Raw genomic sequence first — 72,089 nt, 5'->3', positions numbered from 1 at the left:
AATGTTATTTATATTAGTATTTTGTAGCAATAACTTATCATTTTCAAAAATCAAAGTGAATTTACCCATATTTTTCTTGTTTTAAGGGCATGTGGAATCGACAAACTTCAGTTAGTATATGTAATAAATCCCACCGGTTTTCTCGAAAACTACAAACTGAAATTTTCTGAAACTGCAGGAAACGTTAGTTGATACGTAGACGCATTGATGTCCGGTCCGTTTGAGGCTGAAATTTGCTTCAAAATGTTATTTTCAATTGATTAAAAAATGTGCCATTTGCCTTTTTTCGTTTGACATTTCACGCGAAAAAAAGACAATCGCTGTACATTTTTGACATTGAATGATGGATAAATTTTTAAAGTGAATATTTTTTCACGAATAAAAAGCAAGTCATTGACTATACATTGATAAATCAATGATTGCAATATATTATTTATTAATAACAGTAATTAAAATAATGAATTCAATTTATTAAAAATAAAAATGTAGTAAATATAATGCGTAATTTTATTATTATAACAAGTAGATGAGAAATATTTTTCTAAAAATAGTTGTGCAAATAATTTTTTGAGATAATAATAATATAAATAAAATTTGTTGTAATAAAAAGGATTAAAATTTTACCCTGCAAATAAACTTCTAATAGTATAAAATAGGATTACTCGTTTTGAAAAATCAAATGCGTAGTGATTCATAAAATTTATATTCGTTTGACTCCCTCACGACATCCGAATGTTTATAATCTTATTGAGAAAATTATAATATAATATTAAATAATCAGTTGAATCAAAATCTGCCTCGTTGATTTTCTACTGATATCTGTCTGATAATTTGAAAATAGAAAGAAGCAAAGAATACTGTTTAATTTTATGCAAATGGTTATGCTTGGAATTATAACTAAGGAAACATTTTTCATTTTATATAATTTTTATTTATTATTGTATATTTGAAATTAATACATTTTTCCAATTTTTAAAATAGGTACGAGTTAATTTATTTTTATACAAATAAACAAATATTTTTATTTTTTGCATGTTCTAACTGTGAAATATTGAAACAGTTTAGAAGAAGAGTATGTTGTCTATGTTTAAAAGTTGTAACATAGTTGTTATTTTATAAAATTATTTTTACAATATTTTTTACATGTTACAGATGTATAATATACGTGTTTACTAATTTCTTCTTTATTCCATATTTATTTAGTACAAAGCAAATAATTTTATGTTATTATAGAAGTGCAGCAACAATTCTAGGCACTATTACATCAAAGGTATGTACCATTTTTCCTTAAATAAAAATGCCATTTTTAATGATAAAATTGTTTATATTTATTTGTAAAATAATGTTACTTGATATCATAATACTGTTACTAAATAATTAAAGTAATTCTTGTACTAAATACAAGCCAAGAATATTACTTTAATTTACAGTACAAACTACATCACCAGTAAATAACTAAAAGAATTTATTTACAACAATAATTTTGTAAAAAATATGTAGATTTAATTCAATAGGCGTTCATTGCTGCTTTTGTAAATTAAAAAGAAGCAAAGTGGAATAGGTATTTTTTCGCTGGGGTTACATTACCCTCCTCCTCGTAAAAAATAATTAAGACATGGAAAATAATTTTTTCTGTGTGATCCTAAATTAATGATTTGTACTGCATCTTTTATTCTATGTATTTTTTTACTTTTTACAATCTGTAATTATTTCTAGAATAGAATATTTAAAAAAGCATGCGGTCCAATAAATTTTACAAATCATATCATTAAATTTTTTTTATTTATTTGATAAAGCATAATAAATTTTAGTTGATGAAGTATTTGTATGGATTCTGTAATTGGAAATATAATTTACACAAAATAATGCACAAAATTTAACAATCCAATGATTTTGCAATAAAAGGAATATAAATATATAACAAATGCAAATATCAAAGAAAAACAATCTTATTTTACATAGTGTTATGAAAAATTAAAAAAATTTCTATTATTCATAATTAGTGGATTATTATTGTAAAATATACGCAACTATATTATTGAAAAAGGTAAGTGAAAAGAGTATTTAAATTTTTCTTATAAAAGAACATTACACAATTTTAATTAATTTCTAATTGTTCGCCAAAAATTGGACAGTTATTTGAAGTAGAATCTGAGCAATTGTTTCTGTAACCAAAAAATAGCAAAGTGGAATGGACAATGTGTACCGAAAAAAAATTTTTTTTTTTATCAGTGGAACAATTTTTAAAATTATTGGATAAAACTGCGAATTTTATTTTTTATTTTTAGGGTTTCGCATACATTGTGTGTACAAAGGAACCCTTATATGTAGAATCATTTTCCATTCGTTTCAAAATGAGGTGTTTTGTCCTTATCTTCTACAAATTTTGACCTCGTGAGCTGGAAGTTGGTACTTATAAGTATTTTGACGAGTATATTGCAGGAACAATATATTGCACAAAATTGAAGCTCATTGTTATGTATTATAAAGGAAAGATATCTACTTTTTCAAAAAAATTCACAAAAATGTCACTGTCCCTATGGTGGGAACGTAACAAAAAAATTACTCTACGCATAGAATTACTTAAAATACTTATTTTTATTTTTACTAAGACTAAACATTTCTTGCAATTTTTGCTAAAAGTGTTGCAAATTTTCCTCGTTATATTGCAGTTATTGGTTTTGGAAAAAAGACGCAAAGAACCAAAGTTTAATAATCAGATATTTTAAATTTTATTTGACATACTCAAGAATAATGTATAATATCTACTGTAGAACATGAAGCACAACTATAATGTAGTATTTGTTTTTGTAACTGAAAAAAAACAAAATAAAAATAAAAACATTTTAGCGAAACATTATGAACAATACCCACAGGACTAAGTTAAAAGAGACTTTAATTGCGCAATTGAAATGCTCTCTTGTTCTCACATGTTGAAAAACATCTCTGAGATCTTCCATGGATATCCATTAAATTTTTAAGGTTCTTAATATGGCTTGGACGTTATATTTTTTACACTTTTATTTTAAGGCCATGTGGACAAGTCGCATGTGACTTACATGGCAAAAATACGGTCTCGTTTTCTATATAGAAATTTATATTTTGTTTTATAATATTTTATACTTACTTTGTCGCTACAACTTTACTCTGAATATAATAACGAGAATCTTCTAACAGAATCAGGGCAGTTATTCCTGTAAAGCAAATGGCAAAGCGTTTTGTGGAATTCCAAATTAGTAAAGCAAAGCATTTTTTTGTTGTGTAAAATAAACAGTTTTTTTACAACTTTTTGGCAGGAAAGCTTTTTGTACACTATGTACTGAAGGTTATCAAGCATATTTAAAAAGCACACAAGAATCTTTTAGTAGAATCTCGTTAGTTTTTCCTGTAAAGGAAATGGCAAAGCGTTTTGTGGAATTCAAATTTAGTAAAGCAAAGCATTTTTTTGTTGTGTAAAATAAACATTTGTTTTTACAACTTTTTGGCAGGAAAGCTTTTTGTACACTATATACTGAAGGTTATCAAGCATATTTAAAAAGCACACAAGAATCTTGAAGCAGAAACTCGTCAGTTTTTCTTGTAAAGGAAATTAAAAATCATTTTGAGGAATTCCAAATTAGTAAAGCAAAGCATTTTTTTGTTGTGTAAAATAAACAGTTGTTTTTACAACTTTTTGGCAGGAAAGCTTTTTGTACACTATGTACTGAAGGTTATCAAGCATATTTTTAAAACACACAAGAATCTTTTAGTAGAATCTCGTCAGTTTTTCTTGTAAAGGAAATTAAAAATCGGTTTGAGGAATTCCAAATTAGTAAAGCAAAGCATTTTTTTGTTGTGTAAAATAAACAGTTGTTTTTACAACTTTTTGGCAGGAAAGCTTTTTGTACACTATGTACTGAAGGTTATCAAGCATATTTAAAAAGCATACAAGAATCTTTTAGTAGAATCTCGTCAGTTTTTCTTGTAAAGGAAATTAAAAATCGTTTTGAGGAATTCCAAATTAGTAAAGCAAAGCATTTTTTTGTTGTGTAAAATAAACAGTTGTTTTTACAACTTTTTGGCAGGAAAGCTTTTTGTACACTATGTACTGAAGGTTATCAAGCATATTTAAAAAGCACACAAGAATCTTGAAGCAGAATCTCGTCAGTTTTTCTTGTAAAGGAAATTAAAAATCGTTTTGAGGAATTCCAAATTAGTAAAGCAAAGCATTTTTTTGTTGTGTAAAATAAACAGTTGTTTTTACAACTTTTTGGCAGGAAAAGCTTTTTGTACACTACGTACTGCAAGTTATCAAGCATATTTAAAAAGCACACAAGAATCTTTTAGTAGAATGTCGTCAGTTTTTCCTGTAAAGGAATGGCAAAGCGTTTTTTTGGAATTTTGAATTTGTGAAGCAAAGCATTTTTTTGTTGTGTAAAATAAACAGTGGTTTTTACAACTTTTTGGCAGGAAATCTTTTTGTACACTATGTACTGAAGGTTATCAAGCATATTTAAAAAGCACACAAGAATCTTTTAGTAGAATATCGTCAGTTTTTCCTGTAAAGGAAATGGCAAAGCGTTTTGTGGAATTCCAAATTAGTAAAGCAAAGCATGTTTTTGTTGTGTAAAATAAACAGTTGTTTTTACAACTTTTTGGCAGGAAAGCTTTTTGTACACTATGTACTGAAGGTTATCAAGCATATTTTTAAAACACACAAGAATCTTTTAGTAGAATCTCGTCAGTTTTTCCTGTAAAGGAAATGGCAAAGCGTTTTTTTGGAATTTTGAATTTGTGAAGCAAAGCATTTTTTTGTTTTGTAAAATAAATAGTTGTTTTTGCAACTTTTTGGCAGGAAAGCGTTTTTGTACAATTTGTACTGCAAATTATCAAGCATATTTAAAAAGGTACACGAGATTCTTTTATCAGAATCCTGGCTGTTATACCTGGAACGTAAATGGGAAATCGTCTTTTGTAATTTTCAAATTTAAAAATAACATTTTATAATTATTTTGCGTGTATAGTAGATATTTCATCTTTATATGAAAATTGTAAGAAAAGGATATCTTAGTATTATTTTAACCTTTATTTGCAAAAAGTCTTTTTTTTAAAATAATTTTGCCGAGTTGAGAGTTTTATTAGTTTTAAAATATTACTTTTTTTAAATTTATTTTTGTTTACATTATAGTTTATATTTTGGACTTACTTTGTTCTCCGACAGCTTTACTTGAAAACAATATCATTTATTTTTGAATTTTAAATTCTTACCCAGTATCTGAATAACTTTGTGTGTTGAGAAAGAATGTTATTTTTATTGTTTTTATAACGTTAATTTTTCTAAAATATTTTAGCAAATATATACGTTATAGAATCACTTTAAAATATTTTTTGAAACAAAGCCGTTATTTTGGAAATTGGGTAATGGTGAATTATATACAAAAATTTTTTTAGCCAATCAACATGACGGCTAATTAGGTGTAGAAAAATTTACAATTTCATTATAATCATTGTCGTTTGTTACATAAAGATATTGTTTGTTAACGCTTAGGTTATTATGAAGGCGCTGTTACAAGGTGATATAAGTGTGTATTTGATTAGAATTGTTTAATTCTTTTTTTAATTGTAATAAAACTTTTTAATTTAATCTACCAAATTCTTCTGTACTTTGCATCATCTTGATTGTTGTTTATCCATAGTATACAAATCACTGAAAAATTTGTAATATCTGAAACGAAAAAAATTCGTATAATTGTAAATAATATATTTGCATACAACCGTATTTCTAATTTTGAAAAACAATAAAATAAATTTTAAATTCGAAAAAGCGTTTCATTCGATTTTGTTAATTTAAATAAATAAGTTTTCTGGACGTTGTTATTGTAACTTTTTGTTACAAGTTATGAAGTATAAAATCGAGTTGCAAGTAAAAGTAATTAATTTTTTTGAAAAAGATTCGAAATAATGAATCTGTCCGCTCCTTTATTTTTAAAATGTGACGCTCCACGGTGAAAGGTACCTAACGCAGCAATTGCGTAAGACTCATTTCCTCACGGAGAACTGAGCCTTACGCCTTTGCCGCGTTAGGTACCTTTCACCGTGGAGCGTCACAAATGTTCACCCTGAAGAGATGAAAATTAGTTTGGATACAAGTTTTTACATGTTATTACAGAAGAAATACAGTTGGAGCGATTGAAGTTTATGCTTTTGAGTTAAAGCCGTTAAAAGTTGTCTTTTTTCATAAAAATTCGAAAAAATGACTATGTTTCTCTACCTTAGCTTTAAAAATATGGGAGCGGGTTATCAGTAAATTGTTATATATTTTTACACGTATAATACAGGACAAATCAAGTCAAAACAATTGAAGGTCATGATAATGAGTTACAAGCGAATGAAATCTATTTTTTTCAAAAAGGAGCGAAAAAATTTCTCCTTTTAACTTTCAAAATTTGACATCTCATGACCTAAGAATTGGTATAATTATCTATTTTCGCACGTAGATTACAGAAAAATCGAAGCAAAAACGATTAAAGGTGGTGATTAAGAGTTAGAAGAGAAAGAATTTTTTTTAATTTTAAGAAACAACGTATGTCCCTTTATCTTTTAAAAAATAAACCAGATATCCTTAGAAGGTATATGGAACCTAAGTTTTACTGGAACAGTAATATGTTTCTTTAGAATAGTGAAAGTTTTCACTGCTATAGTAAAACTTATCGCTGTTCCATGTGAATTTTTTTCTGTGTGCAGTTCTTGAAAATACGTTTACAAATGAAAGTAAGTATTTTTTCCTTTAATGGTTTTCTATTTTATTAGTAATAAATGAAAGCAACTTATATAATTAAATAAAAATTAGTTTATTAAACAAAGAGAAAATAGCATAATGATTAAAATTAAAATGTATAAACAATATAACAAAGAATTGAAGAAAACGCTGAATACAACGATATTGCAAAAAAAATGAAACATTCAATTACAGATTCCAGTTGCGTTGAATTGAGGAGAATTGTTGAGCTGGTAGTGTCTGTAACATGAAATTTTTCGTATGCACTATTTCTTTATTATATTATATTGTATATGGGTGTAAGGAAGTAGGAAGGATTGTAGAGCACAAGCAGTGGAAAGGAGAAAGAATTATATGATTACTAAAAAGAAATAAACGCAGAGTAATGGCAGAGGAACGAGAGAAAGCGTTTGTGGATGACCAATAGAACTGGGGCAGCTGCACAGAAAATATCTGGACTCGTATTTGTTATGAATTGAAATAAGTCAATGCTAAATGGCATAGAATGTTGCACCAACTACCAAGTTCATTTTTGTTGAGTATAACAATGATTTCGCTGGCCAGATCATTTTGATTTTTAATACCTGGTTTTTACTATGCAAAAAGGATTTAGGGTAAATCCTTTCTAAAAAAAGCATTACGAGATTAACTCGAAAAACTATCGAATAACTCGAACAGAGTGACATGTGCATAAATAGCGCGCGTTAATTTGAAAAATTGGCTTTTTGAATTAAAGTAATGAACTAAAAATATTTAAATAATTGCTTTAAAATGAAAACAAAGGAGACGGCCGCTAGCGGCCGTCGACTGCGCTAGTAGTAGAAAAGAAAGAAAGATGAGAATCAAGAAGAGAGCAGAAAAATGTTAAATTTGAAAGAATATTTTTACTTTTGAAAGTTATTTTTATTTTATTTTTATAAAATAAATTTTTGTTGGGATTTCCAATTGAAATTCTGGTAAAAATTTAGATAGAAAATTTTATTCATAATTCACTCAGAATTCTCTATAAGAATTACCGCAAAAATTTCTAGATGGAAACAATTTCAGTGCAGAAGACGCTTTCGATAAGGTGCAACTTCTATACCCAATGAAATGCGATTATGCGGCGCCCTCAAGAACATCACTGGTGTATCGAAGCGCATCTCTGCGGTACAAAGAGCAACTACAGAGGCTCTTTTGCCGTACTCTGCAGTGCTTTGAAGCGCAGTAGTGGCTCATTTTTCTACGAGTTATACCAGCAAATGCATTGCAGGTGTTCACTGAGTGGCTTCTGCTACGCGAAATTTTTTCCGTGTACCTAAACATTAAATAAACCTTCAGGTTCAGCCCCCCACCCGTTCTGTCAAAATTGAGGTTAATTTTGACCTAGCGTTCAAGCACTGTTACATTCCTCAAAATTTAACTTATTTTTAAGGGCAATTTTGAGCTACAGGTAACGTGATAACGGAGAATTCCTCTTTTACCAACTCTGCCCTCAAATTATAGGACCTATATTGAAATACAGGTCAATGCTGGAGGGTAAATTATTATATTTGAAATTTAAGATTAAACAGTCAAAGTACACAATAGTATTTATATGAAAATACATTTATGTTAAAAATAAGTTTTGTAATTTATAGATATTTTTAATAAACCTTAAAGTGTGGGGGGTTGGAGCGAAAAGAAGCGAAGCTCTCCTAGTCTAATAATTGAATATAAAAAATTAAGTTGATACTAACCATTAAATTTACTGGACTTGGATATAATGGGAAAAGGGTCTGCCCACGTGAAAAAGTTCCCGAGAGTCTCCCGGGAATGGATCCCGGGAGACTCCCGGGAGTAAAACCGGGAATTTTTGTAAATTTCAGTAGAAAACGATCAAGAGTACTTAAAGAACGTTTTTGATCGCGGAAATCTCAATCTAATAGGATGATGTACTAAAATATTCTTCCAAACACTAGATAGTCACAAAAATTTTTAAAAAACATTTTGATAACTTTTGGTAAGCTCATTTGATTAAATTAACAAGCAATTAGTAACTATAAAAATTCAGGAAGTCTTGTAGAGAATAATAAAAATTAGGTCAATCCTAAACATTTTCATCTATAGAGTGAAACCCAATGAAATAAAAAAGAAAAATATAAATAATTTAGGATATTAAGCATCTTACGGTAATCGAGGTCACTTTTGGTAAAGTATTTTTGGGAAATGATTCTTATATGATAGAGAAGAATTACCAAAATATCATGAAGTGTCTATCAAGAATTTAGACTATTTCTGACTTTCGCAAATTTCACCTCATTTATCAAAAATAAATCATCAAAAGCCCAAGATAAGTTTTTAATGTGCAAACAAGTTGCTTTTGGTAAATTGATTTAGAAGCAAAGTGCTTATGAATAATAATTTAACCAGATTGTTTTTGTTAATTTGATTTATTAAAACATTTTACCTTTTAAATACCTCATCGACAAATGTTAGATTTCATTTTTAAAAATTAAATGAGGATTTACTTATACAAAGTGCAATTTAATTTAACGCATTAACAGTAAACAAGAAATTGTAAACGATTTAAAACTGTATGATCAAAGAACGAAAAATGTCTGATTTCAGGTAACTTAATTCTTGTTTTACTTCTTTGGCTTCAATTTATTTTTAAATTCTTTTAGTTTATGCCGAAGACTCTCCTTTACCGCAGTATCACTGACTTTCTTCCAGTCTGCCTTTTTGTCTGCATATCGTCGAGAAAATTCTGTAATGTAAAGAATATTAAAAAATACAATATTTATCATTTTTAACTAAAGCAGTATTCTAGTAGTTCATACAAATTATTTTATTTTCTATTTAGATTTCGTACTTATTTATTAAATAATTTTTAATTACTATTTTTAAATTTGTTAAATATATTTCATTTTAAGTCTTACTCAAAATAGTATCGATGGCATCTTTTGAAAAACTGGGTAATTTTGAATCCTTACTTCCTTTCCCCATTAAACTACATTCGATCAGCGCTTTTTCTTTGAATATGGTGGTCATGAGCATTCGAGCCAGCGATGTTTGGGATTGAGCTTGTTGCTTAATAGTTTTAAAATCATTTTTATTAATAAAAATGTTACTGCCCGATAGTAACTCAATTGCCTAAAAAATAGGATTAAAACAAATCAGAAACTATAACAAATAAATTAATTAATAGTACAAAACAAATACAAAAACCGCTGGTAAGTTAAAGAAATCGTTGCCAAGTTGAAGTATTTTTTGTGTTCATTCCATGAACACTTTGCTTCCTTATGGAAAGTTTTGGTAAAACAATGCTTCCCATGAGGAAGCAAAAGCATTTTTGTATTTATTCCATAAACAGTTTGCTTCTTCATGAATAATGTTTACAATCAATTTCTTAATGGTATATTAGAAGTAGCAGGTATTTTGCAACTTGCATAAAAATTCAAAAAAATTAGCACCAACGATGACAATCGCAAAAAATCATGTTTTTTAAAAATTTTTAAATAGTAAAACATCCATAGCTTTGTAATATTTTATAGTAAAAAAGTCGAAAATATGTAAATTAATTAGTTTTTAAATGCTCTCTAATCTAACTATAAAAATTACATAAAGATTTTTTAACAAAAAAATAAAAAAAGAAATTTTATCAAAATTTAATCATTTTTTAATACACCTCTGGAAAATTTAATTGAGAAAAAATGACATATTTCTTATTTATTAATAATTCATTACTTATCTTTGGTTTGGATAAGGTAGAAATTAATGACTTGGTTTGTCTGCTTAAATTTTTGAAAATTATTTAGAAAATTATTTCTCTGAAAAAAATGGGTCGTCTCACACTGCTGGAGTATGATCCCAGAACCTTTGTATTGCCGGTAGGATGCTCCAACTAATTGAGCTACGGAGAGATCAGACACCACTCGCTTCAGAGACCATTCACAAGTTATCAATGTCAGTTTATACTGACAAAATTATTCATTTTTAAAATATAAATAACATTGGATAAATTAATGTTCACTAATGGGTCAAAATTTTTAAAATATTAATTTTGAACAGAAGATATGTCAAAAAAAAATTAATTTGCAAAATATCGGTATTACAATACTTTCGCCATGAAGAAGCAATAAATACAAATACAATAAATAAAGAAATAATACCTCTTCCCCCGCATTTTTCTTGTTAAAAACGAAGAAACTATCTTCTACATTCTCTGCATTTTCATAGGATATTTCATCAGGTTCCTCTATAGCTTTAGGACTTGTTGACCTAATTACGTTAATTTCTTGTTCTGACGAAGAAGCGATAGTTTGTTCAAGGTGAGGTTCATAAGGCTCAACTGGAAGTTGCAAAGAAGATGCAATTTGAGAAATATTTTCCGTCAATGGTATCCCAGAAATAGCTTTCTCATTTTTTACGACCTAAATTCAAAATGTATATATTTTATTATATGTATGTGTATTCGATTTTTATAGAATGAGAATTTAAATAATTGTTTAACATTACAAATTAGAATATAAATTATTTGAGTGCATAAAAAACGAGATTATATGTGTATAAATCTGCATAAAAAATAGGACTATACTTTGTCAGTTTTTGTTTTATTGAAACTTATTAACAATAGAGAAAAATCTTGAGTATTTTTTAATTAATTTCAATGATTCTATAGATTCTCACACGTCGAGGGTAAAAATATATTGCTTTTATCAAAATGAGATTTTAGGTATATAATACTTTAAGTCAAATATAGTTAACCATTTTGTTTTTAATTTACTTGTTTTATTTGCTCCAATACAACATTTAATTCTTTATTGAGACGTAAGGCAGTATTAATTTTACTCAATAAAGAGCTTGACGTTAAATCATCTTCTATTGTAATATGCTCGTTAGAATCGACTGACATTTTTCGTTTCTTATTTCTATTGGTTTTCATAGAATCTTGCATTTTTTCCTTCTGCAGTCTACGCAATTCCTTTTCATCAGCTAAATAATTTTACAGAAGTCTTTGAAAAATAATTTAATTTTCGATTTTAAAAAATTTGATGAAACATTTTAGTGATAATCTTTGTTATTAAGAATGATAACTAATAAGAGTGGCAATTTTTTTGTTTTAAATTTCCGGTTTTTTTAGTTAATTTTTCGATTAGATTTATAAACAAATTTAAGAATTTTTAAAAAACTTTTATTTCTAAAAATAGTTTTTTAAACAAATTTTAATAAAAACTCTGATATTTGTAATTTTCTGAAAATTTATTTGTTAAACACATGCAAATGAATTTTATTTTTTATGTTGATCTTGATCAAATTTTTAAAATAACCAAAAAATTTCTTATTTAATTACGTCTTATTCTGATATATCGTGTTAGTTTTCCCGGTTAATTTTTAATCATTTCCTGTTTTTTTAGAATTTGCTGTTCAACTCGAAACCATGATAATTTATTTTAAAAGTTTAAATTAAACTTTATTAAATTTATTAAGCATTAATAATTTTTTTAAACAATTTTCCTCCTTTGACATATGTATGAATGTGATCAGATAAAAATTTATCGTTTATTAATATAATGGTTAGAATAAAATTATATTAATATAACAGTTATATAATAAATTCAGAAAAAAAAGAATATAGTGCTTTGTTTTTATAAAACATGAGTATATGTGTAGTAGTGTATAGTAAAACAAAAAAAATGTTATCAAACTTTTGCGAAATATTTCAATCTTTAATATTTTAAATTTCAGAAATTAAATAAAAATTAGGCATATTTAAAAAAATTTTCTTTTAAGAAAATAAGATTTTTTTACTTCAGTAATCACCTTTTTTGTTAAGCTTAATTTGTGAATTTTTTTTGTGATTCACAACCCAAAAATTTACTAAAAAACTAAAATTAAAAAATTTTTTTTATTTTATTTATTTTATTTTTTAAAAATTAAAAAAAAAAATTTTAAATAAATTTTTCGAGCTTACTGGAAATAGAAACGACAGTGGCCTTGTAAATTCTTTTACAAGCGGATTCTTCAGGCCAATAGTAAGAAACTTCTGAACCGCACTTCAATTCCGGCTTTGCTGGATCAAATATTATTGATTTTTTGTACACAATTGTAAGAAACCCATCTCCAGATACTAGAACTTGTTCTTCCATATTATTTAAATTTTATTTAACGTTTTTTAAATTCACAAGTCAGTTTACAATTATCAGTCTGAAATAGGTTAAATCAAAGTGTTCAGCTTTTGTTTTAAAATGCGAAAGTCAACTTTATAATTTTTAGCTGACTACTTACATGTTAACTCTAATGAAATAACAAAAAAGCGCGAAAGTTTTAGTTAAAATTTAAATAATCTTAAAAAAAACAAGTTCCAATTTTTGTAGATGCATTTTTCACAAATTTCATAAAAAAATCGATAATATTTGATCAACCAAGAGTAATATATTTAAATAAAAATAAATAAATGCGATTCAATAAACAAAATGTAATGAAGAAATAATCTTCTTTAATAACGAAAAATTTACACGCCCAATATTTGGGATTATATACTAATTTTATATTTTAGTAATAAAACAAAATAAAATTGGATGAGATGATTATTTATTAGAAAGTAAAAGAAACTGTTGAAACTGTTTTTATATTTTCAATTACTTGATTTGATGAAAATGGATTTGCATAACTACAGAATGATGAATTAAATAGGTGTATTGAGATAATTTCTTTACAAAGAAAAGAAAGCCTATGAAAATATTTATTAATGGTTAAAAAAACGTTTTCAATTCGTAAAAGTTCCTCCTTCTCTGCCGCGATTAAGTTTAGAGCATTAGAGACATTATTTAATAGATCTTCTTTTTCTTTTATTTCTTTTCCTAACATTATAGTGCCATTTCGACATTCCCTTGCCTTGCTCTTTGAACGAATTTTAATCGTTTCTTTTTGTATTCCAGCATTTCCTTTTCTTTCATTTCTTCTCTGGTCATTTCATTCTCTTCAATTTCTGCTCTTCTAGTATTTGCTACTTCGGTTAAAATATCATCAGATTCTGTAAATATTATTTTTGTATTAATTATTTTGTCTTTCGTATTACTATATTGTATAATGTTAACATTTTTTAAAGTAAAACTTACTTGAATTTAAAAGGATTAAAAAAACTTACCTGATTCCATAATAATTTTGCCGGTTATTATTTTCGTTTTTTCAACTCCTTTCTTGTTCTTTCTTTTGAAAACAAACTGAATTCTTGCACCGATTTTTATATCGGAGTCATCAGTTAGTAAAATGTTCTCTTTCTTTATAATATAAAACTCACCATCTTCAACAAAAGAGTCGATCAGAAATTTACGTTCCTGGTCGTTCATGCTTATTTCATTAATTTAATTTTCTGTGAATTAATTATGACTTTTTCAATTTTAGAACTTTGGTTGCACAATTTATATTTTAGGTTAGAATATTCCCGCGTGCAGAAAAGAAAGAATCCACTGAGCCCTCTTTAAAGGTACTTGCACAGCTCGCTGCTGCCTGCACAGGCAGCCAGCAAGAGCCAATCAGAGAATCAGTAGATTCAGATTTAAATTTTCTGTCTCTCTTACTCTTGTACGTTTACAGCGTGGTGGGAGGCTGCCTGCGCAGGCAGCAGCGAGCTGTGCAAGTACCTTAATATAGAGAGTAGAAGGTTATTGTATTTTCCTATTTTTTAGAAATAATTAAAATCCATTGGTTTTCGACAAGCAGTAAAATTTTGGACAACCAATCATAATTGTGAATTTCGGAAAGAAATTCTAGTTACATTTTAGGGACATTAAAGTTTCAAGGTTTAAGTAAATAGGTTAGTAAATAACGAACGTGAAATAAAAATGCGTATCAAAACAAACAAGGATCAAGAAGCCTCGTGTGGTCGTGTAATTATCAATCATCAGTTAATGATATTTTACACAGGATTTTATTTTTTCCGCTTAAAAAGTGTAATATATTTGTGTTGATTTATTTCGTTACTGTTGAAAAAATGTCGAGGAAATAATTATGATTCCCAAACACAAAAAATTGAATGATTCTGGTGTAATCAAAGTTGACTCACAGGTAAGGAAAACAAACATTTACTTTTATTTTGATGTTTTAAATATATGTTGACGTAAATATATCATTAGTTGTAATCAAACTTTTCAAATATTATTTAATTTGGATTTTTAAAATAATGTGACTGTTATAAAACTGTCATAGATGAACTCATTTGAAGAAAACTATGATAAATACTTTTAATCGCAATTTTAATGTTACATTATGTATTGATATTATAGTACTTTATCTTATTAAGATCTATGTTTAAATGTGGATATAATCATTAATATTCGTGGGTTTAGTAAAAAAAGGACAAGTGAAATTTCTGTCAAAAAATTAGGAGGACAACTCACCTTTTAGTTGAAAAAAAGGGTGCGTACAAAAATTGTTTTTCTAAAAAAAGTTTGGTTATTAAAACTGGTAATGGAGTCTCTTTTATTAAATAAAAAACAATTCTGATGTTTTCAATCAAACAAATTATTTTTAAAACATTTATTTCGTTGATTTCCTTTCTTTTATCTAAAATGCGACGCATTCTCTTTTTTGAACGGAAATTTCACTTGTTTTTTTTTCACTAAATCAGCGTACTGTATGATATAAAAAATTTTAATTCAGTACTTTTTTGAAGGAATTATTATTATAACAATATTTTAAATTGCAAAAATAAAATAGTTATTAAACACAATCAAACATTTCTTTCACTTATTGATATTTTTAAAGAGATATTTTGTGCAAATTTTCATTTGTCTCCATATTTTATCAAAAGGAAAGAAATGAATTGTTTTGTTTTGATTTGACGATCATGACATTTTCAGATAAAAACTGTTAATTCATCATACACGAAAATGTCCGAAAGGAAAATCGTGATAAAAAAATCATTTAGTCTCAGTGCTACCATGTAAGAAAGATTACACCGTCCTTGGTAGGAAAATATCTACATTCGTATAAATATATATTTTTATCATCGGAATGGCAATATGAAAACATAATTCCATTGGTAAGTTTATTTTTATTTAAATAAATCCAATTAATTTATTATGTATTTAAATTTAATATAATTATTTTTAATTGTTTTCTAATATTACCTTTTCAAATAATAATAAAGTATAAAAAGTTAAATTAGAATAAATTATATCCATCTATTGAAAAAAATTAAAATAGGCAAATAAGCAATAAATTATACATATCGATAATTCTATTTAAATTCATGTAGGGCGAATAGGTTTCAACTTCTAATTCAAGTTTAATATTATTTTTTTAGAAAATCAATATTTTTTAATTTATTTTAAGTGTCTTAGATCCTCTTTTTTGCAAGCTCTAAACAATAAAGAAATCCTAATTAACAAAGTGGCTGCCATTAAAAAAAATCAAAAAATTAATTTTCTTTAAAAAAATGTTTTATTTTCTTCCAAATTTTTTGCAGTGACGAGATAAAAAAATTTTTTCAATAAGTTTGATAAATGTTCAAACGTATCGAAAGTAAAAAAAATTTTTTTCTAAACATAATAATAATTATTTTTTGTAATCTAGCGCTATACGTTATTTATAATGTGTACATTGTTTTTATTTTAGTAGTATTCTTGATGTTCTATATTTTCAAATTAGAAAATTTTGAAAATTAATAAAATGGCTGCAACTTTTTTAAAAATTTAAAGATTTCGGTTTTCTGAAGATCATGATTTATTATATACTTGGAATATTTTGTGGTTGCTACGTATAAAACTTGAACTTTTTCCAATAGATGTACGTTGAAACGTCGTTTAAGTCGGAAAAATTGTTTTTATTCTATGAATACAAAACTCCGCCAAAACTATACTTATGTGGTGGACAAGTTTTTACCTGTAATCTTTTTGTAACTAATAAGATTATAAATAAATTTTCTTCGTTAAACTAGGAAATAATAATAAAAGCTTGACAAAGATTACATGTTTTAAATTATAATTGCATTAACATGAAATTTGCTTCGTAAAAAGGAGAGCAAAGTTGTTTAACAAAAATTCAAAAAATTTATAATAATTTTTTCAAACAACAAAATAGTTTTTAAAATTCAAGAAAATTTATTTTATGAAATTTTTTTATAAACTTAATTAATATTTACATATATATGTATTTTACAAAAACATGTTTAGTACAGAAAGTGACTATAAAATTTTTGAATTATCTTGGTAATTTTGACAGTGACAAAAAATAGTATGCGTTGTCATAATTCTCATTTAATGGACAGTTGTTAATACAAAATGAAAAAAAAGTATTGAATTTTAATTAAAAATAAATTTAAATTTATAAATTTATCTTTGCATTAATCTTAAGGAATTAAAAAAACGTTTATTATTTTACAAGATATTCAATTTTTTATAACACATTGAAAATGTGGCTTTTTAAAATACAATAAAATATTTTAATTTTTCTGTGTTTATCGACGTTTTAATGCACATTAAACATCTAAAGTTATATTTTATGTAGTAATTACCAAAAAATTTGGATTTAATTTTTATCAAAGCAAGGTTTGAATATTTCTTTAGGAGGGTGGTAATCACATAATAACCTTAAGTTCGTTTATCCGCGGAAATGCAAACCTCCAGGAAAAAATAATTAACGAACATTTAAATAATTAACGAACATTTATATAATTGAAAAAGGAATATCAATTTTCAAGAAAAAAATTGAAACCTTAAAAATTTTATTTGTTTATAAGATTTACATGTGATTAAGATTTCCTATCATAATGCTTTTACAGAATTTTTAAAAAATTATTTAATTTTAATGTAATATAGCTTATTTTCTTCAGAAAATAATTTTCTGCAACTTAACCGTGAGGATTTTCAAACAAACAATCTGTTTAGAAAATATCGCTATTTGTTTAAAAATATTTTATAAAGTTTATCGGCCATATTGAATCCATCATTTTGATTTTTCAAAATCTGACTTTAGATTTATAATCAGCAACTACAAAAACCCCAAGATATTAAGTTTCATATAAATTCATCAATTTAAAAAAAGATTTTTTTTACGACTAGAAATCTTACAAGTTTGTTGAGGTTAGGAGAAACTCCTATCGAGATGCACCAAAACGGACTTCAGATTCGTGTCCGATTATTGTTTAAAAAATTATTGTCTTAGTCTTAACAACAGTTTGTGTTTACGGCCAGACCCCCAGATATACAGACAATCGTCGGACCATGATATTTTGATTCAGGGCACCTCAAAACTCATCATAATTTTTCCAGAAAATTGTCCAGTTTATCAAATAAAAATTGCATTTTCAAAAAACGGGACTACTTTCTCAAACTCTTTTGATTATCTGAATCGAATGTAGAAAAAATCCAAACCTTTTTTAATTTTTCATTCTAAAGATTTCTTTGTGTTAAAAAAAATTATAATCTGCTTAATTTTTTAGAAGAAACAGAGATATTTGCACTTAAATCTTTAATTTAATTTTTTTCAAAATAAATTTTTTGGCAGGTTTTTGAAGGTTGACCATTTTTACTTCTGAAGGCGGACACCACACTTGTTCATTGTCGGTGGGCTGCTCTAATAAAAGAAAATTTCTGAAAAGATTGGATTTCTGAACCCCTGTGTAACTAAATTGGTTAGAATAGCCCATTGGCAATGGGGAGAGGTTGTGTTCGACTCCCACCATGAGAACGGAGATTCGTTGTTTTTCGAAAAAAAAAATTAAAATTAACATTCTTTTGGTATAAAAGGTCTCGAAAAATATTAGCATCAAATTAGTTAAATATATTTTTCAATACGTAGTTTTTAACAATTACGTGCAAGTGGCTGTGAAAAAAATTATATAAAAAACTTTTAAAGTTTTGCATTCAAAAGAAGTTTAAAATAACATTTTCGCTAAATCTTCCTTTTTAGTCTAAACATATAATTCATTGCAATATTTAATTATAAAAATATAAATGTTTATAAATATTTGAGTAAAAAATTAATTCTACTAAAAGAAATTTTTAAATATATTGTGTTCAAGTAAGGGTAATTAATTATTATTTATTGTGATTTTGACTTTAGAAAACTTGCAAAGAATATAATGGGTCTGTTAAAAAAACATTTTAGATAATTAATCGATTGACATGAAGAAAACAAATTTCTTTATTATAATAATGGGTTATTTTATAAACTTAATAATAAATCGAATGTTTATGAATTCATTGCATATTCATAGAACATTAGTTTAGTGTTAAAATATAGAAAATTAATGATAATTAAAAAAATGTTCCGAAATAAAATTAAATTATTACTTAATAATTAACGTATTCAATTCAAAATATTTTTTCGTAAATGTACATCAATTTCTTGCAATTTTTTGAGACTGAAATACTAATAATTTTAAAATATAACACTAATTAGTAGAATTCACCAAATGTAGTTACAGTCGACGCTAAACTAATAATTATTAATTTTCAGGTGGACATATGAAAACAAAAAAAATGACCTTTTCCAAAATTTATGCTAAAACTTATCACAATTCATAAATATTGAATTTTTGCAAATGTAAACAACTAAAAGTCTCATAATGGTAATATTTCGTTTAGTTTATAGTGTTTTAAGGATGTACGTGCATAACCTCGTCTGACAAACATAAAGACTTTAATTTTTTTATGTTGAATAAGGATGATGTGGCTAAACAGGCGCGCCTTTTAATTTAATGATATTTCTTAACCCAAGTCTAATTTTAAGTTTAGCCATTATGATACATTAGATCATGACAAAACGGAACTGTCATAAATGTATACTGTTACACACTAAAAAAAGTCTTACTTTCAGCCTATTTTCGAGGCTGAATGTAAGGTGTAAACGAAGTCAGCCCCGTTAAGCAAGGGCAGACTTATGGGACAATATATGGGCTGAATTTAAGGTGTAAATGGAGTCAGACTCTTTTTTTCTGTGTATAGAAATTGTAGAACTAAACAATATAAAGTAATTAAAAATTTTTAAAATACAGAATTCTTTCAATTGATATTAGAATATAAAAGAAATAATAATACAAAACCTCACTCTTCAGCGTTTTGACTACAAGTCTATTTTTTTATTTAAAATATATCTTTATTTCTTAACTGAGAAACCCACAATTATTTGTTGTTCACAAAAGTCAAGGATATCAGCTTTATAAGACACTCACGTTAAACTTAATTAGGGAAAAAATATAGAAAAAATTGGCATTCTGTAAAAATGAGAAACCCAAATTCCAGAAGTTAAAAATAAAACTACCAAACATAAAAGTGAAAATGGTGTGAGTAATAACACATGTATTGAACAATATTAAATTCTTTTTTAATTAAATTTAATTTAATTAAATTTTGTTGTTTTTGAGAAACGTTAACTGCTCCGATTCGCCCTCATTTCCCCTACATTCAGACTTTAAAGAGAAACTTTTGTTTATTAGTGTCACATACAATAGAAAAACGATAATCAATAATAAAATGTGGATTGGAAATAGTAAACTATTTCCATTTGTCTTTCTGTACTAATTAAAAAAATATGGTCAATTTGAAATTTTATGATCAATGTTTTACAAATATATGGACGATTTTTAGGTTACTCCATTAGAATCAATGTGAACAGTTAATTATTTAAAATCCGTATAATTTAATAAAACCTTAGTAATTCGACTCCAAACTTTAAAAAAATTATGTTACATATTTTATATATTAAAAAAACGAAGTTTTATAATTTACTAAATTCTCGCTCGTACATCCTTAACAACATTTGCAATGTAATATAACTTATGTATTTTAAAATTATTTTTAGAGTTCCATTACTGTAAACGAAAATGAAGAAATGTCTTCCATTTCTGCTTCATCTTCAACGACTTCTTTGTCGAATAATGAAGTTGAAACAACTTCTGAACAAGAGAATGATACCTCCTCACCTAGACTAGACTATGACCAAGTTGACGAAATTGGAGTTGATTCTGATGATTCGGTTGATGATATACCAGATTCCTCTTCTACATCTTCTGAATCGCTTTCGTTAGCAGCGTCCTCTACAATAACCTTAAATGATAGTGATGACAATGAAAATAATGTTAATGATACAGCTTGACTAGATCTACCAATTTATGCACAAGCCACTGTTAGTGGTGGCCATGCGTTGTGCCATATATTACGTGTATATGTCGAAAATCGATTGACTAAAAAAGCGTTAGGAGATTTATTGAGTACATTAAATTTGCTTTTACCTGAAGATCATATTATTCCGAAAACGAAACATCAATTATTATCATTAATCGAACAGATCTTACCGCATTCGCAATCAAATTTTTTTGTAAAACACAAAATTTGTTCAAATTGTCATAACTATTTGGGAAAATGGGATGAAATTCAATTGGAACATTGCCCTTCTTGTAATAGTAATAAAATTAACAGTTTCTTTTTACAATTCGACCTCGAAGCGGAATTGCGAAGTGCTTTTGAAATTAGGGATCTTAGTACATTAATAAACACCTTCGAAAGTGAGTGCGCAAACAAAGACCCCGGAAAAATATACGATTTAACGTCTGCGTCAGAATTTCGACGTTTAAAACCCATTGCCATACCTGGCCAATATGATATATTCTTAATTTGGTATACAGATGGAGCGCAAGTCTCCAAAAGCGGAAAAAGTCAAATTTGGCCAGTTTATGCACAAGTTGCAAATATACATCCAAAATTTAGAAGAAATTTTCAATTTGTTTGTGGGCTTTTTTATTCCAGCAGGAGTGTTAAAAAAAAACCAGAAATGAACTCCTTTCTTCAACCTTTTGCAACGGTTTTAAAAAGTCTACACACAAATGGATTTCAATGGTTTAATCAGACGTTAAATCAAACAATCCGTAGTCGAGTAATTGCTCCGATAGCATGTTTAGATGCTCCGGCAAAAGCTTCGGTACAAATCGTTATGCAATACAATGGCGAGAATAGTTGTGGAAGCTGTGAAGCTAAAGGTGAAAGCTCAGAAGTGGGTGGGGGTACAAATTGGGTTTTTCCAGTTGATGTGGACAATTCCGTTTTAAGATCTGCTGAACGCATGCAAAAACAAACTGAAATCGTCGAAAGATACGAAAATTTAAAGCATTTCAAAGGCGTAAAAGGTAAATCTATTGTTACAAATATACCATTCTTTGATAGATCCATAGATTTTCCACCTGACTATATGCACTCCGTTCTGCTTGGTGTAATGCTAATGTTTTTAACTTTGTGGTGTAATTCGAGTAGCCATAATGAAGATTATTATTTGCGGAAAGAGCAGCGAGATGGAATTGATGCTATTTTAGAGTCAATTGCACCACCAGAAGACATTACGCGAACACCAAGAAAGTTAAATCAACTTTGTGACTGGAAGGCTTCTGAACTCAGAGCATTTATTCTTTATTATGGACCGATTGTTTTGAAAAATCGTCTAAATGATGCACATTATCAACATTTTTTATTGCTCTCTCGGGGAATTCAAATATTGTGTTCAGAAGAAATTGATTCAACGGAATTAGATTTCGCTGATACGCTCTTGAATATTTTTGTAATAGATGTTGAACGATTGTATGAAGTCAATAAGTGTTCCTATAATGTACATCAACTGAAACATCTCGCACTGTTTGTTAAACTGTGGGGTCCACTCTGGGTTTGGTCGGCCTTTTCGTCTGAGGATCAGAACGGCGAGCTTATAAAAATGATTCATGGATCTAACAAAATAGACGTAGAATTGTCCAATACTATAAAAATTTTTCAAGCTTATCGCAGCATTAAATATTTAATCAATCCAGCAAGGCATTTAAAGGACACTCAATGTCGCGCACACGGTGCGCCCACCTATCATACTGTTCCAGATAGCGACCTTAGAGTAATATGTACTGCATTACATTTTACAATCGATGAATTCCAAGAATCAGGTTTTCTGATTTTTAAGCGATGCAAAATAAGAGAAGATATTTTCACTTCTGAATTGTATACTCGCCAAGTAAAGCGCACAAATTTCCATGTTCAGTGGAAGGCAAATCAAAAAGAATATTTTGGTATTATTAAGTACTTTTTAAAATTGCAAGGAAATTTGTACGCTGTATTACGTGAACTTATAATTTCTCAGGATAGTAATCAAGAAATTAAAAATAAAGAACTGAACTTTAACTTCAACCACCATATAAAACACGTTCGTGATTCTTACTGTGTTCATGTCGTTCCAATCAACGGCATAATATCCAAAGTACTGCGAGTAGAAAATTATATCTGTACATTTATAAACAACGTAGAAAAAAAATAAGATCATTTATATTGTTAATGCGTAAAATTAACTTTCACTTTGTAAATAAGTAAATGATTAGATTATCGAATTAAGTAACTAGGATGCATACTTTGGAACAACCTCGTCACAAAATATCTATTTACAATTTTCTATGAGTTACAATATAACCAATATTTTTGTGAATATTCTGAATATTTTTGTAAATAATTAAATGATTCATTTAAAATCGAGATTGATAGTCCCAAGATTAAACTAATTTACATATGGACATAATTTTTACATGTCACAAGATATGTCTTTCTTTAGGGTAGACCGGGGCTAACAGGTCCACGGGTAAAAAGGTCCACTACGAGTTTTCTTAATCCCCTTAAAACTAAATTTTACTGTTTACATAAATGTTTCTCTCCTTATCAACGGATACAACTGTTACAACAGCGAGAAAAAAATAAGTAATCGATTATCAACAATTATCAGCAAAAATTTACAAAAGTCGAAAATCGTATAAATTAAAAAAAAATGATGTCAATTGTCAAGGGTCTCTATATAGCAACAATTTTTGGGCGTTTTTAATTTTAATAACTCTAATAAAAAAGATTATTAGATCCTGACCCTGGGGCTAGAAGTTCCAGATAGCACATTCGTAAAATGTCGCTTATCATTCTTAAATTATGTAATATTGTTGCATCAAATGTTATTATTTACAATAGTCAAGAACAATACTTTTAATAAGATATATTCTTTCTTTTTACACTTTTTGTTGTTAAAAATATAACAATTAATGTTACCAAGTGGACCTTTTAGCCCCGGTCTCTCCTATATTGTTCTCAAAAAATAATGTTACTTCGACATTAGGAAACTACGTATTAGCACAATTGTATTCCATTTTAAAAGAAAAAAATTTCTTATTTACTGTTCATGCGTTAAATTAAATTGCACTTTGTATAAGTAAATCCTTACTGAATTTTTAAAAATGAAATCTAATATTTGTCGATGTGGTATTAAAAAGTTAAAATCTTTTAATAAATCAAATTAACGAAAACAATCTGGTTAAATTATTATTCATAAGCACTTTGTTTCTAAATCAATTTACCAAAAGCAACTTGTTTGCACATTAAAAACTTATCTTGGGCTTTTGATGATTTATTTTTGATAAATGAGGTGAAATTTGCGAAAGTCAGAAATACTCTGAATTCTTGATAGACACTTCGTGACGTTTTAGTAATTCTTCCATATAAGGATCATTTCCCAAAAATACTTTACAAAAAGTGACTTCGATTACCGTAAGATACTTAATATCCTAACTTATTTATATTTTCTTTTTTACTTCATTGGGTTTCACTCTATCGATGAAAATGTTTAGGATTGACCTAATTTTTATTATTCTCTACAAGACTTCCTGAATTTTTATAGTTACTAATTGCTTATTAATTTAATCAAACAAGCTTGCCAAAAGTTATCAAAATGTTTTTTAAAAATTTTTGTGACTATCTAGTGTTTGGAAGAATATTTTAGTACATCATCCTATTAGATTGAGATTTCCGCGATTAAATATGTTCTTTAAGTACTCTTGATCGTTTTCTACTGAAATTTACAGAAATTCCCGGTTTCACCCGTCTCCCGGGATCCATTCCCGGGAGACTCTCGGGAACTTTTTCACGTGGGTGTGGTTGTGGAAAAACGAAAGGTGGTTGTTGATAAGGAATTTGAGGCTGCCATGTTGATTGCAAAGGAGCTTGCATAGACGGAAGTGGATTGAATTGTGGAATGGAACTCTGTGATCTCGAATGATGAATTTTCCTTCTCTTCAGCTGTAATTAATTATTTTTAAATTTACTTTTAATAAAAAATTTTAAAAAAGTAATGTCTAATAAGAACGAATAAGAGAGAACAAAAGAGAATAAGACAGAACGGGAGAAAATGAGAGAGAATAAAAGAAAAGAGAGTACGAGAGAGATTAAGAGACAATGAGATAGAATAAGAGCAAAAAATAGAATAAGAAAGAACAAAAGAGAATAAGAGAAAACAGTAGATAATGAGAGAGAATAAGTGACAATAAAAGTGAACCAGAAAGAATAATAGAAAATAAGAGCGAATAAGCAAAAAAAGATAGAACAACAGAGAATAAAAGAAAAGGAGAGGAAATAAGAGAACGAGATAGAATAAGAGAGAATAACAAAGAATAAAAAAGAAAAAGAGAGTAAAAGGGACAAAATTAAAGGAAATAAATAGAATAAAAGAGAATAAGAAAATACGAGACAGAATAAGAGAGAACTAGAAAGAACAAGACAGGATAAGAGAGACCGCAAAAGAATCAGAAAGATTAAGAAAGAATAATAAGAGAGATTGAAATAAAACTCGAGAGAATAACAGAGAACGAGGAACAATAAGGGATAATGACAGAATAAGAGTGAAGGAGAAAGAAAAATAGAGAATAAGAAAGAATAACAGTGAACAAGAGAGAATAAGATATAATAAGAGCGATCGAGAGAAAATAAGAGAGACTGCGAAAAAATAACAGTAAATTAATAAGAATAAAAGAGAATAAGAAAGAATGAGAGAAAATAAGAGAAAATGTCAGAGAACGAGAGAGAGAAAGAGAGAGAATGAATGAGGAGAAAATAGAATAAAAGAGAATAAGATAAAACCAGAGCAAATAAGAGAGAACGAGAATGAATTAGAGAGAATAAGAGAGAACGGGATAGAATAAGAGAAAATAATAGGTAAGGACAGAGAATAAAAGAAAATGAGATAGAATAAGAGAATGAAAGAGAATGATCGAAATTAAGAAAGACTAAAAGAGAACGAAAGGAAATAAGAGAGAACGGGATAAAATAAGAGAAAATAATAGATAAGGACAGAGAATAAAAGAAAATGAGATAGAATAAGTGAATGAAAGAGAATGATCGAAAATAAGAAAGACTAAAAGAGAACGAAAGGAAATAAGCGAGTACGGGATAGAATAAGAGAAAATGATAGATAAGGACAAAGAATAAAAGAAAATGAGATAGAATAAGAGTGAACAAGAGAGAATAAGATTATAATGATACTGACGACGTTTTGCTCTTGGGCCTTCTTCTTCTCTGTCTTGTTTTCTCTTTGGGTATCTTGATTCTTTTGTCATGGTTGTGTGACTTTGGTTTTGTGTTGTTGAATGTGTTGTTGTACTTTATCGGAGTATATGTTCAAATCTTGTAAATGTTGTTGAAGTAGTTGTATTGTTCGTGTATCGTGTGTTTGGGAACCATTTTCTGCTTGGATTTTTTCCATCTCAATGTCTATAAATTCTTTTCGTTGTCGAGCAAGTTCTTCTTCATATTCTAAACGCTGTGATTCGGTTTCTTTTTCTTTTTGAATTTTTTGTTTTTTAATTTCAAAATCCCTTTTTTCCTGATCAAATTGTTCCCTCTGTAAATGTAGTTCGTGTGTTTTGTTTTCAAATTCTTGTTTTTGTGTTTGCATGTAATTTTGTTCACCCTCCATTTCGTGTTGCGTTTGTTGTAGTTGTTCTTTTTGTGTATTCAATTCTTGTTGAAGTGTTAGTAGCTCCTGTCTTTGGTTTTTGACTTCCTGTTGTTGGAATTGCATGTGATTTTCTTTTTTCTCTATTTCCTGTTGTCTTTGTTGTAATTGTTGTTTTTGTGTATTTAGTTGTTGCTGAATTTTTTGACTCAGTGATTCCAAGTGTTGTTGTTTGGAAATCAGCACCGAGTTTTGATGTTGTGGTGAATGTGGACCTGGTTGTAGTAGTGGTAGTGATTGTGGTTGTTGTTGTTGTTGCTGTTGTTGTTGCTGCTGTTGCTGTTGCACGATTGACTGGCGTGTAATTATGATTTCTATTGTTTTTGAGGTCCCTGATTACAAATCTGGAGTCAGATTCCAAAAATTCAAAATGGCGGATCCAATATGGCGGATATGAAAATTTTAAAATTTATCAATTTCTATGAATCTTCGAATCAAGGGGTTTTTGGAGTCCCTGATTACAAATCTAAAGTTATGTTTCAAAAATTCAAAATGGCGGATCCAATATGGCGGACAGAAAGTTTAAAAAATTGAAATTTTTTTATTAAACTTAGTATGGCGAGATGTAACTATTGTGCCTGATATATATATATATATTTTGACCCCCTTTTCCTTTGTTACACTTTTTACATGGTAAAAATTAGAAAATGACATATGCTGTTATACACTTACATTGTAAGTATATATTATTATTATTAAATATTATATTATTATTATTAATATTAAATTATTAAGTACTACACTTACATTGTAAGAGTAACAGCATATGTCATTTTCTAATTTTTACTATGTGAAAAGTGTCACAAAGGAAGAGGGGGTCAAAATATATCTAAAATTTTATTATCTAATTTGTGGTCTAACCTTATCTTACTAATTAATACTAATCTTTCCATATCTAATTAGCAGCGAGCAAAAATTGTTTGATACCAGGTTATATAAAAAATTATTATCAGCCATATTAGATGCTCCCATATTTTGAACTCTTAACTTTAGATTTATAATCAGGCACTATAGTTACATCTTGCTATACCAAGTTTAATAAAAAAATTTTAATTTTTTAAACTTTATGTCCGCCATATTGGATCCGCTATTTTGAATTTTTGAAACCTAACTTCAGATTTGTAATCAGGGACCACAAAAACCCCTTGATTCAAAGATTCATAGAAATTGATAAATTTTAAAAATTTTCATATCCGACATTTTGAATTTTTGGAATCTGACTTCAGATTTGTAATCAGGGACCTCAAAAACAATAGAAATCATAATTACCAATTGATAATTTCTCGATTTTTGAGAATTAATATTTTTTGCCAATAATAACCTATTAAGGTATATTTTTAGTCAACTTTCGGGTCCTGTTAAAAATAGTAAACCTTAAGAAGTTTCATATTATATATATATATATATATATATATATACCCAGATAGCCAAGCGTATTAAACGTTATTTACGAGTACGGAGTACTGGTATTATACTAGTTTCATACCAGTACAAAATAATTATGTATGTACGTACCAGTGCAGTACTAGTATAATAAAAGTATGTCGTACTGTTAGAATTATAAAATGTGAGTACTCGATAAAAGTATAGTACTAGTACAATGCCAGTACGTCGTACTTCTGAAATAAGAAGCACAGCATACTCGTACGATACAAGTATAATACTGGTACGTCGTACTGCGACTCTTTGATGGTAATGCCAACCCAACCCCACTTTCTTAACAGTTGTCAAATATGAACGCGTCACTGAAAACGGTGCAATAAATGTTGGTGAAAAAAGTGGTTTATGAAGCAGCAAAAGAGTGCTTTTGTACTTATATTGAATATCCGAGATTAAATTTATATTAAATTATCGATCTTTATAAGATTTATATTCTTTTACTTTGCCATGCCGCTTTGTGCCATGGTGTTATTTCATTGAAAAACATCAAAATCTTTTCTTTTATAATCTTTTTTATACATTTATATTGAAAAAAATTCATAAATTCGGTCTTGATCATATTAATATAAATTGAATTGAATTGTGTTAGGGTCAACCGGGGTAAATCCGATCGCTTTTAGTAAGTTTCAACAATAACATAAGTTTTTTCTTTAAAAAAAAATACTTCCGGTATTCTGGTGCATGAAGTTGTTACTTTACTTCCATAGAACAATTTTATGGGGTAGCAAAAATTTTTGATAAATTACAATCGCAGGAAACTTAGCGTTCGTATTTACCTCGATACTTTGCAACTTTCCTAAAATACCGGGGTAAATACGAACGGCACTGTATTTCAGAAAAATCTTAGGGAAAATAAATTTAAAGTATTGCAATTGTTAAACTTATATAAAAACTCAAAAAAAAATACGATAATAAACCTATTATGTAATAATGCATCATATATAAATACAAAAATCAAACAGGTTAAAAATTAAAATGCATTACACAATTAAAACCTTCAATAACTTTATCAAATCATAACGGATTTTTGCAAAACTTGGTACAGAAAGTATTTTGGAGTGATTGAATGTAAATACAAAAATAAAAGTGAAATTTTTTAAATTCAAAATGGCGGACTTTCCTAAAACTTATTTTTAAAAATGATCATATTTGCTAACCCTGAAACCCCCCGAGTAACAATTTTCGAGCGAATCCAATGAATTTTTTAATTCTCGTCCGCCATTTTGAATTTTGAAAAACTGACTTCAAATTGGTAATTAGCGACCCCAAAAACCGTAGAATACCAAATTTTATTAAGATCCTGAAAAACTTTTTTCAACAAACCATTTGGCAAAAAAATTGAAACACTCCTTCGAGAGAACAGAGATTAAGTTTCTGCTTATTAATTACTAACGAGGATACGTATAGAAAGAAAAACTGTTTTCTATGTACTTTTATAATGTTAAAATAATAGTGTAATAAAATAAAAACAATTTTGTGTGGCTCTGATGTAAAAAAAAATGATTGAAAATACCGTTCGGATTTACCCCGGTTTTCCAATTTTCTTGGGTAAATACGAACGGTCTGATATTATTAATAAAATTTTACAGAAGGCAAAAATCAAAAATAGTTTCTGTTCTGGTATTCATAACAAACAATTTTAAATAATAAAATAAATTTTTAGCTTCTTTTTCTTCAAAAGGGGATTTACCCCCCGTTCGGATGTACCCCGGCTGACCCTACTTCGCTATAGTTTTTCTTATACATATAACATATTTATAGGTTAGGATGTGATAATATGTTTCATCCAACATGAAAACAATTTGAAACATCAAGTTTAAAATTCTTTTGAAATAATGTTTAAATACAAGCAAGCAGTTAATTAATAGGGGAATAGTGTCAGGGTTGGACACTTGTCAGGGTTGGACACTTGGCTTTTTTTAAATAAGAACACTAGCGCCACCTGTGTGCGTATGTGACGAATCTTCTAGTAGTATAACCTAACTTTTTGTGGCATTACATTTTTGGAGAATCAAAAGTAGCGTCTCTTGTGACTTCGGTGCAATCGAAGAGACAAAAAAAGTTTTGTTTGACTTGTGAATAAACCTAAAAAATGTGTAAAAAAAGCAAGAATTCGGCAAGATAAGCTTATTGAATGTATTGTGGGGTACATAATTTGAGAAGAAAAAAAGTGAAAAATCGAATCGCGACACATGTCTAGTCATGGTTAGCACAATTCGAAAATGATGTTTCTAGTTAGGGTTGGACACTTTATACAGTTAGGGTTGGACACCCATATTAATTATGAATTTGACACAATTTATAAATAAATTTTATTTTATTGATATTTCAGTGCAAAATTGTGCCAAAGATATTAGAAAAATAATACTTAAATTGTATAAATTTTGTTCATCATTTCATTGAGTTATTTGGAACAATAAAGCGTTATTTTTTATAATTTCAGTTCATTCCTTTTTTAAACCCATGAAGCTTTACAATTTGTAAACAATAAGTAAAGATAAACATGAAAAAATAAGAATAAAAAACATTACAAATGTTATTTTACGTTTTTACCAATAATGCGTTTCGATTTTCAAAAAGTGTCCAACCCTGACTGAAAAGTCCAACCCTGACTAGATTTTTTTTTTTTTTAAATGTTTATAACTTTTTTAATTTTGGACCAATCAATTTACGGTCCACAGCAAAAGTGTTCCTCTTTTGTAGATCTTTCCACCCATATACCACAATTGACTGAATTTATCTAAACAAAATATTTATAAACAAAAAACCAAAACTGTGTCCAACCCTGACACTATTCCCCTACTTAATAAAGTTAATTAATTAGAATAATCCCGCGTAGAAATGGAAGTATGGGCAAAAGATGGCAAAGTATGGCCAACTATGGGTTAAACATGGCCAAAAGCTGACAAAGTATGGCAACAGTATGGCAAAAGTATTGCTAATGACCGAATCCCATAGTTAAAGTATGGCTTAAAAAAAACCATTTTTTTTAATTCTCCAACTATGGGCGAACTATGGGCAAAGTATGGCGAAGTAAGGGAGGCAAAAAAAATCATTTTTTTCAAATTCTTCAAATATGGGTATATGGCTGGTACAGTACTAGTACGCTTAGTACGCTGTACTCATACTGTACTTGCATCGTACTAGTACGCTGGTTATCTGGGTATATATATATGAATTTGATAAATCCGTGTAGATAATATTTTTAAAAATTTTTTTTTTTTTAATTTTTTTAAAACAAAATTTTAATATTTTTTCTCAATTGATTTACTTATGCTTATAACATAATAAAATATTATTGAAATCTGTTTAGTTGTTTTCGAGAAAAATGAGTTTTTAAAATTTTTTTTCTCAAAAAGTGTCGTTTTTTGGAAAAAATATATTTTTAAAAATCTGGAAAAAATTATTTGTTAAAGGGAACATCATAAGGTATTTTTTTAAAAAATAAACTAGAGTGATAACTTGAAAAAATTGACTCTGAAAATTTTTTTGAAAATTTAAAAAAAAAATATATTTTTTAATTGTCTTATTTATCATTATAACATACTTAAATCTTATCAAAATCTGTGAAGTAGTTTTCGAGAAAATTGAGTTTTTTTTATTTCTTTTTCCCCCTCCATAACTCCCAAAGGAAGTCGAATAAGGGGTTGAAACTTGCAGAAATTTATACTCATATGCGTAGCAATATGATACAAATATGAGCTTTATACGTGCGGGGGCAATTTTTGTAGTCTTACTCTGTTAGTTCCTTTTTATTATTTCTTGAGGGGAGGAACCGGTAAAATTTCAGTCCGTTCTCAACCGCGAATTTTGATAAGAAAGAACGGAAGAAAATAAAAGAGAATAAGAGAGAATAGAAGAGAACAAAAGAATATAAAATAAAATAAGACACAACGGGAGAAAACGGAGAAAAAGAGAGAAAAAGAGAAATTAAACAAGAACAGGAAAGAACAGTGGAGAATGGTAGAAAATAAGAGAGAACTGTAAAAACGAGAAAGGAAAAGGGAGCAAAAAAGAACAAGAGAAAATAATAGAGAACGGGAGAGGATAAGTAAGAATAGAAGAGAACGATAGAGTATAAAAGAGAATAAGACACAACGGAAGAGAAGGGAGGAAAGGGAGAATAAGAGAAAGTAAACAAGAACAGGAAAGAACAGTGGAGTATGAGAGAGAATAAGAGAGAACAGAAAAAAACGAGAAAGGAAGAGGGGAAAAAAGAACGAGACAGAATAAAATATAATTATGGCTTGAATAATTAAGTGTCAACGCTTCACTTATTGTCATTTCTTAGTCTAATCCTATTATATTAAGTACAATTGTACGAAAGGGCACTGTCCGTCAATTGTTGAAATAAATAAATAAATAAATAAATAGAGAACGAGAAAATATAAGAGAGAACAGGAGAGAATAAGAGAATTAATATAAATGAAAGGGAATAAGAGAAAATTTAAAGTAACGAGGGAGGCCCATCGATGAAATATTTTATTATTTTTCTAAAAGAAGATTTATTTCAAATTTTGAATTTAGGTGCGCTTACTTTTGATGCGACGTCTGCTTTGTCACCTCTTTCTGGTCCTGCGGCTTTTCCTCCTCTTAGCACTTTCAACCCTCCTCTCGTCTTCATCTTCTCTATTGGGGCAATTACAGTTGGTTTCTTTTCTTTTTTAGCAGGCAAATCACTCATTTTAATGCTCAAGTCGAATCACGTTTGGTGTCATGAAAAAGAAGGTCGTAAACAACGTGAATGAAGCAATATGTGAACGTTGTTTCTAAGTACATTTTTGAAAAATTAGAAGGCGCCTGAAGTGTCACACTTGAATTTCCATTTATGAAAATTCAAATCTATAATAATATAAAAAACGTGTTGTAAGATTTTTCAAAGAAGTCATTTAAAAATTGAAGGTTAAAATGATAAATAAATTAATTAAAATGTGATTGTTTCTTTTGAAAAAACAACGCGTCCACATTTGAATTTTTTAGAGAAATAAATTATCAAATTATGAATTTTTAAAATTTTGTGTCTGAAAAAGAGACTTATTTTTAATAACCTATAACTGGAAAAAAAATCAAAATTAGAATAATTTTATCAAGAAACGAAAAGCTTAGTTTTTTTCAACTTTTGAATAATGTTATATACAAATATATTTGTGTATATGGAAAGAAATAAATAAATATTTGCAAATTTTAATTCATGAAATTATAAATTTGTATTATAAAAAAACTTTTTTTTATTTTTGGTGGTTTTTATTATTTTTAGGGTTTCGTGGCCCAGGGCCGAAAGCCTTATAGTTTCGCTTTGGCGTCCGTCTGTCCGTAGTACACTCGTATGGTTTCCATGGCAACCGTTACCAAGACAACTGTTTCCAGGGCAACCATTTCCATAGCAACCGTTACCATGGCAACAGTTCCCATAGCAACCATTAGCATGGCAACCGTTTCCATGGCAACCGTTACCATAGCAACCATAGCAATTAGCAAATAATGTAATTATAAATTATTTATTATGTACAAATAACTTCTGATCTGAATTTAAAAAGCCACGAAACCCTATATGTAGGTGCTTTGCGCCTGCTTCTTTTCCTGATTTTTTATTTTATTATTTTGCTTTGAAATAATAATTGTTTGCAAACAGTTTTAGACTGCAAGTGATAAAACATCTTTTCAAAATAAATTATTTATTTTTGTGATGAACAAAATTTTTATTTAAAAGAGAAAATCTATATAAACAAATTATTTACAAATAGGTTCATCAGGCTTGTTTTGAAATTGTTTGTAAATCATTTATATTTTTCACCAGTAGAAAATAAAACCAAAAAAAATAAATAAAATCACTCAATTTAAAAAAAATTAGATTTTCCTATAAGAATTATTATTTATTAAATAAATATTCAGAATTTTTTCGTAATCATTATTTAAAAGTTTACGAATAATAACTTCTTTTTGGTGAAAATGTTCTAAATTTAATAATCTCAACAAAAACATCTTGGATGAAAAAAGTTACGCCAAGTAAAAATTTTTCAACGTTCAAAAGAATTTGTGAACTGAATGTTAGCCAAGTAATATGTATAACCAGCTTAGATTTTAATTAGTTTTTTCAATTAAATATTTAAAATATGCGTGAAATTAAAAAAAAGACTCAAATAATTATCTAAATAGTTAACTAAAATCGATTTTCTGATTAATAAAAATCTGTATCACAGGCAATAAGAAAGGGCTTGTCTTGAATAATTTTTAAATAATTGAGATGTAAATATAGACGATTTTTTAAACCTTTCTTTAATTATGATTTAATCCGTTGATAGTATATGTATCTTTATAAAGAAATTATTTACGCCAAGTTCTTTATTGATAGGTGTGATACACATTTTCATAAATTTGAAAATCGATTTCGGTTAATTGTTTAGACAATTATTTGATTCTATTTTATTTTTTTCTAAATTACATTCATAGTTTAATTATTTAATTGTAGAAAGTAATTAAAATCTAAGCTGGTCATACATTTTAATTGGCTAACATTTATGTCATAAAGTGTTTTGAAAGTTAAGATAAGTTTTTACTTGGCGTAACTTTTTGCATGGAATATGATTTTGTTGAGATTTCAAAAATGTTTGTTCCATTAAAATATCCTCAATTATATATCGAGATTTTAACCCGATTGATATTATATGTGAGTTTGAGAAAAATCGGTAAAAAATAGTGGGCTCAGCAAAATTTAAAAAATTGATTTTTTACCATAAAAAAGTAAAAATTTTGAAATTTTTTGAGTGCATTGAAATATTCTTCATTATATATCAAAATTTTGACCCAATTAAGATTATATGTGAGTTTGAGAAAAATCGGTAGAGAATCGTTAATCGTTAATTTTTCGGTTTTCTGAGTCTAATTTTTATTATTTCTTAAGCACCCAAAAATTTTTTTAACAGAAGTTATTTTTTTTGTAATTTTTTACTTGACAAATAAAATTGAAGGAAATCGGTAGAAATTATAAGAGATATACAATTTTGACTAAAAAATTCCTATATTTTGAGAAAATAGATTAGTGGATTTCTTTTACTTGGCGTCGATTCTCTGCCGCGAATCTTGATTATTGTGTTACGGGTTATTGAAAATAGGTTTAATTTGAAAGTTCATAATTAAAAAATTTGGTTGCCTATAAAAAATAAAGAAAATTAATTTACAAAGGACCCCGCACACGAAACATTGATTTTCGGGCCCGGTCAAAATTGCTGGAAATGAAGTATTTTGTAGTTGAAGTCCTCCCGAGCAAAAAATGTTAATGGAAAAAACCGCCAAAATCAATGGTTTTCGAGATAAAAAATAAGAGGTGAACGAAATCGAAAAATTGAGATTCTAAGTGAAGTAAAGTACCTGAATGTTTTTAAAAAGTTTTAAGCATTCAGAATGTAACAACTTTAAGGATTTATCCTTAAATTAAAGTCAACAGTTTAAGGAACATAAAGCTGTCCCGCAACTGTCCTACAAATGTCCCAAATGTGTTTAAAGAATTTGAAAAATTCTGGGTATTTTTAAAAATCCTTGTGTCCATTAATGTGACAAAAAAGGCTGGAAAATTTTAGTCAAATCCGTTAAAACGTATTAAAGTTATCGTGTTCACAAGAAAACGGGATCCACACACACACACATACACACACATACACACACATACATACATCCGGACAATTGATCAGGAACTTATATATATCATTTATATATAGAAAAAAATTTATTTGAAACATTTTTAATAATTTTATAATTTGAATGACTACATAGCTTCCTCCACGAGGAAGCAAAAAATTCAAGAAAAAATTTTTTTGGTTCGTAGAATTGTTTTAATTGTATTGTTAACACATATAAGGCTCATTAAAATTAGTTCGGTAGTTATCAAGATAAAGAGAATTTTATTTAAAACTTGAAAATTATATTTCTCGAAAATTATATATTTAAAAATTTGGAAAAAATATATGTTATATATGACACTATAAAGTATTTTTTGAAAAAATTAGAGTTGTAAATTTGAAAAAAACCGAAAAAAGAATTTGAAAATTTCAAATTTTTTAAAAATATTTTTCTAAACAGAAATTTTTTTCAATTTTTAGAATTGTCTTAACAGTATTGTTAACCCATCAAAAGGTGAATAAAATTGGTTTAGTAGTTTTTGAAGAAATTTTTTCATTTTTTAGAAATTAAAATGTATATTTATCAAAAAGTATATTTTTAAAAAATTTAGAAAAAATATATATTAGGTAGGACGCTTTATGGTATTTTTGAAAAAATATTAAAGGTGTCCCTTTAAAAAAAATAATTACAAAATTTAACAACTTTTGTTTTGGAAAATTAAAAAAAATTCTTCAATTTTTAGAATTGTTTTAACAGTGTTGTTAACTCATAGAAAGCAGATTAAAATTAGTTTTATATTTTTTGAGAGAACTGGATTTTGTGATTTTTTAATAATTTAAAAATTATGTTTTTTAAAGAGTATAAAAATGAAAAAAATGTATGTTAAATTTTTCGACAAAAAAAATTGTGTGTTATCGAACGCGTAATTCGAGATTTCGATGTTCGCCTAAATTCACTTTCTTGTTTATTATTATTTTATAGATTTCAATGTTCATATTGTACTGAAAATTGTGCATCAAATTTTGCAAATATTATTGTGTCAAAGACTGCATAAAGATGAGTAAGGTATGATTATTAATTCATTCACAAATTGTGTATATAAAATGTAATTCGTTTTTTCAAATTTTTAAATTAATTCATAAAAAATTTTAATTTTTGAAATAGGTTAAAAATAATTAAGCACATTCTTAGGACATACGTCACTATTTGAATAAAAATTAAACCTTAGAAGAGATTTGTTGTTTAATATTTATTATCTAGTGCATTATTTTCTGATAATTGAGTTTATATTTTTTCATTTTAATATAATTATTAAAAAAAATTTCTCTGATTTCATTTTTAACGTTTTTCTGTAAAGATATTTTTTATCAATATAATGAAATAGAATATGAAACAAAATTATAATTTCAGTAATAATAATATTTATATTTAAAGGTTCATGAACAAGATAAATTATTTGACTATGAAAAAGAATTTCCAAAGCTTAGAAAACCTGCATTTACATTAAACCGTAATAATTTTAAGAGACCTTTAAACGGGAAATCGGTAACTACAATAACATTTTTTATACTCAATTATTTAAATTGATTCCGTGACCCTATCTAGTGATACATATGAGCAAGACGATCCGAGAAACGAGCGAGAAAATCGGACATTTTAATTTTGACAACCGAGAATATAGTTTGTTTTGTTTTAATAAAACGATCTTCTCGGCTATCCGAGCGAGCTTCACGAGTATCTCGTTTTGCAAATTCAAACATGTAAAAATTGAACGGAGGTTAGTAGAAAAATGATTTTAACATTTTTGGATAAAAGATTAATAAATTACTATTAATATATTAATAACTGTTATCGAAAAATAATAATTCTTTTAACAAATTAAAGTTATTTATTATTCTAACCATGTTAATTTTGATAATTCCACATTGTTAAAAAGTATAAATCAAATAAATTTATCGAATTAGTGGTAATTTTTTTTATAAATTAAAATTAGTTAGGTATAATTCTAATCATGTAAATTTTAAAAATTACACATTGTTACAAACTATAAATTAAATAAATTGAAATAAATAATGAATTATTAAGGAATAAATCGTTAATTTTTATTTAATGTATAATTTGGTTTAATTTAATGTCAATTTTTGCTAAGTATTATTTATTAAATAATACATTTAACCTACAATTTATTTGTTTATTAACCTTTAAAAATTATATTTATATAAAACTTTCAAACTAATAATCTTAACTATATATTAGATAAAATTAAACTTTTGAAAATGCTAATATACCTCTCTAAGGATCTTTTAAGATTTTGAGTTTCTTTTAATAATTCTCCCATTATCTTTGACGTTTCCGAGATACTCCGAGAACTCGATCGTTTTTGTGTTAGTTTTCGGGACGAGACGATTTGATAAAAACAAATAAAAACTCGAGTTGTTATTTAAAAAATGACAGTTAAAAACGAGAAATTTTGCCCGAGATAATCGATCTTCTCGTATCGTTGTGCATCACTAACCCTATCGAAAAATCCACACAGGTTTTTAAGCGCAATTTAAAATTTGGGTAAATTTGTAAATTTGGGTAAATCCTTGAGGATTTGATTCTATTATGTTTTTATTTTCCTCGAGGAATTCTCAAGAATTTTTTTTATTTTATCAAATGTCCTTGAGAAATCCCAAGGATTTTTTATTTTATCAATTTTCTTCGATGATTTTTTTTCATTTTATCAATATTCCTCGAGAAACCACCAATGATTTTTTTTAATTTATCAATTTTTCTCGGGAATCTTCGCGGATTTTTTTTTTAAATTTTCTTTCAGGATTCCTCGAGGATATTTCTTTTAATTCATCAAATTTCGTCGAGAAACACATGAGGATTATTTTTATTTTATCAATTTTTTTCAAGGATTTTATTTTTTGCATTTTACTAATTTTCCTCGAAGAACTCTCAAGGATTATTTTAATTTCATCGAATTTACTTGAGAAATATCCAAGGTTTTTTAATTTTATCAATTATATTCAAACATTTGTTATGTATTAAACTGAAACTCTTTTAAATATACTTAAGTTCCTCGTTTTAAATTAGTTTTAATTATAATTTTAATTTTAAATACAATAAAAGCTAAAGGGTTTAGTTCTTTTAAATAGCAGATCTTCTTGGCATACAAATTTTCAGAGTATTTAGACCCATATTAATATAGTGTAACTATTTTTTTTGTATTTTTAAATTTTTGAAAAATTATTTTTTACGCACTATGTTAAAAAATTATATGGGCATCTCTGTTAATTTTTTTTAAATTGATTATTTTTTATTTATTTAAAAATCTTTACGTTACCTTAAAATTATTTTAATTTACTTATAAATTACTTTAAAATGCACCGATTAAACTGTTTGAAATTTTTTTTTAATATAACGGAATAAAAAGTCAATAATTTAATAAAATTAGCTAAGTATCAGTCGTTTTTATTATATCGTTTATTTATGATTTAAATGTTTTATACATTTATTATCATAAATTGATCACAAAATTATCCATAAAAAAGTAAAGTGTTATTTTTACCTGCGAAAATAATGAAAATTAATTTTTATTGTTGCTGCTTTTTAAGTTCAATAATAAATTTTTTAAAATTTTTTCTTAAAATTAAGAAATAGCAGCTGCACAAATTAATTCTTGTCTTTTTTGAAAGTAAACAAAATAACAAAATCTATAGATGAACAAAGAAACGATCACTTAGATAAATTTTGTGTAAAAATGATACAGACCCAAAAAATTCTTGTGGATTCGTCGAGGAAAACTGATGAAATGTAAAAAACTCTGGAGGATTTCTCGAAGGAATTTTATCAAATGAAAAAAAGTATCGAAGATTCTTAAATAAAAGTTATTGAAATCAAAAAAAATCCTGAAGTATTTTTCGAGGAAAATTGTTGAAATAAAAAAAATAAATTCTAGAGGATTTACCCAAATCAATACGAGGGACTTCCGCGCAAGTTTTTTTTTTTTTGATAAGGGAATTATTCTAAAAGAATTCGTAAATATATTAACTTAATTTTTGAAATAAAAGTTAAAACATTTATTCTATAAATAAATATACTTAAACTATATAAATATATTAATTTCTATCAAAGAAAAATGAAATTTAGATATATTTGTTTTCAAATTGAAAAAATCAAAAATTCAAAAAGGAGAAGCAAAAAAGCCAAAATTTTTCACTTATACTTACATACTATATTTATTATTTTGCAACCTTTAATAATAATGATAATGATGATGATAATACATTTCGCTGGGTTAGTGGAAAAAAGGACACGTCGAATTTTCTTTGAAAAAGAGGACACGTCGCTTTTTAGTTGAAGAAAAGGACACATCGAAAATATATTTTTTAACAAAATTTTCGGCAGCCGATACTCTGTTGAATGCAATTTTTTATGAGTTATCGTGCAAGCAAACTTATTAATAATATATTTATATTTTTTTTAACAAAAAAACTCATAAAATAATTGCATAACATACAGTATCGGCAGCCGAAAACTTTGTTAAAAAAATATATTTTCGATGTGCCCTTTTCTTCAACTAAAAATCGACGTGTCCTCTTTTTCAAAGAAAATTCGACGTGTCCTTTTTTTCCACTAACCCAGCGATTTAAAGAAGGATATATTATTTTTTATGTGATTCAAATTAAAATCGATATTTTTCTATAATTTTTAAACATTAAATATTATAGAACACTGAAAATGATATCCAGAAGAATGCCTACATCAAGAGTTTAGAGGAAAAAGTAAAGAGACTCGAAAATGAAAAAGAACAAAATGATGTAAGTTTATTTACTTTTGTTTTTAGTTACGAATATAATAGAAAACCGCAAATATTAATCAATTTTCAAGAATTACTCATGTAAGTAATTATTTTTACAGAATGCAAAAAAGAATCAAAGCCCACAAAATGCAGGTTTGTTTACAATCACATAAAAGTATAATAAATACATAATAATTAACATACACTTAGTAAAACTAATAAACTTTATTAATTAACCAATTTTTATTCAGAATCTACTGGAAATGCAATGGAGACAGATGAAACCAGTGATCAAATGCAAATTCGAAATGGTGAGTTTGATTGTTAAATATTTTTAAAATTTTACTTTACTATACCAAAAAATTTTACGTTTTGGATTTCAGTTCTTTTACGCCTCTAAAAAAAATTAAAACAGATGTTTAACTTTTAATAATTTGATTTTATTAAAAATTGGTTCAAACAAAAGTTGTAGTCCTAAAAGTTGGAAATCCAATTGTGAGTTCTAGTTTGTCCTAAATAATCCTGATGAAGGTTTTTCCATTTGACTTATTTGTCTTACTTAGGTCGACACAAGCAAAGGGCTGGAAGATGGGTGCAGGCAAGAAGACGCTTAGCAAATGAAAGAAAATCAAAAGATTTTATCAAATTCCTTCTGGAAATGTCGGAGCAGGCAAATCGCGACAACAGATATCAAAAATATAGAGGGAGGAATGGAGGAAGAGGAGGAAGGAACGGAGGAAGAGGTGGATTAAATGGAGGAAGAGGAGGAAGGAATGAAGGAAGAGCAGGATGGAACGGAGGAAGAGGAGGAAGGAACGAAGAAAGAGCAGGAAAGGAAGGAAATCGCGAGGAAAATAGATAAAATTGAATTTCGACTTTTGAATTTTTATAAAATTATGTTATTTCTTTTCTTTTTTTAATCCATATATCACTTCGGAAATTCAATAAAGTTATTTAAAAATTTCAATTTTTGATTTAGATCTAATTTAATTTTTAGATCCCCACACTAGGTGTAGGGATCTTCACCCCAGACACTTTTTTTTATCTAGCTTTTTAAAGAAGTCAATAAATCATATAACTTTAAAACTTCATGATGGGTAACTTTCAAAAAATTCGAATGATTATTTTAAAAATTCGTAAAGTTACCTGGGTTCTGCAAAACTTGGCATGGAAAAAAGTCAAAAAATTATTCAAATATCAGAGTATTTTTGCAGAGAAATTACAATTTAAAAATTAATATTAAGGTAATTCCACTTGTAAATCACACAATTGTCGGTGGAAACATATCGATTTGGCTGAAAGATTTAGGCGCATTCTACCTCTAATAATACTCAAATAGACAAAATTTCAGATCTCTATCTCATAAAGAACACTCACAATCGTTATCTTCGTAAAAAGTGAAAGAAAATCCATTTCTGCTTGAAAAAATATAAATTTTGGTCAAAAGAAAAATTCAAAAAGTACTAATAGATTGCAAATTTTCCAAAGAATCCACTGACATTGGAATTTTCCAGATTACTCCAAACGCATACACTGTAGATTCAAAAAATGCTTTTTAAAAAAAAAATCATAACACAAAAAAACCTATTTCGATTTGGCTCAAATTTTTAGGAAAAATAGTTGAAAACCTATACTTTATAATGGTTATAAATAAAATCTGGGTATTTTGATTTTTAACTATATCTTTATAAAATAGTGAGATAATTCGATTTTTTTAATGTATCGTGACAGTTTTTGCTTTCTTGTGCGCATTGAACAGCTGTATAGAAAAAACTAAAAGCCCACTTTTTTAATGTAATTTTTAAATAATATTTTTATCCGCTAAATTTTTTAATTTATTATAGTTATATAGATGAAAAAATTACAGAGAATATTTGAAAAATTATTGTGCAGTTTTGCTGTAACAGAAAATTATGCATTTTCGAGGTGTTATGTCACTTAAACTAACCTGTAGAGAAAGCGGTAAATTCAAATGTAATAAATAGGGCACCATTTTAAAGGTAATTAAATTACCTTTTGAATTATTGGTCAAACAATAAAATCCATTGAAAATAATCAAAGTTACAGTCGATCCAAGTTCAAATTTCCAGCAAATTATTTAGTGATTTTTAAATAATTGTCTAACATTAACTATTTTTTTTCAAGCGACACAATAAAAAAAGGTTAAATTTAAAATTTTTTATTAATAGTAGATTTAATTGCGAAAGATTTATAAAAAGTATAAGTAATTACAAAATTGTTATTAATTTATTGTTTAGAACATTTTTAGTTACAAAATAGGATAAATTTGTGAATCATTGTGCCGTTATAATTACTTTGTGGGGTGCGCCTTAAGCTCTCCCCATTTTCCCCTGATCATTGTAAATGAGCCTTTGGGCCGATAATATTCGGCTTCATGCCGACGACAGGTCTCTCACTAGATTAGATTAAATTGGCCTGTGTTAGAGTAAGGAGTGTTGTGGGGAGAACGAGTCGAGTGGGGATCGACTGGGAACCTCGTGGTGGTGAAACAAATAGGAAGTATTAAAATAAAGATGTACATCAATATCAAATGGTCTAATCACTAATTATTACACCTTCTGAAGGAGTCTGTGGACGAAGTATTCAGATTTAATTATTAAGAATAATCAACCTATTAAAAGTTCATAGTGGTGACCCCGACTGCGAACGCCATTTTTCAACGTACAACTTTTCGACACCAGATAAGTGAATATAATACATCATTATCATATACATCTTTAATCCGAATCTATAAAAATCATCCAATAAGAAGATATTTCTTTATATAAATCATCACCTATAAAAAGTTCAAAATCACGAAGATTATTTCTTTCAAGAAAATTTATACTATATAGTCAACTCACACAAACTCCTACTCAAAACTATATATATTTCACATGAAAATTGAATTTTGAAGAAGAGTCACGGCCATTATAGCAAATAACAGAAACAAAATTTTGCTACAAATTAAAATTATATAATCAAGACGAAAAAGCAGAAACATCTTCGAGGAAAGCTCGATTCTCGCACCGCATGGCTGAGGTAACATTTCTCCAGTCAGTGAGCAGCTCCGGGACATCTACAGATTTTTTTTTTTCTCTACTGATTTCAACGTCATCGTCAACCTGAGAATTTCGTCAATTTAATCAATCTGGATCATCAAATCTCGCCCTGAAGCAGCATATCGTGAAGGAAGTTTCCATTGAAGTCAACGTCTAATTACAACTTTCAGATAAGAATTTCTATTTTAATAAAAAATAATAACTTTTATTAATTTGTTTAGTATACAATTTTTTTTCTTTCTCTTTTCATTTATTAAAATTTGATAAATATTAAATAGGAAAAATCAATTATCTCTTTTATATATATATATATATTTTTTTTTCTCTTTCAATTTTTTTTTCTTAAACAAAAAAAAAAAAAAAAAACGCGAAAATGTTAAGATTTCAAAAATTTTAAATATTCATTCAAAATAATTTTGTTTCAAAATATAATATCTGTAAATTAAATTCAACTCAAGTAGATTATTTTCACAAATTTCAAATACTATGTTTATGATCAACAATAGAACCATGACCTTGATGGGCTAAGAACACTATTTACACCGGTGCGCGTCATCAACGAGTTATGAGAAATGTTCGATGATTTGTTTTCTTGAAATTTTAAAATATTGCTTTCTGGTTTTTGTTTTTCATATATATTTGATTATTGTATTTGGGGTCTTGTCTTTTCTCTTTAAAGTGATTTCGTGTATGCGAAATATTTTTAATTTTCAAAATCAAGTTTGAAAGTTTGAAAATGGTCGCATGTAGTCGACTCGTAAGTTTTTTTGTTGAGATGGATTGGATTGATGGGTGCATTTAATTGATATAGATTCAGAAGCCATTTGTAAAAATTTATAAAGTATTGATTCGGTGTATCATTGAATTCATGATGTCGATGATTTGAATTATCGGATTGAATATCCTTGGAAGAATTTTAATTAATTATTCACAAGGTTTCATATCTCGGATTCATAATCTTATCGATTTGATCAATCATGATTTTTGGTCATGCATTGGGTTTTATTTTTTGGATGGAAAATAAATGGATAATACAAATGAATTAAAAAGAGAAATATTCCATATGTTAAATAAATGATAAAAATAAATAAATAAATTGTTACAAATAAAAATGAATATATACAGTAATTAATTGGATTGAACAGATTGAAGGCATTAACAATAGAATAAAGAGTAACAAAAATAATAATAACTAGATGATAGTATTGTATATCGTTCATGAATTTCGTTGATGACGCGTACCCGGTTGTTTATTATATATGAGAGATTCTTTTTCAATCGCCCCAGCCCAAAAAGTCAATGTTCTGGGATTGGCTTCATACTTTGGTAAATTGTTGTCCTATATGATAGTATTAAATCCCTAAAATATAAACTCATTAAAAAAATATTTGTAGAAAGTAGAGGGGGTTGAAGTTTCGACGTTAAGGGTAACATTGTCATTTTCAAATCCGTATAACTATGACAAAAGTTAATGGATTTTAATTTATCTATAATGAATTTTATTGCATTTTTCACGTACTTTTCAAAAATGTATACGAAATTTAAAAAAAAAAATTTTAACCCCTTTTTTTCAAAGTCAACCCTTGTTTTTCGATTTTCACCCCTTCGGGTATTTTTTTTTTTTTTTATTTATTTTCATTGGAAAGCTGAGGTTTTTTCCGATGAGCTATGTAAATATGAAAATGGGACAACAATAATTTTGTGAGAAACAGAATATTAAAGTAGGCGGTGCCGATAAGGGGTGTACCTGGAGATCATCTTTGAGGATTTAGATAGGCACCGCCTAATTTATTATTATGTTTCTCACAAAATTATTGTTGTCCCATTTTCATATTTACATAGCTCATGGGAAAAAACCTCAGCTTTCCAATGAAAATAAAAAAAAAACAAAAAAAAATTCCCGAAGGGGTGAAAATCGAAAAATAAGGGTTGATTTTGAAAAAAAGGGGTCAAAAAATTTTTTTTTTAATTTTGTATACATTTTTGAAAAGTACGTGAAAAATGCAATAAAATTCATTATAGATAAATTAAAATCCATTAACTTTTGTCATAGTTATACGGATTTGAAAATGACAATGTTACCCTTAACGTCGAAACTTCAACCCCCTCTACTTTCTACAAATATTTTTTTAATGAGTTTATATTTTAGGGATTTATTACTATCATATAGGACAACAATTTACCAAAGTATGAAGCCAATCCCAGAACATTGACTTTTTGGGCTGGGGCGATTGAAAAAGAATCTCTCATATGTATATACGACGAAATAAAATAAAAGAAAACTCGATTAAATGAATTTGATTTGATATTGCTTAGATTGAATTAAATAAAATTATTTTTTTTTTCTCTCTTTTATTGACGATGTTTAGAAATTATATGATTTAATTACGCAATTCAATTTGTTGCAAGGTAGTCTTTATTAATTGAAGAATTAACAGATAAAAATTAAAGTTTATAATTTTTTGGAATTGATGTCATAGATAGAATGATTTATGTTTTTTTGCTAATTGAAATACGATTAATTTTTTTTTCTCTAATAAGAAATTCACTATTATAATTATTTATTTATTTTTTTTTTTTTACTTGTTGACTCGTTCAAATTATTGTGATTTGACGTTAGATAAAATAAATACTTATTCTATTTCAATATATTTCAGTATAATAAATATGGTCATTACTCGCGACGAAGAACGCAGGAATAGAGCAGCTATGGCAAACGAAAATATGGATCGTGAGGAACGCAGAATTAGAGCCGCTGAAGCTGCTGCCGAAATCGGAAATAATCAACGCGATCAAATTGTAGTCGAACTTGAACAACGACAACATCAGTTAGACAGGCGGGAACATGAATTAAACGAGCGTGCGGCGGACTTCGCAAGACGCGAACGTGAATTAGCAGACAGAATTGCACAAAATAGAAATATTCAACAACCCGGGCAAAATGAAAACCGACATTTGTTTCCAGTCAACAACGTAGCAGCCATAGATATGGTAAATATGAATCCGATCGGCGTGGATAACCATCGTTTAATTAAATTACCCAAATTGTGTGCCAATGAACCAGAATTATGGTTTGTACAAATCGAATCAATTTTTGCAAGCCATAACATTGTCACTGAGAATGACAAAACTCAAGCCCTTCTGGCAAATGCAGACGGTGATTCATTAAATTGCGTTAAACATTTAATTATGACAAATCCACGTCCCGCTGATTCTTATACCCAAATAAAAAACGGAATTATTGCTCATTTCTCGGTTTTTGACGAGGCTCGCGTTTATCAATTATTGCGCGGTGACGTGTTAACAAGTGGAAAACCGTCACAAATTTTAAGTCGTTTAAGAAGTCTCAATTCTGGCAATATTAGTGAAGAGGTTTGTAAGAATTAATTTATCGTTCAATTGTACTTTGGTTAAATTTTGTTTTCTTGTTATAAGTTAGAGTGTAATAGGAGAATCAAGTGTTGGTATCTGAGTATTCGCGCGATTTGTCATTCACGTGTTTCGATAAAAGTCGGATAATTTCGGGGAAAAGGCGCCAAAGGGAACGATGAGGCGTGGGCACCGCTGGACAAGAAGAAAGTCGCATTATGGGGGGGTCGCGTTCTGGGAATTAATAAAATAGATTTCCGCACACGATTTGTCCTCACTTTTCCGGTCTGGTTGATAGAAGTTGCGCCACGTCTTTGCGAGTCGCCGACTGCCCAAAGGTATTAATGATAATTATGCAAATTTAGATTCAATTAAATATTTCTTAATTATAAAATTCAGTGTCAACATTTTGTTCTTGATTATTTTTATATATATTTCATGGTTTTATTGTTGGTTATTAATAAAAAGAGTGGCGCGTTCACAAGTGCGGATGTCTCAGGACGTGAGGTCTACAAGGTGTTATGTAGTATAAATATTCTGCGGAGGTTTGGGCCCTATGACGACGCGGATATTTATAATAATTGGAATATCATTGGATTCTGAATTTATTGTGCACACTGACGAACGAGTCCAGCGGTGCCAACACACCATCAACGAGGCTATTATCCGGTGCCACACCGTTATCCCCCACAACGTCAACTATCACCGACTGATAAGTCTTTGATTTGAATTTTATTATTTATTTATTTCCATTTATATTGAGATATTTAATACTTTTATGCTCTCAATATCATTTTTCTAATGTTCTCATCTTAATTATTCTCTACTATCTATTTTTGGATCTCATATAATTTCTCATTTTATCACCTCAAATGTCTTTGTGATTGAACTATCGAATTGTGAATATATTTTAAGTCGTAGTATGATAGAGTGAATGTCTCGCGCGTATAAATTTTTAGATTAAGAAATTAAATTTGTAAAATTGAATTTATTGACTCTGATTTATTGAATATATTGTTGATCATTATTTTGTTGTATAAAATTTGTGTTGTGTACCTGATTTTATTTAATAATTAGAATATTCAAATTACTCATTAATGGACTTTTTTAATATAAAATTTTGTTTAATGTTCTTTCAATAATTTTAAAGATAAACAATTTTATTACAGGTTTTAAAAGCAATTTTTCTCACCAAACTTCCTGGTCAACACCAACTTGTTCTCGCGTCTTCTGGTAATGTTTCACTAAATGAACTAGCTAAAAAAGCCGATCAAATTGCTGAAGTCGATCGCATTAATAACTCAACTGTTGCAGCTGTTACTAAAATATCAGAAGATTCTGAAGAAAAAGATAAAATTGAAACACTTGTTGCTGAAGTAGCTTCTTTGAAAACTGAAATTGAGAAATCCCATCACAAATCGCGCAATTTTAATGGGCCGAGATACGATAATTATCAATATCGGGGACGCGGCGGATTTTCGTATGGATATCGTGGACGTTCAAATTATTATAGAGGTCGATCTTACAATCGCGGATATCAAAAAAATTCTCGATCATTTTATCGTGGTCGAGGAAATCGCGGATTTAATAACAATAATAGAAATCGTAGTGGGAGTAGATATGAACAACATTATTCCCAAAACAATAATCATGATAATCGAAATCATTTTTCAAATACAAACCGAAGTAGCGACCGAAACCATGATCGTGATCATTCTCGATCTTCGGGAAACGATTAGAGCCGCAGTGTAACGAGGCAAATTCTGCGAGCATTGAATCTCGTCGCCTCCATGTTCTGGATAAACATACACGTTGGACATTTTTGGTTGACACAGGGTCCGATTTATCGATTTTACCAGTTTGTTTGATAAAAAGAAATAGACCGTCCCAAACCGTATTATATGCAGCAAATAGTTCGAAAATTAAAACATACGGAAATAAACAATTAACACTTAATCTTAGATTAAAACGTGAATTTTCATGGAATTTTGTTGTTGCCGATGTCCCCCGCCCTATTATCGGTGCCGATTTATTGTCGTATTTTGGTTTATTGGTAGTTGTAAGATCTCACAAATTGATTGATCCTGTCACTCGATCGAATTGCATAGGTTGTATCAAACCCACCTTCTTAGCTGGAATTAGTTTGATTAACAATGAATCATCATATGCAGATTTACTAAAACAATTTCAAGACGTTATTAACATTAATACCCCCACCATCGTGAAATCGGGAAATGTTTTACATCATATCGAAACATTTGGTCCTCCCGCTGCCCAACGTGCTAGACGTTTAGCTCCTGACAAATTACGCATTGCTAAAGAAACATTTGATAAATTATGTAAAGCCGGTATTTGCAGACCATCCAAGGCATCCTGGGCCGCTCCATTGTTAATGAAATTAAAAAAAGATGGCACGTGGAGACTTTGCGGAGATTACCGTCGTTTAAATACACAGACAATACCTGACAAATACCCAGTTCCTCATATTCACGATGCAACAGCAAATTTACGCGGTAAAAAAATATTTTCGAAATTAGACTTATATTCTGCTTATCACCAAATACCCATTAACCCCACGGATATTCCGAAAACTGCAATTATAACCCCATTCGGTCTTTTCGAGTATGTTGTCACAACATTTGGTTTGCGCAATTCGGGACAAACTTTTCAAAGATTTGTTCACGAAGTATTGCGCAATCTAGATTTCGTATTCGTCTATATAGATGACATCTTAATTTATTCGGAAAATGAGGCCGAACATAAAAAACATATAAAATTGGTTTTCGAAAGATTACGAGAATATGGGTTACAAATTAATTTAGCAAAGTGTCAGTTCGGTCAATCAGAAATTGAATTCTTAGGATATTCGATTAATGCGGAGGGAATTAAACCAACAAAAGAAAGAGTTCTAGCAATCATGAAATATTCTAAGCCGCGAACCGTGTCAGATTTAAGAAGATTTTTGGGCATGAGTAATTTTTGTCGTCGTAGTATGCGTCACGCTGCTCACCATCAAATTCCTTTGTTACAATATTTGAAAAATGCCCGAAAAAACGACAAACGAATTATCCCTTGGAATTGTGAAAGTAATAAAGCATTCGAAGAAGTAAAAAATGACATAATAAATGCAACTTTGTTAATTCACCCCTCGGAAACTGCGGAAACACGACTTGTCACTGATGCGTCTGACACTGGTATGGGAGCGGTTTTGGAGCAATTGATCGATAACCAATGGAAACCCCTTGCATATTTTTCTAGATCGTTTAATAAAGCACAACGTAGTTATAGTGCATATGACCGTGAACTTACCGCGATTTATGAACATTTAATTTTTTTTGAATAATTTTTTTTTAATTTAAAAATTATCAAAATGGAAAATCAAAAGGTAAGTACTAAAAAATTATAATTAATTAAACAAATTATATAAATAAATATAAACTGCAATTTATTTAATGTAATGTTTAAAATGTTTTAGGATAATAACCCACAATTGATTTGTGGTGTGTGCCTGGAGCCCGTTCTATTTCTAGAAGTGGTAAACCATACGTGCACTCTTCAATGCACAGACATTGCCGTTGATGATAATGGATTTTATTTTGATAAAACTATACGTAAGTATATAACATTATATAATTAAAATATAAATTTTTTTATCAAGCCATTGCTTGATAAAAAAATTCGGAAAATAATAAAGCTCTTTTTAAAAGTCAATGTGTTTAGTTGACGTGAACCATATTTATTAATTATTTATTAATTAACTTTGAGCTCTCTTTAGGTCATGAGCAAAGTGCAAATGTTCCTTCAAATCCTCCAGTAAACGTTCCTACAAATCCTCTTACAAATCTTGCTACAAATCTTCCTACAAATCTTCCTACAAATCCTCCTGAAAATTTACCAGGAAATTTTCCTCAAAATTTGTCTTTAAATGTTTCTGAAAATATTTTGAAAAGTCCAGAAGAACTTCTTATAGCAGAAGTTTATACAAGAGGTCCTTTATGGAACTACACTCTTCCTCTGCATCAACGAAAAAAATGTGAAAAAGAGAGATTATGGGAAGAAGTCAGCAATGCATTAAATGGTATTTACATCTATTTATTATTATTAATTATTTATCTATTTATTTAAATCTTGTTATATTTGTTTTGTAGGACATTATACTGCTGCTGATGCGAAAAAAAAATGGAAAAATTTAAGTGACACTTTTAAAAAATGTTTATCTGCAGAGAGAAAGAAAAAGAGTGGCTCTGCAGCTAAACCTACCTCAAAATGGCAGTATTTTGAACAAATGTCCTTTTTAATGAACGTTGACTTAGGATTCAAAGCGTTAGACTTTTTTTTACAATTATTGCAGGGATCACAGTTGATCTGCTTTTTTAAAAAATTTTCATTTTATAAAAAAAATTTTAACCCTGTTTAAAATTTATTATGTTAAATATAAATTCTTTTATTTAAAAAAATATTTTTAATAAAAATTCCGTTAAAGGTTAAAATTCACTTTACACAAAATTGAATAAAAGCACACTGTGATCCCTTATTATTATTACATTTATTTACTTATTTTACAAATTAATTATTATTCATGTAACTTTTATATCTACAGGCGAAGTGTTAGCAATGCTGATTCTGAGGATTTGGAGCAAGAACTGAATGGGAACAATTCCGATATCGATACGGAATCGCGAAATGTTGGTATGTTCTCATTTTTAGTAAATAGAATATGCTATTTAATCAATAGCATTTCTGTTTTAAATTAAAAATTATTAATTAAAAAATAAATTAAAATATAATTTTTTAAATTAAGAAAAAATTAAACAATAAGATTTTAAAAAAATATATGTATATATATATAATCTAATTGTTAATGTAACAATTCTTTAAAAATCCTTTTTCTTCGTGTATTTTAAATTTTAGTTTATTTGATAATTTATTTAATTCGTTAAGGTCCAAGCAATAAAAAGTCCAAGAGCGATTTAACGGAAAGCGCTATAGAGAAAATAGCAGAGGCTTTGGCTACTCCTCTTCCAACACCTACATTTCCTCCATTACCACCTCCTCAAATCCCATCTACTTCAAGAAAGGAAGATGAAATTAGTGCATTTTGCTGTGTTGTAGAACAAAAACTTCGGAATGCAACACAGCAGAAAGCTAATCGCGCAATGTTCGATATTTATAATATTTTATTTAATATGGATACATGATGCACACGTGAATTTATTTATTTAATTATTATTATTATTATTGCTACCAAAATAATCATTTAAGAAATTAAAAAAGTTATTTATTTATTATTAATTTATCTTCAATTCTTTTTACTTTATTTAATTTATTTTTTGTCTTTTAATGACTTTAATAAATTAATTATAATAATTTAAAAACAAAAATGTCAATAAAATAAAATGCATTTAATTGAAAAGAATTTTATTTTTCTAATTAGTGACAACAAGTATTATTATTAATAAATATTTTTTACGGCCAGACCAGTCATACAGTCTTAAAATAATTTTTTTTAAAACAGACGAAATTAAATAAATGTTTAAACGAAGCCAAGAATGTATATAAATGATGGAATAGTTGTTTCAAATTTTATACTACAAGCGTTACAAAATGATTCAATAAAAATTTATAGGAATGGAAATAAGGAAACTAGATCGTTTCAATATGATTTCGATTTAGTCGATGGTTTAATGTCATTAATGGCCTCTAATTATAGTCTACTAGAAAAAAAATTATAAACAATTTTTTGAAATATTCGAATAACTTCTTTTTGAAGAAACAAAATTTCTTGTCTTTTTGACATTAATATTATTTTATTTCTCTAGAATTTGCCATGTTCATTAAGAATTTAATAGAAGGAACAAGTTCAATAGTGGAGCTTGCCGCACTCGAAGACGATTCAGAGTAGAGACGAAAACCAGATATTTAATGAGCAAAAAAATATTTAAATTGGAAGCTAAATGTACCATTAATTGTTGGCCTAAAGAAAACGATAGCAACGATAGAATGTGAAGCAGCCTATCTTAAAAATTATCACGATTTAATTGAACGACTATAGGAACACTTAACAAAAAAAATTAAAAAAGATAAATTTACAATTGATTATAGATAATCATATTGCCATCCTAAGGAACCTTCATTGCTGAAGTAGTCACAAAACTTTTCACGCATTTGAAATGCTTCGCGAGTAGAAGAATTATTTCCAGTTCGATGAATATCCTGAAATGCTGATTGATCACCAACAATATTTCTCCAAGATCCTGGAATAAATCCATTTTCGTCTTCCCTGTCAATCAATTCCTGTGTTATATATGGGATTCTAATATCCTCATCTTCTAGATCTTGTAATCTTAACATATTATGAAGGCATATTACAGCTTGCATTATTTCAGTCACGTGTTCTGGATTCGATAGTATTGGTTTTCTAAATATCCTCCACATACTGGCAATTATTCCAAACATATTTTCAATTGTCCGTCTAGCACGACTCAGACGATAATTGAAAACCCGTCTCTGTAGACTGTTTAACACTTTTCCAGGATAGGGTCTGAGTAAATTCACTTTCAATGGAAAAGCCTCATCTCCAAGAATACAATACGATAAAATCGGTCCATCTTCAGAAACTTTCGATGCCGGAGGAATATTCAACAACCCATCTTCAATTTTTCTCCCTAAAATACTGTCACTAAAAATGCCTGCATCGTTTCTTCTTCCATAAGCACCGATGTCTACGAATGTACAAACGTAGGAAGCGGTGCACATTGCTAACAATACTGTGACTACCCTTATAGTTATAATAACTTGAACCAGCATTTCTTGGACACTGAAAAATGTAATATATATATACATATATATTACTAAAAAAATTAGAAATTGACTAATGTCTTTTACATCATATACTGTAATATTTACTTTAATAAGTCGAAACGTAAACGAAATTATTAGTAAACAAAATTCACTATAATTATTTAGTAAAATTTAACTAATTCAAAACCAAAAAGTCAGTATCTAATTCAAATTAGTCAAACTTTTTACTAATCCAGATTTAAAGAGTAATTAATTAATTTATTTTTTGAGGCGTCACATTATAAATGATTTAAATTCTGTTTAGCAAAATTTTTATAAAGTATTTTTATATACCGGACTTTATATTTGACTAAATTCATAATTTAATACAATTTCCATTAAAGAGAATTTAAATTTATCCACGTTTCTATCAAAAGAGAATTTTAATCAAGTAGAATAATTATTCAGTGGGAATTTAAAATTTTTTGTAATCAAAACTTATCAAGAAAATTGTGATTGGATAAGTTTTAAAAATCGCGCTTAAATGTTTCCTCTAGTTTATATGCAGATAAGGGACAAATATTTTATTTTCGTTTAGTTGAAAATTCAAAATATTTTTATCACAGATCTGTGTATTCTTAAAAAATTATTGCATAAAAAACACTTTGAAATACTTGAATAACAATGTGTTTGCCATCGAGAGAGCCAATACAGTGAACGAAATTCCACATTTCATCATACTCCTCCGCAATTTTTAACCATTTTTCTGACGTATATTTCGCTGGTAATACAGTTGGCTGTAAATTTTTCCAAATTGCCCTACAAACTTCGTAAATTATATTACTTGCAGTTGTTACACCCACTAAATATTGATAAGACATCGATACTATCGAGTCTCCAGAAGCAAGAAACCTATGTATGTATAAATTTAAAACAGCTTTTCTCTAAAAAAATATTTAAATTAATATTAGAGTTTAAAATGAAAAAGTGAGAAATGAGACCTTAAGGTCAGAGTTAACCGCTGAGCAGCTGATATAGGTTCTCGTATGACGAATTCCTTGTGGATGTCTGGACCAATTAATTGGAGCAAATTTTCTAATTGTGTTGCAGACATTCTTAAATAATTATGGAACCTCAAATCTTCCAATTGAAGTGTGGGAAAAATCGCATTGAAAAATCCACTTGTCTCTCTTATTTTAAAAATTGGAGCTACCCAGTATTTTTTCTTTTTATATTTTCTTTTTTTATTAGCAGTAAATAAAATTACTGCTAATGCAGCAGCTTTTCTTTTTCGTATTATATTTTGATAATAATTATTACATAGTAACAAATAGTTAATATACCATTCGTAGTATCGTATATAATAATTATTATACCATTCTTCGTAATCGCTTCTATTATTAATTGTATTATTAATTTCCATAATTAATTAAATAAATTTAAATTATTCAGGTTTGACATTTAATTAGGTTATTAAAACAAATTTTCAAATTGCTGCTGCGTCAAATCAATGTATCGCGTTTTTGAATATCGCCAAATCGCCGCGAATTTTTCGCCCCATGAAAATCAGCCTTTAGCGACATTATTTTTATGGTTAGAGAATTAAAAATGATATCAAATAAAATATATAATTAATAATAGCAGAAGAGAACTAGAGCATTAAAAATGAATAAAGTACAAGTGAAAGGAGAAGAAATTAATATAGAGGAAAAGATAGATGTAAAATATGAGGCCACAAGCTGCCAGAATAAATACAAAAAAAATGGACATTATCAAACTTCTGGTCGAAGATTGTCAACGAGATATTCAGCGCGCATGTTGTGAGTAAAATTAGTTCAAAATTTAAAATGATACATATTAATTCTTTTATTGCAAGTTGTAACATAATAAATATTTCCATTAACCCTTTGTATGGTTTTGTTGCCCAGAGACAACATACCATTCTATATATATATTTTTTAAATGTACTAATTTTCTACAAATTTCGAGCATTGTATTTCGTTGGCTATACACTTCTTTACACAATAAATAGAAAAAGAAATAATTGAATAGCATTACCTTTTTAAAATTTGATCTTCTAGTTAAACTGTCAATATTTAACAAAAAATATGTGAATTATGCAATTTGAAAAAATGTGTTGTGTTCATTAACACCGCATGCAAAATATTTGGAACCAATTAATAAGATATTATTACATTATTAATAAAACCATTATTTTTATTATTTTTTTTATATAACAAGAAAAGCAAAAATTTTGTTTTTTTGTAGTCATAATGATAAAAATAATTTATTTTTCGTTTTCATATACAGTGCCGCTCAGCAGATTTTGCCCACCTTTGAGAATTTTACGCTTGGCGAAAAGTTTTATATTTCGGTTGCTAATAAAGATATAATAATGAGTGAGGACTTTTTTGAAAGCTTATATCTTCTACTTTTATGATATCTAAAACAGACATTAAAAAAAATTTTTTTTTATTGTTTAATTGCTCAAAATAAAAATCCAAAATTTCCGTTTTTTTTTGTAATTTTAAAATCGCTGCAGTTTTTAAACCAGTCATCACATTTTAATCGTTGATAAGCCATTTGAAAGCTAATTTTATCACCTTTAAAATGATTCCTTGTAAACTTTAATACGATAATTTGTAACAAAGATATGGACAATTGTTTAAAAAAACTGCACTTTTTTTCAACTGGTCATAACTCAAGAACGATTGATTTTTGTAAAAAATTGTTGAGGAGAAAAATGTGCCTTTTTATGTATAGAATTAGAAAAAAATATTTAGACATAAAAAAAAAAATTTTTTTTTTTTGACATATTTTGATTTTTTTGAAAATCAGCACTTTTTGTAATTAGTAATAAGTCGAGAACGGTTAGCTTTAGAAAAAAATTTTCAGGATAAAAAATACCTATTTTTATATATAGAATTAGAAAAAAAATATTTCGAATTACAAAAAAAAAAAAATTTTTTTTACATATTTTGAGTTTTTTTGAAAAACAAAATTTTTTAAATTACTAATAAGTCGAGAACGGTTAGCTTTTGAAAAAAATTCTTAATATAAAAAATGTGTATTTTTTTGTTTAGAATTGAGAAAAAAATATTACGAATTTTTTTCTAAAGCTAACCGTTCTCGACTTATTACTAATTACAAAAAATGCTGATTTTCAAAAAAATCAAAATATGTCAAAAAAAAAAAAAATTTTTTTTTATGTCTAAATATTTTTTTTCTAATTCTATACATAAAAAGGCACATTTTTCTCCTCAACAATTTTTTTCAAAAATCAATCGTTCTTGAGTTATGACCAGTTGAAAAAAAGTGCAGTTTTTTTAAACAATTGTCCATATCTTTGTTACAAATTATCGTATTAAAGTTTACAAGGAATCATTTTAAAGGTGATAAAATTAGCTTTCAAATGGCTTATCAACGATTAAAATGTGATGACTGGTTTAAAAACTGCAGCGATTTTAAAATTACAAAAAAAAACAAATAATTTTGGATTTTTATTTTGAGCAATTAAACAATAAAAAAAATTTTTTTTTAATGTCTGTTTTAGATATCCTAAAAGTAGAAGATATAAGCTTTCAAAAAAGTCCTCACTCATTATTATATCTTTATTAGCAACCGAAATATAAAACTTTTCGCCAAGCGTAAAATTCTCAAAGGTGGGCAAAATCTGCTGAGCGGCACTGTATCCTAACATTGACAAAAAAGCTAATCCAAACATTTTTTCAAAAAACAAAATTTTTAATTAGGTGATTTTGACGAATTAAAAGTGAATAATGACAATTCGACGATTATTTATGTTTGTATTAATCTAAAAGGTTAATTTTCAAATTTCCCATATTGAAACAGTGTTGAAAAATATACAAGACAAAATCAACATTTAAAAAAAATGGAATTTTAATTTTGAAAACTCACGAATTAAAAACTGAAAAATAGTTATTTTAGGATTATTTCTACTCATCTTGATCTAAAACATTTATTTTCCGATTTCCCATATTAGAACAGTGTCAAAAAAGTATAAAATTTGACAATTTGACGATTTTTTTTGCTGTTAATGATCAAAAAGGTTAATTGACTCAATCCGTATATTGAAACAGTGTTAAAAAAATACAAGAAAACTCCAAATTTGTTTAAAAACAATGAATTTTGAATTTGGAGGTTTCGCTGATTTAAAATTAAATAATAGTTATTTTAGGATTCTTTCTACTCGTCTTAATATAACAGGTTCATTTTCTGATATCTCATATTAAAATAGTGTTTAAAAAATATTGAAGTAAACGTCCAATTTAAAAAAAAAACTTATTGTTTAATATAGAGATTTCGACAATTTAAAATTAATTAATCATTATTTGGAGTCCTTTCTACTCGAATTGATCTAGAACGATATTTTTTTCATTCCACATATTGAAACAGTGTTAAAATTTTTTTTAAAAATCTAAATTTTTTTCAAAAAATTGAATTTCTAATTTGGAGATTTCGACGATTTAAAATTAAATAATCGTTATTTTAGAAATTTTTCTTCTCGTCTTGATCTTGAACATTTATTTTCCGATTTACCATATTAAAACAATGTTAAAAAAATAGTAAAGGTTCATTTTTTTTAATAAACTGAATTTTTAATTTGGCGAATCTGCCGAATTTAAATTGAATAAGCGCAAATTGACAATTTGTTTTGCTTTTAATGATCTAAAAGGTTAATTTTCTAATTTTCAGATTGAATCAGTGTTATATTATAACTAGCAACTTTGTCGTCCGCAAGCGGCCGACTACGTTGCTCGTGTGCATTAACCATATCTTTCTTCACTTCTTTTTTTTCAAAAAATTTAATATTAGAAATTTACAAAAAATTTCTTCATATTAAATCTACCACCCAAGGAGCACGGAATATTGCTTGAATGTCAAGGTGATATCAAGCGGGAATATTGTTGTGACATTCAGGCGATATCATAATGTCCGCTTCATGGGGACATTCTACGGTGATATTCTTGTGAAATTCGCGTGATATTTGTATGGTACTGAGGGAATATTCCCGTGAAATTCACGCAATATTAAGAAAATATTCCTGGGATATTAAGGGAATATCCCTGTGATATTGAGACAATATTCCTGTAATTTAGAAAATTCTAAAATGTTGTTTATTTTGAATATTTAATTAAACAAATAAATCAATAAAAAAAATTGAAATTTTGTTAGAATTTTATAAATTATCTTATTAATATCACTGGAATATTCCCTCAATATCAGAGGAATAATTCACTCAATATCACACAAATTTCACGGGAATATTCCCTCAATATCATACGAATCACACGTGAATATCACCGAGGAATGTCCCCGTAAAGACATTATGATATCGCCTGAATGTCACGGGAATATTCCCACTTGATATCAATGTTACAATCAACCAATATTCCGTGCTACTTGGGCGCTTAACTTTACTTTTCCCTTATGACAGCAACTACTAAATAATCTATGTGACGGTCTCTCACACAGAAAATGTAACACATAACAAAACTTACATTCTACATTCATCAAACCTAAATAATTCTGTGGAACCTTACTTTTATTGAAAACTTTAAGACATTATTGCATCTCCTACACTTTTTTATTTCGGTTATCGTTTTCACATGCCAAATTCTTTTCTTGACGCACTTTCTTTTCATCTTCCGTTTCCGTAGAAAATTTGTTCTTCTTACATGACAAATTATTTTCTTGACGCACTTTCTTTTCATCTTGAGTTTCCATTGATATTTTTCTTTCCCTACATGCCAAATTTTTATCCTTGTGTATTTTCTTTTCATCTTTAGTTTCTATAGATAATTTCTTTTTTTGCATGTCAAATTTTTTTTGCGCTCTTTCTTTTGTATTTCTGTTTCTGTTTCATTACGATTACGTTTTCTCAATCTACCATTCTCTTGTCTAATTATTTTCTGTTCATATGTAACTTCGCGCGTTGCCTTCCCTTTTCTTTAATTCCTAGAATTATCTTTTTATCAATTTCTTCACTCAGAAAATACTTCATTTCTGAATATTCAAGTGGTGAAATTTTGTTCATATTATTATTAGTTGTACGAATTATTTTCTCTTCACTAGTGTCATTTAGAGAATGTTTAATTTCTAAATATTGTGTTAATAGAACTCTGTTAATATTATTGCTGGGAAAAGTATTAAAACAGAACAAGGGTTCAAAATATTATTTTTAAGTTCCTGAGCTCGATTTATGAAAAGACGGTTCCAATCATTCTCTATTATCGAATTCCTATTGTGAGACGTTCTTATTGACGGAAAATGATTTAAGCGATTATTTTCAAACATTGACTTTAAATGGTTTCTCATTCTGTTATTATCAGTTTCATAATTTACGCTGTTTGACATTACGTTAAAAAATATAGATGTTGCAAATGCTATTGCATATACTCCACACTCAACACTACCAAAAGGTTGTTGATCAACAACTACAAAAACTACTGTTGGTTTAAAAGGGAACAATCTAATTAAATATTTCATTTGATGCACATTTAAACACCCCTTATTAAGGCTATCAAAAATATAAAGCCTTACTCTATAGTAATAGACATAAATTCAGTGACCATAATTGTTATTACCGCTAAAAAGTATTTAAATATGTTTATCACCGTCTCTAATTGGGACAATAAAATCAAGCATTTGTACATACAAAGCACTTTGCATATTAAAAAAAGAATTGGAATATTTTCTTAATAAATCTTCAAATTTGTACATATGCATGTAATTTAACAATTTATTTCTATTTTCAATAATTTTTAAATCTTTATCACTTAAAATAACATACTCTTTTATGTTGGCCATATTATACTTCGTTTAATTTTATTTTTGATTCATGAAAATCTAAATATCTTTAACCGTTTTGCTCACTTTCTCTAATATAACCAATTTTGCCTTTTATTAAATATAACCAATTTTTTCTTTAATTCAATACAACTAATTTTACCTTTTACTAAATATATCTAATTTTTCCTTTAATTCAATATAACCAATTTTTACTTTAATCCAATATAATTAATTTTGCCTTTTATCCAATAAAACTACCAAATATCCAAAAGAATGAGAAAACTATGAGTAACTATAAATCAGTAACTACTGATCAGCCAATAAGTGCAAAAAGGAAACTCTTATATGAGTAATCAGTAGTTCATTATAAATAACATATATACGTATTTATACCTGTATTAAAACCCCGGAACAAATACCACAAAAGAACCAACCATTGGACAATAGAACCTTTGTTAATGAGGATTAAATCTGAGGACCCAGGTAATAATTTCTTTTTTCACATTTATTATATAGAAAAATAAAGATGTACCAACCCTTGGCCAATAGAACCTTTGTTAATGAAGATTAACTCGGAGTACATAATGAAATGTAATAAAAAATTATAAAAATTTAAACTATTATTAAGTTATGAGTGTTTTGAAACATTTGTTAACGTTATTTAATGCAAAACATATATATTTACAAAGTATGAAGCAGAATATTATTATTAAACAATTATTCATTATTTAATAATTAATAATAGGTGTCCCACTGTTTAACACAAACCTTAAAAACAAGAAAAATGTATCAAGTTCCAAAAACTTGAAATTTTATGGTAGTACCAAAAAGTGTCCAAAAATATATAAAATTGACATATTAATATCTCTTTAAAAAAAAGTGTCCCACTGTTTGTCACTCTCCCCTACATACATATATACATATAAATGAATTTTTTTTTATTTTTAAAACAAAAATGGAAGAAGATTAAGATTTTAGACGATGATGTTCTTATGCCATTTTCAATCGTCTAGATAGAGAAACGCAATGTTAACCCCTTGACAGTCCAGGGCCCATATGTGGCCAGAAAAAGTCGTGCCACCTTTGTACAAGTGGCCATATATGGCCATCGCAAAAAAATAATACTAAATTTAATTTGATTCGCCTGAAATTTGTTACTCGGGGGTTTTTGGGGTCGCTGAATCCAAATTTGAAGTCAGATTTCAAAAAAACAAAATGGCGGACCCAAAATGGCGACCATGAAAACTTAAAATTTATCAGATTTACATGAAACTCGTTGCTCAGGGGTTTTCGTGGTCTCTGATTACGAATCTGAGGTCGGTTTTTCAAAATTCAAAATGGCGGATCCAATATGGCGGATAATTTAAAAATTAATGCATTTTGACCACAAATTGTTACTCGGGGGTTTTCGTAGTCGCTGAATTCGAATTTGAGGTCAGTTTTTCAAAATTCAAAATGGCGGATCCAATATGGCGGACAAATTTTTAAAAAATCAAACCGATTTGCCTGAAATTTGTTACTCGGGGGTTTTTGGGATCGCTGAATTCGAATTTGAGGTCGGTTTTTTGAAATTCAAAATAGCGGATCCAATATGGCGGACAAATTTAAAAAAAAAATTTTTTAAAAATTTGTCCGCCATATTGGATCCGCCATTTTTAATTTTGAAAAACTGACCTCAAATTTGAATTTAGCGACCCCAAAAACCCCCGAGTAACAAATTTCAGGCAAATTGGATTGATTTTTTAAAAATTTGTCCGCCATATTGGATCCGCCATTTTGAATGTTAAAAAACTGACCTCAAATTCGAATTCAGCGACCACAAAAACCTTAAATATGATGAAGTCATATTTTTTTGGAAACTTTTTTTCGGACCGTTTTAGGCCCACCAGCGATTTTTAACTGGACTGCGAAGGGGTTAAACAAAGAAGTACTTATGTTATATTTCTTGGTGTAAGAAAGAAAGGTATGCGTTACCTATTCAGTTTTACACTTTCTTTATAGCTTTTTCACGTGATAAAGGGAGAAAGAAATAATTACCTGGGTCCTCAGAGTTATTAATTAATCCTTCTTACTTGCAGGTCAAGCGAACCCTCATTTGCAAAATAAAGATATATCTTTCTCTCTCCATAACTTGTTCTTTTCTCTGTCACCGAAAACCCAGCAGGGGTCCGGACGGAATGAATGAATGAATGAATACCAAGATTATTATAGTTAATAATTGTAAATTTTTCTACACCTAATTAGCCGTCATGATGATTGGCTAAAAAAATTTTTGTATATAATTCACCATTACCCAATTTCCAAAATAACGGCTTTGTTTCAAAAAATATTTTAAAGTGATTCTATAACGTATATATTTGCTAAAATATTTTAGAAAAATTAACGTTATAAAAACAATAAAAATAACATTCTTTCTCAACACACAAAGTTATTCAGATACTGGGTAAGAATTTAAAATTCAAAAATAATGATATTGTTGTCTTTTATTATATTTCAAGTAAAGCTGTCGGAGAACAAAGTAAGTCCAAAATATAAACTATAATGTAAACAAAAATAAATTTAAAAAAAGTAATATTTTAAAACTAATAAAACTCTCAACTCGGCAAAATTATTTAAAAAAAGACTTTTTGCAAATAAAGGTTAAAATAATACTTAGATATCCTTTTCTTACAATTTTCATATAAAGATGAAATATCTACTATACACGCAAAATAATTATAAAATGTTATTTTTAAATTTGAAAATTACAAAAGACGATTTCCCATTTACGTTCCAGGTATAACAGCCAGGATTCTGATAAAAGAATCTCGTGTACCTTTTTAAATATGCTTGATAATTTGCAGTACAACTTGTACAAAAACGCTTTCCTGCCAAAAAGTTGCAAAAACAATTATTTATTTTACAAAACAAAAAAATGCTTTGCTTCACAAATTCAAAATTCCAAAAAAACGCTTTGCCATTTCCTTTACAGGAAAAACTAACGAGATTCTACTAAAAGATTCTTGTGTGCATTTTAAATATGCTTGATAACTTGCAGTACGTAGTGTACAAAAAGCTTTCCTGCCAAAAAGTTGTAAAAACAACTGTTTATTTCACAACAACAAAAAAATGCTTTGCTTTACTATTTTGGAATTCCACAAAACGGTTTGCCATTTCCTTTACAGGAAAAACTGACGAGATTCTACTAAAAGATTCTTGTGTGCTGTTTAAATATGCTTGATAACCTTCAGTACATAGTGTACAAAAAGCTTTCCTGCCAAAAAGTTGTAAAAACAACTGTTTATTTTACTCAACAAAAAAATGCTTTGCTTTACTAATTTGGAATTCCACAAAACGCTTTGCCATTTCCTTTACAGGAAAAACTGACGAGATTCTACTAAAAGATTCTTGTGTGCTTTTTAAATATGCTTGATAACCTTCAGTACATAGTGTACAAAAAGCTTTCCTGCCAAAAAGTTGTAAAAACAAATGTTTATTTTACACAACAAAAAAATGCTTTGCTTTACTAATTTGGAATTCCACAAAACGCTTTGCCATTTCCTTTACAGGAAAAACTAACGAGATTCTCCTAAAAGATTCTACTAAAAGATTCTTGTGTGCTTTTTAAATATGCTTGATAACCTTCAGTACATAGTGTACAAAAAGCTTTCCTGCCAAAAAGTTGTAAAAACAACTGTTTATTTTACACAACAAAAAAATGCTTTGCTTTACTAATTTGGAATTCCACAAAACGCTTTGCCATTTGTTTTACAGGAAAAACTGCCGAGTTTCTACTAAAAGATTCTTGTATGCTTTTTAAATATGCTTGATAACCTTCAGTACATAGTGTACAAAAACCTTTCCTGCCAAAAAGTTGTAAAAACAACTGTTTATTTTACACAACAAAAAAATGCTTTGCTTTACTAATTTGGAATTCCACCTAACGCTTTGCCATTTCCTTTACAGGAAAAACTGACGAGATTCTACTAAAAGATTCTTGTATGCTTTTTAAATATGCTTGATAATCTTCAGTACATAGTGTACTAAAAGCGTTCCGGCCAAAAAGTTGTAAAAACAACTGTTTATTTTACACAACAAAAAAATGGTTTTCTTTACTAATTTGGAATTCCACAAAACGCTTTGCCATTTGTTTTACAGGAAAAACTGCCGAGTTTCTACTAAAAGATTCTTGTATGCTTTTTAAATATGCTTGATAACCTTCAGTACATAGTGTACAAAAACCTTTCCTGCCAAAAAGTTGTAAAAACAACTGTTTATTTTACACAACAAAAAAATGCTTTGCTTTACTAATTTGGAATTCCACAAAACGCTTTGCCGTTTCCATTACAGGAAAAACTGACGATATTCTACTAAAAGATTCTTCTGTGCTTTTTAAATATGCTTGATAACCTTCAGTACATAGTGTACAAAAAGCTTTCCTGACAAAAAGTTGTAAAAACAAATGTTTATTTTACACAACAAAAAAATGCTTTGCTTTACTAATTAGGAATTCCACAAAACGCTTTACCATTTCCTTTACAGGAAAAACTGACGAGATTCTACTAAAAGATTCTTGTCTGCTTTTAAAATATGCTTGATAACTTGCAGTACGTAGTTTACAAAAAGCTTTCCTGCCAAAAAGTTGTAAAAACAACTGTTTATTTTACACAACAAAAAAATGCTTTGCTTTACTAATTTGGAATTCCACAAAACGCTTTGCCATTTCCTTTACAGGAAAAACTTACGAGATTCTACTAAAAGATTCTACTAAAAGATTCTTGTGTGCTTTTTAAATATGCTTGATAACCTTCAGTACATAGTGTACAAAAAGCTTTCCTGCCAAAAAGTTGTAAAAACCACTGTTTATTTTACACAACAAAAAAATGCTTTGCTTTACTAATTTGGAATTCCACCTAACGCTTTGCCATTTCCTTTACAGGAAAAACTGACGAGATTCTACTAAAAGATTCTTGTATGCTTTTTAAATATGCTTGATAACCTTCAGTACATAGTGTACAAAAAGCTTTCCTTCCAAAAAGTTGTAAAAACAACTGTTTACTTTACACAACAAAAAAATGCTTTGATTTACTAATTTGGAATACCACCTAACGCTTTGCCATTTCCTTTACGGGAAAAACTGACGAGATTCTACTAAAAGATTCTTCTATGCTTTTTCAATATGCTTGATAACCTTCAGTTCATAGTGTACAAAAAGCTTTTCTGCCAAAAAGTTGTAAAAACAACTGTTTATTTCACAACAACAAAAAAATGCTTTGCTTTACTATTTTGGAATTCCACAAAACGGTTTGCCATTTCCTTTACAGGAAAAACTGACGAGATTATACTAAAAGATTCTTGTGTGCTTTTTAAATATGCTTGATAACCTTCAGTACATAGTGTACAAAAAGCTTTCCTGCCAAAAAGTTGTAAAAACAACTGTTTATTTTACACAACAAAAACATGCTTTGCTTTACTAATTTGGAATTCCACAAAACGCTTTACCATTTCCTTTACAGGAAAAACTGACGATATTCTACTAAAAGATTCTTGTGTGTTTTTTAAATATGCTTGATAACCTTCAGTACATAGTGTACAAAAAGATTTCCTGCCAAAAAGTTGTAAAAACAACTGTTTATTTTACACAACAAAAAAATGCTATGCTTTACTAATTTGGAATTCCACAAAACGCTTTGCCATTTGTTTTACAGGAAAAACTAACGAGATTCTACTAAAAGATTCTTGTGTGCTTTTTAAATATGCTTGATAACCTTCAGTACGTAGTGTACAAAAAGCTTTCCTGCCAAAAAGTTGTAAAAACAACTGTTTATTTCACAACAACAAAAAAATGCTTTGCTTTACTATTTTGGAATTCCACAAAACGGTTTGCCATTTCCTTTACAGGAAAAACTGACGAGATTCTACTAAAAGATTCTTGTGTGCTGTTTAAATATGCTTGATAACCTTCAGTACATAGTGTACAAAAAGCTTTCCTGCCAAAAAGTTGTAAAAACAACTGTTTATTTTACTCAACAAAAAAATGCTTTGCTTTACTAATTTGGAATTCCACAAAACGCTTTGCCATTTCCTTTACAGGAAAAACTGACGAGATTCTACTAAAAGATTCTTGTGTGCTTTTTAAATATGCTTGATAACCTTCAGTACATAGTGTACAAAAAGCTTTCCTGCCAAAAAGTTGTAAAAACAAATGTTTATTTTACACAACAAAAAAATGCTTTGCTTTACTAATTTGGAATTCCACAAAACGCTTTGCCATTTCCTTTACAGGAAAAACTAACGAGATTCTCCTAAAAGATTCTACTAAAAGATTCTTGTGTGCTTTTTAAATATGCTTGATAACCTTCAGTACATAGTGTACAAAAAGCTTTCCTGCCAAAAAGTTGTAAAAACAACTGTTTATTTTACACAACAAAAAAATGCTTTGCTTTACTAATTTGGAATTCCACAAAACGCTTTGCCATTTGTTTTACAGGAAAAACTGCCGAGTTTCTACTAAAAGATTCTTGTATGCTTTTTAAATATGCTTGATAACCTTCAGTACATAGTGTACAAAAACCTTTCCTGCCAAAAAGTTGTAAAAACAACTGTTTATTTTACACAACAAAAAAATGCTTTGCTTTACTAATTTGGAATTCCACCTAACGCTTTGCCATTTCCTTTACAGGAAAAACTGACGAGATTCTACTAAAAGATTCTTGTATGCTTTTTAAATATGCTTGATAATCTTCAGTACATAGTGTACTAAAAGCGTTCCGGCCAAAAAGTTGTAAAAACAACTGTTTATTTTACACAACAAAAAAATGGTTTTCTTTACTAATTTGGAATTCCACAAAACGCTTTGCCATTTGTTTTACAGGAAAAACTGCCGAGTTTCTACTAAAAGATTCTTGTATGCTTTTTAAATATGCTTGATAACCTTCAGTACATAGTGTACAAAAACCTTTCCTGCCAAAAAGTTGTAAAAACAACTGTTTATTTTACACAACAAAAAAATGCTTTGCTTTACTAATTTGGAATTCCACAAAACGCTTTGCCGTTTCCATTACAGGAAAAACTGACGATATTCTACTAAAAGATTCTTCTGTGCTTTTTAAATATGCTTGATAACCTTCAGTACATAGTGTACAAAAAGCTTTCCTGACAAAAAGTTGTAAAAACAAATGTTTATTTTACACAACAAAAAAATGCTTTGCTTTACTAATTAGGAATTCCACAAAACGCTTTACCATTTCCTTTACAGGAAAAACTGACGAGATTCTACTAAAAGATTCTTGTCTGCTTTTAAAATATGCTTGATAACTTGCAGTACGTAGTTTACAAAAAGCTTTCCTGCCAAAAAGTTGTAAAAACAACTGTTTATTTTACACAACAAAAAAATGCTTTGCTTTACTAATTTGGAATTCCACAAAACGCTTTGCCATTTCCTTTACAGGAAAAACTTACGAGATTCTACTAAAAGATTCTACTAAAAGATTCTTGTGTGCTTTTTAAATATGCTTGATAACCTTCAGTACATAGTGTACAAAAAGCTTTCCTGCCAAAAAGTTGTAAAAACCACTGTTTATTTTACACAACAAAAAAATGCTTTGCTTTACTAATTTGGAATTCCACCTAACGCTTTGCCATTTCCTTTACAGGAAAAACTGACGAGATTCTACTAAAAGATTCTTGTATGCTTTTTAAATATGCTTGATAACCTTCAGTACATAGTGTACAAAAAGCTTTCCTTCCAAAAAGTTGTAAAAACAACTGTTTACTTTACACAACAAAAAAATGCTTTGATTTACTAATTTGGAATACCACCTAACGCTTTGCCATTTCCTTTACGGGAAAAACTGACGAGATTCTACTAAAAGATTCTTCTATGCTTTTTCAATATGCTTGATAACCTTCAGTTCATAGTGTACAAAAAGCTTTTCTGCCAAAAAGTTGTAAAAACAACTGTTTATTTCACAACAACAAAAAAATGCTTTGCTTTACTATTTTGGAATTCCACAAAACGGTTTGCCATTTCCTTTACAGGAAAAACTGACGAGATTATACTAAAAGATTCTTGTGTGCTTTTTAAATATGCTTGATAACCTTCAGTACATAGTGTACAAAAAGCTTTCCTGCCAAAAAGTTGTAAAAACAACTGTTTATTTTACACAACAAAAACATGCTTTGCTTTACTAATTTGGAATTCCACAAAACGCTTTACCATTTCCTTTACAGGAAAAACTGACGATATTCTACTAAAAGATTCTTGTGTGTTTTTTAAATATGCTTGATAACCTTCAGTACATAGTGTACAAAAAGATTTCCTGCCAAAAAGTTGTAAAAACAACTGTTTATTTTACACAACAAAAAAATGCTATGCTTTACTAATTTGGAATTCCACAAAACGCTTTGCCATTTGTTTTACAGGAAAAACTAACGAGATTCTACTAAAAGATTCTTGTGTGCTTTTTAAATATGCTTGATAACCTTCAGTACATAGTGTACAAACTGCTTTCCTGCCAAAAAGTTGAAAAACAACAGTTTATTTTACACAACAAAAAAATGCTTTGCTTTACTAATTTGGAATTCCACAAAACGGTTTGCCATTTCCTTTACAGGAAAAACTGACGAGATTCTACTAAAAGATTCTTGTGTGCTTTTTAAATATGCTTGATAACCTTCAGTACATAGTGTACAAAAACCTTTCCTGCCAAAAAGTTGTAAAAACAAATGTTTATTTTACACAACAAAAAAATGCTTTGCTTTACTAATTTGGAATTCCACAAAACGCTTTGCCATTTCCTTTACAGGAAAAACTAACGAGATTCTCCTAAAAGATTCTACTAAAAGATTCTTGTGTGCTTTTTAAATATGCTTGATAACCTTCAGTACATAGTGTACAAAAAGCTTTCCTGCCAAAAAGTTGTAAAAACAAATGTTTATTTTACACAACAAAAAAATGCTTTGCTTTACTAATTTGGAATTCCACAAAACGCTTTGCCATTTCCTTTACAGGAAAAACTAACGAGATTCTACTAAAAGATTCTTGTGTGCATTTTAAATATGCTTGATAACTTGCAGTACGTAGTGTACAAAAAGCTTTCCTGACAAAAAGTTTTTTAAAACAAATGTTTATTTTACACAACAAAAAAATGCATTGCTTTACTAATTTGGAATTCCACAAAACGCTTTGCCATTTCCTTTACAGGAAAAACTGAAGAGATTCTACTAAAAGATTCTTGTGTGCTTTTAAAATGTGCTTGATAACCTTCAGTACATAGTTTACAAAAAGCATTCCTGCCAAAAAGTTGTAAAAACAACTGTTTATTTTACACAACAAAAAAATGCTTTGCTTTACTAATTTGGAATTCCACAAAACGCTTTGCCGTTTCCATTACAGGAAAAACTGACGATATTCTACTAAAAGATTCTTCTGTGCTTTTTAAATATGCTTGATAACCTTCAGTACATAGTGTACAAAAAGCTTTCCTGCCAAAAAGTTGTAAAAACAAATGTTTATTTTACACAACAAAAAAATGCTTTGCTTTACTAATTTGGAATTCCACCTAACGCTTTGCCATTTCCTTTACAGGAAAAACTGACGAGATTCTACTAAAAGATTCTTGTATGCTTTTTCAATATGCTTGATAACCTTCAGTACATAGTGTACAAAAAGCTTTTCTGCCAAAAAGTTGTAAAAACAACTGTTTATTTTACACAACAAAAAAATGCATTTCTTTATTAATTTGGAATTCCACAAAACGCTTTGCCATTTGTTTTACAGGGCAAACTGCCGAGTTTCTGCTACAAGATTCTGGTGTGCTTTGTAAAAGTGCTTGATAATTTGCAGTACATAGTGTACATAAAGCTTTCCTACCAAAAAGTTGTAAAAACAACTGTTTATTTTACACAACAAAAAAATGCTTTGCTATACTAATTTGGAATTCCACAAAACGCTTTGCCATTTCCTTTACAGGAAAAACTTACGAGATTCTATTAAAAGATTCTACTAAAAGATTCTAGTGTGCTTTTTAAATATGCTTGATAACCTTCAGTACATAGTGTACAAAAAGCTTTCCTGCCAAAAAGTTGTAAAAACAACTGTTTATTTTACACAACAAAAAAATGCTTTGCTTTACTATTTTGGAATTCCACAAAACGGTTTGCCATTTCCTTTACAGGAAAAACTGACAAGATTCTACTAAAAGATTCTTGTGTGCTTTTTAAATATGCTTGATAACCTTCAGTACATAGTGTACAAAAAGCTTTCCTGCCAAAAAGTTGTAAAAACAACTGTTTATTTTACTCAACAAAAAAATGCTTTGCTTTACTAATTTGGAATTCCACAAAACGCTTTGCCATTTCCTTTACAGGAAAAACTGACGAGATTCTACTAAAAGATTCTTGTGTGCTTTTAAAATGTGCTTGATAACCTTCAGTACATAGTTTACAAAAAGCATTCCTGCCAAAAAGTTGTAAAAACAACTGTTTATTTTACACAACAAAAAAATGCTTCGCTTTACTAATTTGGAATTCCACAAAACGCTTTGCCGTTTCCATTACAGGAAAAACTGACGATATTCTACTAAAAGATTCTTCTGTGCTTTTTAAATATGCTTGATAACCTTCAGTACATAGTGTACATAAAGCTTTCCTGCCAAAAAGTTGTAAAAACAAATGTTTATTTTACACAACAAAAAAATGCTTTGCTTTACTAATTTGGAATTCCACAAAACGCTTTGCCATTTCCTTTACAGGAAAAACTAACGAGATTCTATTAAAAGATTCTACTAAAAGATTCTTGTGTGCTTTTTAAATATGCTTGATAACCTTCAGTACATAGTGTACAAAAAGCTTTCCTGCCAAAAAGTTGTAAAAACAACTGTTTATTTTACTCAACAAAAAAATGCTTTGCTTTACTAATTTGGAATTCCACAAAACGCTTTGCCATTTTCTTTACAGGAAAAACTGCCGAGTTTCTGCTACAAGATTCTGGTGTGCTTTGTAAAAGTGCTTGATAATTTGCAGTACATAGTGTACATAAAGCTTTCCTACCAAAAAGTTGTAAAAACAACTGTTTATTTTACACAACAAAAAAATGCTTTGCTATACTAATTTGGAATTCCACAAAACGCTTTGCCATTTCCTTTACAGGAAAAACTAACGAGATTCTACTAAAAGATTCTTGTGTGCATTTTAAATATGCTTGATAACCTTCAGTACATAGTGTACAAAAAGCTTTCCTGCCAAAAAGTTGTAAAAACAAATGTTTATTTTACACAACAAAAAAATGCATTGCTTTACTAATTTGGAATTCCACAAAACGCTTTGCCATTTCCTTTACAGGAAAAACTGACGAGATTCTACTAAAAGATTCTTGTGTGCTTTTAAAATGTGCTTGATAACCTTCAGTACATAGTTTACAAAAAGCATTCCTGCCAAAAAGTTGTAAAAACAACTGTTTATTTTACACAACAAAAAAATGCTTTGCTATACTAATTTGGAATTCCACAAAACGCTTTGCCATTTCCTTTACAGGAAAAACTTACGAGATTCTACTAAAAGATTCTTGTATGCTTTTTAAATATGCTTGATAACCTTCAGTACATAGTGTACAAAAAGCTTTCCTGCCAAAAAGTTGTAAAAACAACTGTTTACTTTACACAACAAAAAAATGCTTTGCTTTACTAATTTGGAATACCACCTAACGCTTTGCCATTTCCTTTAC

General features: G+C 28.2%; 2 protein-coding genes across 4 annotated transcripts; one reads left to right on the top strand and one right to left on the bottom strand.

Annotated features, from left to right (window-relative positions):
• Positions 1-13,294: 13,294 nt before the first annotated feature.
• On the bottom strand, positions 13,295-14,216 carry LOC127277917 (uncharacterized). The gene is made up of 2 exons (XM_051299364.1): positions 13,869-14,216; positions 13,295-13,754 (listed from the first exon to the last, which is right to left on the bottom strand). The coding sequence occupies exons 1-2, from the start codon at positions 14,068-14,070 to the stop codon at positions 13,588-13,590; spliced, it is 369 nt and encodes a 122-aa protein (XP_051155321.1). The 5' UTR covers positions 14,071-14,216; the 3' UTR covers positions 13,295-13,587.
• Positions 14,217-14,324: 108 nt separating this feature from the next.
• Positions 14,325-41,242, top strand: LOC127277916 (protein no-on-transient A-like). Of its 3 annotated transcripts, XM_051299361.1 has the most exons (8): positions 14,325-14,788; positions 15,583-15,764; positions 36,551-36,634; positions 37,004-37,114; positions 40,291-40,380; positions 40,481-40,514; positions 40,613-40,672; positions 40,925-41,242. In XM_051299361.1, exons 3-8 carry the CDS (start codon positions 36,626-36,628, stop codon positions 41,221-41,223), a joined length of 603 nt encoding a protein of 200 aa, XP_051155318.1. In that variant the 5' UTR covers positions 14,325-14,788; positions 15,583-15,764; positions 36,551-36,625; the 3' UTR covers positions 41,224-41,242. The 3 variants fall into 3 exon arrangements, with proteins under 3 accessions (XP_051155318.1, XP_051155319.1, XP_051155317.1); XM_051299362.1 differs by lacking the exon at positions 37,004-37,114; XM_051299360.1 differs by lacking the exons at positions 36,551-36,634; positions 37,004-37,114; positions 40,291-40,380; ... (1 more) ...; positions 40,613-40,672; positions 40,925-41,242 and adding exons at positions 19,184-19,295; positions 20,528-24,029 and having other exon boundaries at positions 14,329-14,788.
• The last annotated feature ends 30,847 nt before the right edge of the window (positions 41,243-72,089 follow it).

Source organism: Leptopilina boulardi, unplaced genomic scaffold (assembly GCF_019393585.1).
Source record: "Leptopilina boulardi isolate dan_hultmark-lab unplaced genomic scaffold, ZJU_Lbou_2.1 LbouV2_190, whole genome shotgun sequence".
NCBI classification, from domain to species: Eukaryota; Metazoa; Arthropoda; class Insecta; order Hymenoptera; family Figitidae; genus Leptopilina; species Leptopilina boulardi.
The sequence above is the reverse complement of the archived record's forward strand: the minus strand, read 5'-3'. Positions and strand labels throughout refer to the sequence as shown.

Bases quoted from the DNA above. Each gene is read 5' to 3' on its own strand.
- LOC127277917 (XM_051299364.1), bottom strand. From the start codon at position 14,070: ATGAACGACCAGGAACGTAAATTTCTGATCGACTCTTTTGTTGAAGAT. The intron at 13,755-13,868 runs GTAAGTTTTTTT...TAATATTTACAG, and splicing joins CAAAATTATTATGGAATCAG to AATCTGATGATATTTTAACC.
- LOC127277916 (XM_051299360.1), top strand. From the start codon at position 21,497: ATGAACTCCTTTCTTCAACCTTTTGCAACGGTTTTAAAAAGTCTACAC.